This window comes from Zingiber officinale, chromosome 4B, assembly GCF_018446385.1.
Source record: "Zingiber officinale cultivar Zhangliang chromosome 4B, Zo_v1.1, whole genome shotgun sequence".
Classification (NCBI taxonomy): domain Eukaryota; kingdom Viridiplantae; phylum Streptophyta; class Magnoliopsida; order Zingiberales; family Zingiberaceae; genus Zingiber; species Zingiber officinale.
The window spans coordinates 5694984-5767072 of record NC_055993.1 but is presented as its reverse complement, the minus strand read 5'-3'; the positions used below and the strand labels follow the sequence as shown (position 1 = coordinate 5767072).

The 72089-nt window shown below is 41.1% G+C and overlaps 2 protein-coding genes and 1 non-coding gene across 3 annotated transcripts; 2 read left to right on the top strand and 1 right to left on the bottom strand.

Annotated features, from left to right (window-relative positions):
- Positions 1 to 5022: 5022 nt before the first annotated feature.
- On the top strand, positions 5023 to 6449 carry LOC121977335 (UDP-glycosyltransferase 83A1-like). Its single transcript, XM_042529918.1, has 2 exons — positions 5023 to 5497; positions 5560 to 6449. The coding sequence occupies exons 1-2, from the start codon at positions 5023 to 5025 to the stop codon at positions 6447 to 6449; spliced, it is 1365 nt and encodes a 454-aa protein (XP_042385852.1).
- Positions 6450 to 26445: 19996 nt separating this feature from the next.
- LOC121978061 (UDP-glycosyltransferase 83A1-like) lies at positions 26446 to 27976 on the top strand. Its single transcript, XM_042530448.1, has 2 exons — positions 26446 to 26920; positions 26983 to 27976. Exons 1-2 carry the CDS (start codon positions 26446 to 26448, stop codon positions 27867 to 27869), a joined length of 1362 nt encoding a protein of 453 aa, XP_042386382.1. The 3' UTR covers positions 27870 to 27976.
- A 3655-nt stretch (positions 27977 to 31631) lies between these two features.
- LOC121979036 lies at positions 31632 to 31736 on the bottom strand. Its single transcript, XR_006111317.1, has one exon. It is a non-coding gene; the product is annotated as a U6 spliceosomal RNA (small nuclear RNA).
- Between the last annotated feature and the right edge of the window lie 40353 nt (positions 31737 to 72089).

The window sequence follows — 72089 nt, the reverse complement described above, 5'->3', positions numbered from 1 at the left end:
GATCAACGGATCGATCCAGGGCTTATCGCGACAAATTGCAGCTTCCCAATCGATCCACTGATCGATTGGGACCTCTGGATCGATCGGCTGATCGATCTAGCAGACTTCTGTGCGCTCGCGACTGCCTCCCAATCGATCCATTGATTGATTGGGACGAAGGCTTCTCGCGGGGACTCCCCAATTGATCGGCCGATCGATTGGGCTCTAGCCAATCGATCGGCTGATCGATCCAGCTGCTGGTTTTTGCCCAAAACCAAGTCCTAAGCCCCTCAAACCAACATTCGGTCAACCTTGACCTGTTGGTACATCATGCCTAGCATCTGGTCACCCTTGACCAGCTAGGACTCTCTCACCAAGTGTCTGATCAATCCCTTTGACCCACTTGGACTTTTCTCCTTTTGCCAAGTATCCGATCAATTCCTTTGACCTACTTGGACTTTCATCAGATGTCTGGTCAACCTTGACCCATCTGGATTTCCCCGTGCCTGGCTTCACTCACTAGGACTTCCCTTTTGTCTAGCTTCACTCACTAGGACTTCTCTTCTGCCTGGCTTCACTCACCAGGTCTTTCACCTAGCTTCACTCACTAGGATTTCTCTTATGCCTAGCTTCACTCACTAGGACTTTCACCTAGCTTCACTAACCAGGATTTTCCTTCTGCCTAGCTTCACTCACTAGGACTTTCACCTGGCTTCACTCACCAGAATTTTCTTCCTGCCTAACTTCACTCATTAGGACTTTCACCTGGCTTCACTCACCAGGACTTTCACCTGCCTGGTTTCACTCACCAGGGCTTTCACCTGGTTTCACTCACCAGGATTTTTCCTCTGTCTGGCTTCACTCACCAGGACTTTCACCTAGCTTCACTCACTAGAATTTCCTCACTGCCTAGCTTCACTCACTAGGTCTTTCCTTCTGCCTGGCTTCACTCACCAGGTCTTTCCAGTCAAGTATCCGGTCAACCTTGACCTACTTGACTCTCCATCACAATCTCCACACATGAACAATTACACCTGTAATCTCCATGTGTTGTCTACATGTATTGTCAAACATGTATTGTCAACATGTATTGTCAAACCATCAAAACATAAACATTAAGACTCTAGCTTAACCCAATTCAAGCTCAGTCAAACTAGGTCAACCTTGACCTGGGGAATATGCACCAACAATTTACTGTGCCTTTAATGTGTTGATCGTTCGGTCGATCGATCCTCTAGTTCGGTCGACCGATTAGTAAGCTTTCCTCCTTTTCTTCTTCTCGATTTAGACTATGCTGAGTCATCAGAGTTCGGTCGACCGATCCTTTGGTTCGGTCGGCCGATCATGTCGAACCTGCAACACAGAGTTAAACAGAGTATTCCTGCAACACAAAGGTTAGCACAGAATATATAATGCATGAGTAATATTAGACAATAAAACTATCTTGATCTCAACTTGGAAACCTTCCCGGTTTCTTCAGTTGGATCAGCGACCTTAGGTTATTCCTTTAGGAACACGATCTCACTATCACTTCTCCAGTTGTATACCTCAACTTACCAGCCAAACATTGATCCTCCAGATCTTAGTTTGGACTTTTCCTGCTTAGTGTCTAATCGCCTGATCCACTAAGATTTTTCCTGCAATACTACATTAGCCAACAACAATAATAGTAACACAGAATACTCTGGTAAACACAAACCTAGATTTATCGAGATCCGCTAGTCGGGTCGACTGCGCGCGATTGACCAGAAACCATCCAATCAACCTTGCTTAGAGTTCACTCCTCCAAAACTTCTCGCTACCTAAGGTTATCTCCCCCCTAGGATTTTCACCACTTGACTTCACTCACCAAGACTTAGTATTCGGCTACCCAAGGATCAGGTCCTCCAGACCTATCCACCTGGCTTCCACGATCTACCGAGATTTCCCTTGCCTAGCCTGCAACTATGACTTTCCAAGACTCAGTATTCGGCTACCCAAGGATCAGGTCCTCCAGACCTATCCACCTGGCTTCCATGATATACCAAGATTTCCTTTGCCTAGCCTACAACTAGGACTTTCCATGATCAAGCTCCATACTTAAACATATTTGTCAGACATTAAAACCTTGGAGGTTGATTGCATCAACAACTCTGATTCAATTTTATGCTAAAGAAATTTTTTTAAATGAGCGATATCCAACCCCCCCCCCCCCCCCCAAATCACTATTTTAATCCTTCAATTAGTATCAAAGCCTAGTAGGGACTGACACATAGACCATATCCTAAATCATATGGGTATAAGATAAGTGAAAGGAACAAGATGTACTAATAACTGTAATTGCTGAAGGGTTCAAAATCATTTTGGAATTAACTATGATTTTTTGTTAATCAGTAATCATGATGTACTACTAGGTGTCACTCATGATCGATTTATAATTAATAGTTAATTATATATGACTAATATAAATAGGAAATTATTGGGTCATACACACTACGAGTATATCCGAGAAACTTAACACAAATTTGAGAATTAGAATAAAGGTTCATAACTATGCACCATGACATACAACATTCATAATAAATCTATGGCATAAATTTATTAAGATACTAAACATGATTTATGAGTCGCAACCTCACGACAGTTCTCTTTATAGCCAAGACCGCCAAGATGAATCTGAGACCACCCTTGTACTCATTGTACCGAGCCTCAACCTTGTTGTTCTAAACATGATTTGCTTTCAACATTTAGAGCAAAAACAACATGAGTTGCTGTTCACAATTGTTTTCACTGTTTCATCAGCAAAAATTTATTGATTGGAGCAAAAGTAACGTCTAGCAGCAATCACAAGTTGCTAATCACATTTTGATTGCTAGACGTTAACTTGGTCCACGGATCAAGTTGTTGTTCCACATCTCAATAAGCAACTGTTGCTTATTGGAGCAAAAAAACAACAGTCATTGTCCATGTTTAGAGCAAAAACAAATGTCCAACAGTAACATACAATTGTGCAAATCATAATAAACGCATGTTCTACATCTATATCACATATAAAATAAAACTACAACGAAGTATGTGTATATGCAAATGACTATGATACCACTGTAGAGATCTTATACATAAAAAATATATAATGCAATGGAAAAGGATCCCTCTAGAGATCTTTATGAATACTGTATACTACATTCTTGCTAGTCTATCACATAGAATCATTACCTTTGTTGTGTGAACCAGTACTCCCGATAGCAACTTGGTTCAGATGCAGATCTCAGCATGATCAAGTGTTCACATCTTTACGACATCCACACGAACACATTCTCTGGTCCATCTCAGGAACTCACGACTTGGAGAAGAAACAACCTCGGTTGTGCTAGCAACTACTCAAGGAAGTTTTGGCCAAGAGGAAGAAGAATCAAAATCATCTCAATGAAAATGAATTCCAAAAGCCTTTTGTACTCATCCAAGAAATACCAAAAGTTTTTGTCTCTTTGTCTTCTTTTGATTAATGATGAATTAATCTCTATTCATATTCATTAATCTTAATGGGTTGAATTTAGTATACTGGATTAACCATTAATAGTCTAATCTAAATTCATTTGAGTCTAACTCAATGTGTCTAATTTAGATTAGACTTAACCCTATAATCCATCTCCAAATCATTATATTATATGTGTGTGACCCAATAGACTCTCGTAATATTGACAATGTATTTAAAACTACTTTAGATACATAAGTAATGAATGACATCTAACAATGCATCATTGTTACAGAAGTGACGAGAATGTCGAGATCCAACCTAACCAGTTTGTGTCTATTATCTTGTATGACTCAGTCCTTCTATCTTTGATATCTAGATTGATCAATGAGATATAGACCGTGTCATTATCTTATCAATTTTTATATTTCTTGATCCCTAAGTAGACACACTCAATCAAATAAGCTCAATATATCATATTGACTAATTTGAGCATGATTATGCATTCTTGTATCATACTTAATTAAGGGGCTCATAGATATCACTTCTGTCAAATAGAAGGGATATATTACATCTACATCACTTACATCCCTCTGTATAACTTATTGCATATCTAATGATCGACTTTATAGTCTACCTTGTTATAGGTGACATTTACCGATACCAAAGTACATAACTTTTTATGTGGGGAACTATAACGACTTTAGGTCTAAAGACTATTCATACCAATAGTCACTATGAGAATATTTATGATACTCATATAACGATCTATGAAACATTCTCATGGCGGGTTAATTCAGTACATATTCTCTAATATATATCAATGTACCAACGTGATATCTCATATCCATGACTTATGAGATTAAGTCATCAATCTATATGCTACTTTCAATGCATTAATATTGTCCTTACATATTAATGCTCGATTAGAAATTATTAAAATAGTGTCTATATATATCTACAAGCTCTCACACTTCTCTTTCACTAGCTTTCAACAATATGTCATACAATTGCTAGACTTGTGTTGATGTTTCATTTATATTAGATTGATCAACTGTATTCATCGTGAACCATTAATTATATTACATTATTTCATTTTTTATATCATTCCACCTCTCTTATAAACAAGGAAGCTTTAGCAGACATATCAATAAGGTGGTTAGTAGAAATAAAAGATAAGACAATTCTATAAGAGAGATCTCTCTTTAATTCTTTACCTCTACTAATGAAAGTATACCAAAATCATCATATTTATCATACTTAATTTTCATATTGTCATATTTGCCATGCTATAACTCAAATTACTTTTATAATTACAATAGTTGTATATTATATTTGTAATATTTCTTTCTATGAATTATAATTATCATATTTATCGTACTTAATTTTAATATTGTCATATTTGTCATGCTATAACTCAAATTACTGTTATACTTTTATGATTACAATAGTATATTATATTTGTCATATTTCGTTGGATAAATTCTATTGTATTGCATTGATAAAATTAAGTAATTATCTTTTTTTCTCAATTTTTTTTTTCTTGTTCTCTTTGCTTCTCCCTCTCTACCTCTCTCTCTTGTTTCAGAATGGGCTTGCCACACGTTCTCGCCCTGCCATACCCTGCTCAAGGCCATGTCATTCCCCTCATGGAGGTCTGCAACTGCTTGGTGGATTACGGCTTCAAGGTCACCTTCGTCAATACCGAGTTCAACCACAAGCGTCTGCTTGCCGCGTTGTCCACGGAGAGCACCATGGAGCATATCGCTCTGGTCTCGGTCCCTGACGGATTAGGGCCGGAGGAAGACCGGAACGATCTTGGGAATCTCACGGAAGCATTAATGAACGTGATGCCGCGATGCTTGGAGGAAATAATCGAGAAGAGCAACGAAGCAGAGGATCCGATAACTTGCATGTTGGTGGATGATGGCATGAGATGGGCGCTCGAGCTTGGCCGGAAGAAGAGTCTCCGGTATGCCGCGTTCTGGCCGGCCGCAGCCCAGATGCTGGCCACTTTGCAGAGCTTTCCGGAGTTGGTTTCGAAAGGCGTCATCGACGGCGATGGTAACTAATGATTCCAAACACTTTTCATCCTGCAAAATTAACGGCGGTTTCTATTTTTACAGGCAACCTAATCTCAGAGACGTTCCAACTCGGTCCCGGCATGTCATTCATCAACGCGTCCCACTTGTTATGGAACCTACTTGGAGATGGCAGAACGAAAAAGCAAATCTTCAACCGCATGGTCAAAAACAGTGCTAGCAGGGCTTTCGACGTCGTCCCGGAGTTCATCATTTGCAACTCCTTCAAAGAGCTCGAAGAGCCAACCTTCCGTTACAATCCAAAGATTCTTCCCATCGGGCCCCTGGTAACCGGCCTCCGGCCGAACCGCGCCGTGGGGAATTTCTGGCCGGAGGACGCGGCCTGCTTGTCGTGGCTGGACGAGCAGCAGCCGGGTTCCGTCGTCTACGTGGCTTTCGGGAGCTTCACCATCTTCGACCGCCGCCAGTTCCAGGAGTTCGCGCTCGGGTTGGAGGCGACTGGCCGACCGTTCTTGTGGGTGGTCCGGCCCGACCTCACCGGCGACTCTGCCGATGCTTATCCGGATGGATTCAAAGAGCGTGTCGGAGACAGAGGGAGGGTTGTGGCTTGGGCACCTCAACAGAAGGTGCTGGCCCACCCTTCTGTCGCTTGCTTCGTGTCTCACTGCGGTTGGAACTCCACCATGGAAGGCGTCAGGAACGGGAAGCTCTTCCTCTGTTGGCCATATTTTGCGGACCAATTCCTGAACCAGAACTACATTTGTGACGATTGGAAGGTGGGTCTGCGCATGACACCTGACGAGAGTGGGATCGTTAAGCGGGAACAGGTGAAATCCAAGGTAGAAGAGTTGCTTTCAGACGAGGAGATGAGAGCAAGGGCATCGATGTTGAAAGAGAACGCTCAGAAAAACATTAACGATGGAGGCGTTTCGTTCGAGAATTTTAGGACGTTTATGGATGCTTTCAAAGCATAGGGATTTACTGATTCGAAGAACAAATAAAATGCTTGATATCTTCTCACAAATTTGATGTTTTCTTATGGCTGATTGAAGTACTAAAAGCTAAAAAATTCATGTGGTGGCCAAAGGTTAATGTTGACTTCAACAATATGTTTAGTCTTGTAATTAAAATTACGACGGCTAGATTATTATTATTTATAGTATTAACATTGACAGCTAGATGTTTTCAATATTTTTTTTATGAGATAACTATCTAATTAGCTATATGTTAAGAGGTTCTTTTATCCCCAAGACTATCTTGTCTCTATTTTACAAATGCAATAACAAATTTATAATATTTTTCTTATTTATATAATGACATTTTAAGAGCTAGTAGTAAATTAAAGAACTTCACTGTTATGCTCCAAGAACGCGGGGTGGGTCAATTCTCAAATAATTGGGCTAATTGTAGTATCATAGTCTTGATATGCGACTATCATACTTATAACGACACGAGGATGAGTATAGATTCTATATTCAATTAATTTACTGTCTTCATTCCAAAATATCATACAATTATTAATGTAACACTTAATCTTCTCTACAAGCAAACCTAAACTCCTCATCAATTTTCTTGTTGTAGAAACTATTAGTCATTGGATGATTAACATGGAGCAACTCTGACATCAATTGACAAATGTTATCATAACATCATTCTGAGAAATGATGTTACCTTGATGTTCAATAAGCTTGCAGTAGTTGATAGTTAGGAATGATCATATGGAGTGTCTTCCCACACTTCACTATCACTTGCCTTTAACATGTCATACAATTACTGAACTTCAGGTATTGGTATTTCATCTATATTGGAATAATCAACTGTATTCATCACATTGTGAACCATTGATTGCATTGCATTCTCATTAAATGATGATGCCTTAGAGTAGTTGTGTCAGATGAAGAAGCAACCGAAATTCCAATCCGATGAGACAAATAAGGCTCTCTGTGACAGTACTAGTTATAGTAATTAGGAACAAATTCTTTCACATAGATGTACTTTCATAGTGTCCTCATAACAAAAAACTTCATTTCTACATTTGGAGTAATCACACGAACAATATAACTCGACACCATTTATACATTCCGAATGACTCTTTGTAAAGTTCACAAACTGTTCAACTCCAACAAAATATGTTAGTATTAGCCTTAGTACCAATTATGAGATGATTGTAAAGCGCTCATTTTGTATCATATTTCATTATTAATAAAGGCAAAGTTGGTTATTATATTTACTTCAATTCAATGCCGAATGAATAAGTATAATAATGTCCTAGAGTAGGAGGTTCTGATCTACAATATATCAATTGGTTGAATTGATAGTGAGATATTGTAGATATACATAGAACACTACACTTAACTATTCCTAGTCAAGTATTAATATGCAAGGACAATATTAATGCGTTGAGACTAGCATGTAGGTCAACGGATGACTTAATCTCACAAGTCATGGATATGAGATATTAGGTTGACACATGCGTATATATTAGAGAATATATACTGAATGACCCGCCATGAGAATGTTTCATGGATCGTTATATAAGTGTCATAAATATTCTCATGTGACTATTAGTATAAATAGTCCTTAGACCCGAAGTCACTACGGTTCCCTACATAAGGAGTTGTATATATTAGTATCGACAAACGTCACTCGTACGTAATTATAACAAGGTGGATCATAAAGTCGATCACTGGGTATGCAATAAGTTATGCGGAGGGATGTGAGTGATGTAGATGGGAGCTATCCCTTCCATATAACGGAAGTGTTATCTATGAGACCCTTGATTAGTAGGACATAAGAATGCATGACCATGCTTAAATAAGTCAATATGTGATATTGAGCTTATTTAATTGAGTGTGTCTACTTAGAGATCAAGAAATATAAAGATTGATAAGAGGATGACACAGTCTATGCCTCATTGATCAATCTAGATATCGAGGATAGAAAGATTGAGTCGTACAAGAAAATAGCCACGGAAAGGTTAAGTTGGATCTCGACATTCTCGTCACTTGGGTAGCAATGATGCCTTGCTAGATGTTACTCATTGCTTATTGATCCTGTCCGAACCAGGAGTCAACGGACGCTGGGCACGTGGCGCCCCCTCGCTAGATCCTCGAGTGCTCCGGTGAACCTGCAACCAAACCGAGCCGGGAGGGGTGTCCCGGCGACGACCCTCCGACGCTCAAGTCAGGCGAGGAATAACAAAAATGGTGGCCTCAAGATGAAGACTTGCGTACCTCCGGTGAAGAAATGGAGACCTTATATAGACCTCTCGAAGAAGCCTGGGCGCGCCAATCAAAGCAACCACCTGCTTTTGACCATGCCCAGGTATGGGTCTGTCAGAAGGACCATGCCCAGATATGGGTCTGTCAGAAAGACGTCCATGAGGCCATACTGCTACTGTATCAACCTTTCCATGATGTGACGGCAAGATCCTCCATCGTGCACTCTTGTGTATGGCGTAATCATCAGACATGCCGTTATTGACATCCCATATCCTGAGCCAAACGAATAGGCCGCTCGGCTAACCTTCGTACCCTCGCCCTTATCCTGGCCGAACGGACCACCCGCTCGGCCCTTCGGTCCCAGCCGGGCAGACGCCCCGCTCGGCCATTCGGTTCTCCCGCCTTGGCGTCGGAAACCCCAGCCCATGACTGGGTTATCTTTGGTTCCGCTCGGACCTACTCAGCTGCTCGGCGCGGCCATTAACCGCTTAGTCAGCCCTCCATCTGTCCTCAAGCTGAGACCCTTCAGGAAGTGGATCCCCCATTCTTACCGCCGGATCACTTGCCTTCCCTTCAAGTCTAGTCGAAGGAGGCAGTGAGTCCGACTGACTGGACTATGTGTCCGAGCGGGCGGTCGCCGCCTTTCATTAGCTTATAATATCCCTGGGGTCGTTCGGCCCTTCTGCCAAATTCAGCCGCTCGGCTCTTCATTTTGGTTGTCTTGTCGCTCAATGTGGATGTTTGCTTGTCTAAATCTTCTCGAAAATCACGCAAATCCTCTCCATTAAGCCGAAGCATGCGCGGTATGGACGCCTTAATTGCACCTGGTGACAGAGCGCCACGTGGCTCCTCTTGCGTGGCGGTGATGATCCGTACGATGGGACGCCGATTGCTTTGAAATGGGCGGTTAGATGATGACCCTGTCTCCCGTGACCTGCATCCGACGGCGGAGGCCGACCGACCTCAGCCGTATAAAGCCTCCGTCTCCTTCCTTCGCCGCATATTCGCTTGCGCGTTGTCCTTCTGCCTCTTCCTCTGCCGTGACCTCCGACGATCCAGTTCCTGTTTTTCGGCGGCTACCATCTCACCGGTGATCCTTTCCGTCCGTTTCCTTCTCAGTGAGTCTTCTCCCTTCGTTTACAAGGCCTTCCCAACTTGTTTTGCCTCTTTTGTTCCCATTCCTTCGATTTCTCGCTATCTTTTTGCTTCTTCGAGATGGCAAGCTCCTCCGAACCCGCTGTTGGTGTTCATGGCCCTTGGTACCTGACCATGGAGAGTCGATTTGATGAGGAGGGTGCTCGGCACCTTGTTCGGACGTATGGGATTCCTGATAATCATGAAATAGTTATAGCCGACCCGACTGACCGACCACATGACCCGCTGATCGACACCATTTGTTTCTTTTTAGACCAATTCCAGGGCGGCCTTAGATTTCCTACCCATCCATTTATTTTGGAGGTTTGCAATTATTTCCGCATCCCGCTCGGCCAACTTGTGCCGAATTCTTTTAGGCTGCTGAGCGGGGTGGTCATCCTCTTTAAGCTGCACAGTATCCCTCTTGACCCCAAAATATTCCACTTCTTCTTCTACCCCAAACAATCCGAGCTGGGCACTTTTATCTTCCAAAGTAGAATAGGCTTTAAATTTTTTGATAATATGCCGACCTCCAACAAACACTGGAAGGAGTTTTTCTTCTATATCCGACTTCCCGAGCGGCCAGCATTCCGAACCAAATGGCAGACCGCTGTGCCGACTCAGCCGGAGCTCGGCAAGTTCAGAAGCAATCCAGCCTATCTTCATGCGGCGAACTGGTTGTCCGGTCAGCGGTACAAGATCGACCAGTTGCTTCTCAAGGGGGTGTTGTATATTTTCGGATTGTCTCCGGGTGATCATCCGGGTCCGTTGTTCCGTTGTACTCGCCGATCGTCGGAGGCACGTAGTGCTTGGGTAGAGGGTCTCGTAGAATAGCCTCCGAGAATTGGCGATTGATCCGCTTGGGAGATGAGTCTGCCCGGGGAGCTTTCCCTTTTCTGTCATCCCGCCTTGGCATTTCGTCTGAAGAAGATCCTCTATCTCTTCGAGCTGGTGCGGCTTCAGGGGTGCGAAATAAGGCCCGATGGAATGCGACGGTGGCTTGAGGTGCTTTTGCTCGACCACCCGACGCAGATGTTGCTTGTTGCTCCGGCCGCTCGACGGCTGCTTTCTGTTTTTGCTCCACAAGTTTGGCGGCCCTTATCTCGACCAGAGCTTCGAGTTCTTCCGTCGAAAGCGCCACCGTGTGTTGTCGTCCAGCCTCATCCATTGTTTCCAGTCGGATGCAGGAGCGTTCCCACAGACGGCGCCAATTTGATCCTGTCCGAACCAGGAGCCAACGGATGCTGGGCACGTGGCGCCCCCTTGCTAGATCCTCGAGTGCTCCGGCGAACCTGCAACCAAACCGAGCCGGGAGGGGTGTCCCAGCGACGGCCCTCCGACGCTCAAGTCAGGCGAGGAATAACAAAAAGGGTGGCCTCAAGATGAAGACTTGCGTACCTCCGGTGAAGAAATGGAGACCTTATATAGACCTCTCGAAGAAGCCTGGGCGCGCCAATCAAAGCAACCACCTGCTTTTGACCATGCCCAGGTATGGGTCTGTCAGAAGGACCATGCCCAGATATGGGTCTGTCAGAAAGACGTCCATGAGGCCATACTGCTACTGTATCAACCTTTCCATGATGTGACGGCAAGATCCTCCATCGTGCACTCTTGTGTATGGCATAATCATCAGACATGCCGTTATTAACATCCCATATCCTGAGCCAAACGAACAGGCCGCTCGGCTAACCTTCGTACCCTCGCCCTTATCCTGGCCGAACGGACCACCCGCTCGGCCCTTCGGTCCCAGCCGGGCAGACGCCCCGCTCGGCCATTCGGTTCTCCCGCCTTGGCGTCGGAAACCCCAGCCCATGACTGGGTTATCTTTGGTTTCGCTCGGACCTACTCAGCTGCTCGGCGCGGCCATTAACCGCTTAGTCAGCCCTCCATCTGTCCTCAAGCTGAGACCCTTCAGGAAGTGGATCCCCCATTCTTACCGCCGGATCACTTATGTATTTAAATGTTGATTTGGATACATTGCCAACGTTACGAGAACCTATTGGGTCATACACAAAGAACAAGTCAATAGAGATGGATTCATATGATGAATCATTGGATTAAGTCTAATTCAAATTGAACTCATTGAATTACACTTAATTAAATCCAACTATTGGATTGAGTCCAATTAAATTTGACTCATTGAGTCAATTGGATTGATGATTAATGAGTTGGACTCATTATATGATTTCATGAATTAATTGATGATTAATGAGTTGGACTCATTATATGATTTCATGAATTTGAATTCATGAAGAAAGAGGAGTGAACAATTTGAATTGCTCATGCATTGGATGAAGAGTGAACAATTTGAATTGCTCACACATTGCAGGCATTGGATTCATTGGATGAAGAGTGAACCATTTGAATTGCTCATGCATAGGATGCATTGGATTCATTGGATGAAGATAAATATTAATGTCAATTAAGGCAATTGACATTAAAGCATGAGGCAATTTCATAAATCTATATAAAAAAAGGGTTTTTGGATTCATTTTCATGATGAATTTTTGGTGTTCTTACTCTTCTTCCTCCTCCTCTCTTCCACTTGCCCAAAACTTCCAAGAAGGGTTGCTAGCACAATATTTGGTTGTTTCATTCTCCACTTTGTGAGTTTGTGAGATAAACGAGACTTGTTCGTGTGGATACCATAGAGGCACGACCACTTTGTTGGTGCAACCTTAGGTCAAGGTTGACCTGGTTGACCAGACTTGAGTTGACTTGACTCGAGTTGTGTTTTGATGTTTGACGAGTTATGTTTGACAATGTTTGACGTAAACAGAAAAGTTGTATCTTGATGTTTTACAAGGATACAAGCTTGAGAGATTGTGGGTGCAACCCGTGGTCAAGGTTGACCTGGTTAACCCGAGGTGAGTTGACCTGACTGGGAAAAGTCCAAGTAGGGAGCTTGGCACGGGAAAAGTCCAAGTATGGAGACTTGGCACGGAGAAGCCCAAGTATGAAAGCTTGGCACATGGGAAGTCGGAGAGGACTCGGTAGCTCGTTCTCCGGACTGTGGTCAGAGAGGGCTCGGGAGCTCGTTCTCTGGACCAGATGGAAGTCGGAGAGGGCTCGGTAGCTCGTTCTCCGAACTGTGGTCAGAGAGGGCTCGGTAGCTCGTTCTCTGGACCGGATGTGGAAAGTCCTGGTGAGTGAAGCCAGACAGACGGATAAGTCCTGGTGAGTGAAGCCAGGCAGTGGGAAAGTCCTGGTGAGTGAAGCCAGGCAGTTGGAAAGTCCTGGTGAGTGAAGCCGGGCAGATTGGAAATCCTGGTGAGTGAAGCCAGGTGAAAACCCTAGTGAGTGAAGCTAGGTGAAAGTCCTGGTGAGTGAAGCCGGGCAAGGGAAAATCCAGATGGATCAAGGGTGATCGGACATCTGGTGTTGAGAAGGTCAAGGGAGTGACCGGATACTTGACACGAAGAGAAAAGTCCAAGTGGGTCAAAGGGATTGACCGGACACTTGGTGGGGAGTCTTAGCAGGTCAAGGGAGTGACCGGATGCTAAGCATGATGTACCAACAGGTCAAGGTTGACCGGCTGTTGGTTTGAAGGTTTGGGACTTGGTTTGGGCAAAACCAAGCTCGGATCGATCAATGGATCGATCCAAGGCTTATCGCGGCGGTGACCGATCGGTAATCAAACAGTAGCCTATTGAGTGTTATCTGATCGGTCTGCAGACCGATCAGGAAACAACGATCGAAGGCAAGAAGTTCGGGAGAAAAGGAAGGGACATGCATGCTGATCGGTCCTGGACCGATCGAGGAAGCTCGATCGGTCCCGTGACCGATCGAGTGTCTGACCGATCGAAGCTTCACCGATCGGTCGAACTATCCGTTGGCTCTGGCGGTCTTACATCTTCGGCTTCTTCTTCGGTGGATGCGGTATAAAAGAGGCTGAGGGCTTCTACAGAGGTTACTTACTTCTTCTTCCTCCTCGATCCGTCTTCGAAGTAGCTTGGCTTTTGCTGAGCTTCGGGTGAGCTTCTTTGACTGAGTTGCTTGTTGGCATTCGCCCGTGAAGTTGGTGCTTCATCCGGGACTTCAGTCGACGAGAAGGCAAGCGAGTATTTGTACATTCATTGTGTATTTTGTTCTTGCTCTTCTTTGTATTTCCATATTGCTGTTGCAAGCTATTGTGGCGAGGTTTCTCCACCCACAAGGAGTATTTATTAGCCGGTTCTCCGGGGACTCATCCACCGACGGATTGATAGGCTTCGTCCACCTTACGGACACGCCGAGGAGTAGGAGTTTCATCTCCGAACCTCGTTACATCGTCGAGTTCGAGTTTGAGGTTTGATCTTTCCTTTTTGCGTTTCTATTTAGTTATTTTCGCTGCGCTAACCCTAATCGTAGGAAGAAACGAGCAATTTGGGGTCGGCTATTCACACCCCCCCTCTCTAGCCGCGATCATCGATCCTAACACACTTGATCGTGCTAAGATCCGCATCTAAAGAAACGTTGCTGTCGGGATTATGAAGGGCACGCAACAAAGGTATAACTTTCTCATGTAGAAAATTAGTACTTAGTATATGGTTTCCTTTTGCATGGATCTGATCTGGAAAGGAACTAGATATTTTTCGCTACGCTTTTGCGTGTTTAGCGTCCTAGTTCTTTACAAAATATTCATCTTAGATAAATCTATTTTCTAATTTATTGTACATCCAATCTTTGCTCGTGTACACTGGATTCTAATGAGTATAAAATTTACAACATTACGAACACAATATTAATTACTTAGTAATTATGCAATTAATACAAGAGCGGTACTACAACATAATTCCATGTATAAGAGAGGTACGTAATACAAAATTTAGCATATTATTAAACATACATCCATCAATATAAGAGAGGTACTACACACATGATTCTATATATTAACTAAGCATGTCATGAATAAAAAAAAAATAAGTATTCAAGAAGTTGCTCAATCAAAGCAATCAAACCAAGTTAAAATCCCACAACTTGCCAAACTAGGTTAAAATCTGAGAATCATATTTAGGCTTATATCCTAGACCTTACAACCAACTAGTTGGCCAAGGCCTTGTGGCCAAGGCTAACGTCGTGGCCATGACAGATCCGACCAACCAAGCTCACAGTGCACCAAGTTCCTGGCCATGAACTCAGGGCTAGCCAAGCTCACGATAGCAAGTTCAAGGTCGGCTAAAGCTCGTAGCCACGAGCTTAAGGCTGACCAAGCTCATGGTCACGAGGTTGTGGCAGACCAAGCTCGCAGCCATGAGCTTGTGGCTGCAAGCTTGGTTTGCCACAACCTCGCGTCCGACGAAGATCACTATCATTAGGGTCAAAAACTAGAGGAGAGGAAAGGGAGAAGATTATATATACCTACACGGTCACCGGAGGAGAGGATGCTGAAGATTGGAGGGCATGGCCCATGGAGATATAGCCGGAGACATTGAGAAATGTCGAAGCCGGAGAGATTGAAAATACGAGGACTTTAGGAGATCAGGGTCGAGCCCAAATTTTAATCCTGATAATAGCGACAAAAATTTATTTTCATTGCTATTTAGAGATGGAATTTATTTCTGTCACTATTTAGAGACGAAATTTATTTTCATTGTTATTTAGAGACGATATATTCCTTTGCAAATGTTTAACTATAGTAATGTTAATTAGTGACAGAATAAATTATCTGTCGCTATATGGAGATGGAATTTAAACTTCTTCTCTATTTAGAGATGGATTATTTTTCCATAGCTAATATTTAAATACAGTACTGATAATTGCAATAGATTAAATTATTACATTGCTATATAGAGATGGGATTTAAAATTTGTTTCTAAACTAGTGACAGATAATATATTTTGTCACTAATATTTGAATATAGTAATGATATTTAGCAACGGAATATATATTTGTCGCTTTTAGAGATAAAATTTAAATTATAGAGGATAATATGTTTTCATCACTATTTAGAGATGGAATTTAAATTTCGTCAATAATTAGAGATAGATAATATGTTTTCGTCGGTATTAATTTCAGATTACCTTTGTTTTTTTATTATTAATGGCTGATGTAGAGATAGAAATATAGTTCTGTCTTTATTTTGAGACGGAACTTTAAGTCAATCTCAAATTAGAGACGGAAATATTTTTGTCTCTAATTTCATCTCTAGAGATTGTTTTTTTAGTGTTAGCAGAATCCAATGGGAACTTACATTGGGTGATGGGGGAGAGGAGGGAGAAGGAAGAAGATTAGATACATGGAGGGATGGAGAGGCTACTACAGCATCCCTAATAGCAGACATTAGCATTGTTGGAACCCCAAGGTTGTTTTGATGTGATCAACAAGTTAAGTTATATCCTGTGATATTTTAATCTTATGTCTAAGTGTGCAGGAGCTTAGGAGTATAGGAAGTCAAGCAAAAGACTCGGCTAGCGAGAAGGATGGCACGGGAGAGAGCCAACGGGCTTGGTGCGTCTGAGGGACGAGGTACTGCAGAAGAGTACACGGGCGAACGAGAAGGAGGCGTGCGATATTTCCGAGGGACGAGAAGCCGGAGCGGAAGGTTGCTTGAGAAGGCCGGAAGTTGGGTTCGGGTGAGCCCTATTCCTGATGGTCGAGATCATCCAAACGAGTGAAGACGGAGCGGAAAAGCCGAACCGAGGTGAATGGAGCCAGAGCAGAAGACCTAGAGCAGAAGACCCGGGCTAAAAAAGACAACGCTGTTAACTTTTCCCACCCAGGGCACCCAGACTGGGGGCGCCCGGAACAGTCCGGGAACCCGGAACTCTGTTTTTATCCACAATCATGTGGATTTTGACTGTTCTATTGGGGATAACTTTTTATCCCACTCTAGGCACTTGGAACCCTTCCAGGCGCCCCGATCAAGGCTATAAATACAGCCTTGGTCAAGAAGCTAGAAATCGAATAAGCAATTTTATATTCTACACTTATGCACTTCTCTTATTTAGTTTAGCTTTTGATTTTCTGTACGTCATTGTTGTAAGAGGCTTCTCCGCCTAAAGGAGATACTAGTGCGATTCATTTCTTGGATTAACAACCACCCCGGTTGTAACCAAGTCAAATCCGTGAGCCTCGTCTTTTTAGTTTCCTTCTTTATTTTATTTATGCAAATGTTATTTTAAAAGTCTGAGAAGGGTTTATTTTTATTTGTACAGGCTATTCAACCCCCCTTCTAGACGGCCAACCGGTCCCAACAAGTGGTATCAGAGCCAGGATGCTTCAGGAGGACTAGCTGTCGATCGAAGCACCGAACAAATGGCTAGACCGAGCATATACCCACCTAAGTTCAAGGGGGGAGTTTGTTAGATGGAAAAATCGAATGCAGGTATTCTTTAAAACCGACTTTGAATTACTTTTAATAATGAAATTTGGTTTTGTAGAACTTGAAGGTAAGGAAGAATACTAGTGGATGAAAAAGGAGCAGGCCGACTACATGGCAAACATCAAAGCAGAGTTCCATCTGCTAAGCGTCCTTCCACCATAAGAAGTCAACCAGATCGGCACCTACAACTCGGTAAAGGAACTTTGGGAGAAGTTCCTTGAGCTACACGAAGGGACGTCTGATGCTAAACTCGTGAGATGGGATGTATTTCGCAACCAACTCACCAACCTGCAATTCAGAGAGGACGAAACCATTGCGCATCTTCACGCGAGGATTAAGGAGCTCATCACCGAACTCTCGAATCTCATAGAAAAGGTAAGTAACTGAGATTCGCTAAGGCATGCGATTAATGCTTTCCCTAGGAATACAAAATCGGCATCACTAGTAGATACTTTTTATATCTCTAAGGACTTAGAAATTATTTCCTTAGAAGAATTATTTTCCATGTTTGAAGTGCATGAATCGAGATGTGCAGGTATGAAAGAGCCAAAGCACAACATTGCCCTCAAGGCATCGAGAGATGAACAAGAGTCAGAATCTTCTCTCGACGATGAGGAAATGGTAATGATGGTAAGATACTTTAAGAAATTATGTAAATCTAGAAAAACTAACCATCTGCAGGGTAGAAAGAAAAGGATGATCCGATACTATCACTACAACAAAGAAGGGCACATCAAAGACAACTGCCCCAAGCTAAGGAACAAGGACAAGGACAAGGACAAAGGAAAGAAGTTTGTCCAAACGAACAAGTTCAAGACATTAAAAAAGACGTGGGACGATACGTTGTCCGAATCGGAAGTTGAGGCCTTCTTCGGACTTGCATTAATGGCAAATCATCAAGACGAGGACTACAATTCATGCTCCTCCGAAATACATCCTCGGAATGAAAATCTATAGAGATAAATCGAAAGGTTGCTTAGTCTTTCACAGTTGACATATATAGACAAAGTGTTAAAATGGTTTAGCACGTCTGAATCCAAGAAAGGTTTCATACCTATGAGGCATGGAATTCACCTTTCAAATTCTATATGCTCACGCACAAAAGACGAGAGAATTTGCATGGATAAGACACCTTATGCATCCGCAATAAGATCTATCATGTATGTTATGTTATGTACAAGGCCTTATGTATCTTATGCTCTGAGTGCTACTAGCAGATACCAGCCTAATCCAGGAATGGATCACTGGATGACTATCAAGATGATCCTTAAGTACTTGAGAAGAACTAAGGATATGTTCTTGGTATATGGAGAAAGTGATATGATCATACACAGATATACAGATGCAAGTTTCTAAACGAACAAGGATAACACTAAGTCCTAGTCTAGATTCATATTTATATTAAATGGAGGCACAGTTAGTTGGAAAAGTTCCAAGCAAGATACTGTTGTAGATTCTACCTGTGAGGTGGAATACATTGCAGCTTTGAAAGTAGCAAAGGAAGAAGTTTGGATCAAGAAGTTCATTTCCAAACTTCATATTCATATTTTATCACTGGCTGGAGACATTGAGATGTCGAGAATTAAACGTGGATGCTAGTTATGGTAACTAGTTCATTGGAGTGACTCGCTGTAAGACTTCATATGGTTATCTATATATATAGATATGTTTGTGAAGCTCTTACTGTAGTTTGAGTGCAAGTTTCCTTTGACTTGAGGTATACAAGTCATCTTGGTTATGAAGACTTATACTTTGACATCTTAAGCAAGCACCTCATTGAGGTGTGGACCCAGGATGATTGAGTATAAGTCAAAATATCTGAAGATTTTGGATAGCCCACAAAGGATTCATCACTCCTTGTGAGGAGACGTATATCCTATGGCCACTCGTTAGGATTATTACTCAAAGTCCTTAGCCAAAGCATCATATGTTAAGAGTACGAGACTCTTATACATATGCACAATTAATTTGAATCCGTAGAATGAAGAAATATTACTTAGGCTAGGTGTGACGTAGTCAGTCTAGTAAGGACAGACACATAGACCATGTTCTAAACCAAGTGGGTATAAGATGAGTGAAAGGAACAATGCACGACTCACTGTAGCTGCTGAAGGGTTTAAAATTAGTTCTAAGATCAACTATAATTTTCTAGATAATTAGGGATCATGATGTACTATTAGGTGTCACTTATGATCGTTCTATAATTAAGTAGTTAATTATAGATGTCCAAGATAAACCATGAACCTATTGGGCCCCACGCATGCACTAATGAGTCTCTAAAAGACGTAAAATAAGTTAAAAAATATGATTCTTAGATCAAGAGATAAATATTTGGTTGGACCATACATAAAATAAATTTGGAAATATTTATTATAATGAATGCACGGATGGGCTACATCGCTTATGATAGAGTTAAACCATATTTGGTTTAATCATAAATTAGTCATGAACCAACTTGGTTTAATTGTAAACCAACTTGATTTAATTGTAAACCAAGGGGTTAATGGGTTAATTTTTGTTTAAGGGATAATGAATTAGATTTGGATTTTTTAATCCAACTCATTAAAGAGGATTATATATATATAGATATGATTAGGAGAGAATTAGATACAAGTTTCATTATTTGGTTGATGGGATTTTTAGAAACTCAATCTTCCTCTCCCTCTCCGCTCTCTTTGCCACCACCCACAAAAGGAGAAATCCTTCTCCTTGTTGTCGTGACCACCACAAGGGAGAAAAACTCTCCCTTGTATGTTTCTCTTCTTCTTCCTCTTGATCCCTCTTCTTCACTCATGGCTAGTAACTTCTGACGGAAAGGCTTGTACTCAAGGAGTTGTCTTGAGGAGCTCGGCATGGATACGAATAGAGACGAGGTTCGACAACGTCACTATGGTTGATGCCCTTCTCGTTGCAAGTCATCCATAAGGTATACCCAACATAAATTTATTTTTTGTAAAATTTTAATTATGCGATCATGTTTGACATGTTGTATCCTTGTATACGTGTGGTGTGTATGATGTAATAATTAGGTATTATTTTATTTTTCACTATGTATGTTTATAAAACGTGTTCTAGCACACACCCATATCAAGCATATCCCAACACTTATTAATAACTCTGGGGTGATCGATGGGATGTCTATGGCCAATTGGTTGAATCTTTTGATATAGGTTCTCAGTGCCTCTGTGGACCCTTGCTTCAGAGTGAACAAGTTAACGTTTGTCTTCTGGTAACGGCAGCTACTGGCAAAATGATGCAGAAACGCCATTCGGAAGTCCCTGAGCTATGAATTGATCTGATCGGCAAGCGCCTAAACCACCTCTGTGCTAATCCAAAGAGAGTGGTGAGGAAGACTCAACACTTCATTCCATCGGTGTACTGATGGAGTGTAGCCGTGTTGTCAAACTTGGTCAAATGGTCCTCCGGGTAGGTCATCCCGTTGTACTCCCCGATCATTAATGGAGTGTAATAGCATGGTAGTGGGTTGTCCAAGATCCCTTGCACGAATTACCTATTGATCTATTCAGGGGAATCATCGACCTTTGGTGCCTTTCCCTTCCATCCATCTCGGATAGGTGCGTCATCCAATGAAGATCCTTGCTCTCTATCCACTTGGCCTTGTTCCTCTGAAGGGGCATGGAACAACGCTTGGTGAAAGGGGATAAGCACATTTGGCGTGTTCAGGTCAGCTTGTTGTTTGCCCTTCGACCAGTTGCAACTTCCACTCGGTCTCTGTGGCTTGCCTGTTGTCCCATCGATGATGTCGTAGGTTTATTTGCTTGGCACTAAGTAGTCACCTGCTGCTGCTGCTCTATAATCTTGGTCGCTCAGACTTGTATAAGCATGTCCAACTCCTCCTTTGTCAATGTCACTATCGTAAGACGTCCAGCGTCCTCCATCTCCATGCCTCAGATACAGGTTAAGTTTTCACAAATGACGGCAATATGATCCTGTCCAAAATTTGTAAAGACAATTGGCTGGGGATGTGGCTCAACTGTGTAGGATCCTTGGTGGCCGGCTAGAGGGTGGTGAATAGCCCTAAAAAATAAAACAAACCTTCCTCAAACTTTATAGCTTAATAAGAGTCAACACTTGCATAAAATAAATAAGAAACTAAAAAGAAGAGACACAAATGATTTACTTGGTTACAACCAGGGAGATTGTTAATCCAAGGTAGTTGAAGCTCACTAAACTCTCCTTTAATCGGAGAAACCTCTTTACAGCAATTAAAGCACTAGATTAGAAAGCTAAATTGAAAGAGAAATGATTACAAGTATTCTATTTAAGTTTCTAGGACCATGGTTGTATTTATAGCACTAGTCAGGGTGCTTGTAAGGGGTTTAGGCACCTGAAAGGGGATAAACTTTTATCCCCTTTGCAACGGGATGCGCCACATTGTGTTCCGGATAATTTTTAGTTCCGGGTGCCTAGAGTTCGGGCACCTGGACCAGAAAGTCAACTTCTAGTTGACTTTTTGGTCCGGGTCTTCTTCTCCGATCCCGCTCGCATTGGTTCGAATCTTTCGCTTCGGCTCCACTCGCTTGGGTGATCTCGGCCATCCGGAATAGGGCTCACTCAAACCCAACTTCCGAGCTTCGAGCAATCTTTCGCTCTGGCTTCTCGTCCCTCGGAAATGCCACGCACCTCCTTCTCGTCTGCCCACGCACTTTTTCGCAGCACCTTGTCCCTCAAATGCAACGAGCTTGTCGGCTCTTTTCCATCCCGTCCTTCTCGCTAGCTGCGTTTTTCACTCGACTTCTTGTGCTCCTAAGTTTCTGCACACTTAAACACAGGGGTTAAATATCAATAGGATCTAACCTGACTTAGTTGATCATATCAAAACTACCTTGGGGTACTTACAATCTCTCACTTTTTAATGTGAGTAAACCCAAGTTAAGTTAGGGTAAACCATAAACAAATAACAGTTATAAAAAAAAATCAAGTACAAAAAAAATACTACCCTCCCCCTAGACTTAATCATTACTACTCCCCCTTTTGATCACATTAAAAATGAGGTATTTTTAAAATAACTTTGGAAAAGATAAATTTAAAGTCTAAGGGAAAACAAAAAAACTTTAGTTTTATAAACAAAATGTTATACAAAAAAATCCTTTAATTGTTAAAAAATTTAACAAGGATTGAATAGAAAAAATTTCACAAAAAGTTAAATTTTAGGAAAAATTAAAAAATTTGCATTTTGATAACTTGTTCATAGAAAATTTTATAACGGAAAAGAATTTAAAGAATGTTTAGATTAAAGAATAACTTAAATAAATGTTAATGATCAAACTTTTTCTAATAGAAATTTTGATAAGTAATTTAAAGCATTAGTTAAATGATTCACAGTAAGTTAATTAAATATTTATTTCAATAATTGGCTTTCAGGGTGTGTCGAGGTACTAGGTCTTTTTGGTTATTGGAACAACAACCACTTTCTAGTCAAAACCTTTTAAAGAAATTAAATATTTAATTTTCTCTCTGAAAGCCCTTAGTAAATAAATAATCAATCTAAATTTGATTTTGGAACCCAATATGGATCCCTTCCTACAGAATTAATCAAGAATTTCTTAGGAATATATTTTTGAGACATTTTCCTAATTTGACCCTTATGATATTTGAGATACCAGTTATGTATTGAATAATTTCTAAAATTAGAAGGAATAAAAGATGAGCATGCATGACTTTTCAAATTTTTTATTTCCTTTTTTAATTTTTAATTTTCTATTTTTACTTTATCGAATCTTCTAATCGACAAGACCTAGCTAAGGTTAATCTTAACTCTTTATTTTCTTTTTCTAACTTATAACAATTTTTCGATAATAGGTTTATAAACTGAAATGACTTGTCAGGAGGAAGAGACCGTACCTAACTTACCTTTTCGATCCCACAGCCTGAAGCTCCCACTAAAGTGTTGCTTTCTTCCGATGTTGCTCCCCTATATCTCTCGATGCTCATTTCAGACGAGCTTGCTTCGTCTTCATCTTCTTGGTGACTTGCCACTAGCGCAAGTCAGGCGAGGGCTTCTATCTCGGATTCAGATGATGTGTCATCCCACATTGCCTTTAGATTATACTTGGACCAGGTTGGTTTCTTGTTCTTTTCCTTGTCCTTGCCCTAGTCTTTTAATTTTGGACAGTTATCTTTGACATGCCCTTCTTCATTGTAGTGGTAGCATCTTACTTTTTTTTTTCTTTTTGTATCCTGCACTTGATTAAATTTTTTAGTTTTAAATAATTTTCTAAAAATACTTACCATAAGTGTCGTTTCTTTATCATCGAGAGAAGATTCAGAATCTCGTTCGTCCATCTTTGCCTTTAAGGTAATGTAGTGCTTTGGCTCCTTCAGATTTGCTTATCCGGTTTCATGGACTTCAAAAGCTGAAAACATTTCTTCTAAAGTACTTGACTCTAGATCCTTAGATATATAATAAGCATCTATTAATGATGCCCATTCAGTAGCCCTAATTAATTTGTTAAGCGTGTACCTTAGCGAATCTCAGTTGCTTACCTTTTCCTCGAGATTCATGAGTCCGGTGATGAATTTCTTTATTCTTGCATGGAGGTATGCAACAGCTTCACCTTCTTCTAACCAGAGGTTGTTGATCTAGTTCCGGAGTAGGTCCCATCTTGCTAGTTTTGCCTTCGAGGTCCCTTCGTGTAGTTTCGAGAATTTCTCCCAGAGCTCCTTGGCTGACTCGTAGGCTCTGATACGGTTGATTTCTTGAGGTGATAAAACGTTAAGCAGATGAAACTCTACTTTACCGTTTGCCACGAAGTTGGCTTGCTCCTTCTTAGTGCACTGATATTCTTCTTTATCTTTCGAGGCTATAAAATCATATTTCATAATTATTAATAGTTCAAAATCTATTTTAAAAAATACCTTCATCTTCTTCTTCCATCTCGTGAATTCCCCCTCGAACTTCGGTGGGTTGATGCTCGGTCTGACCATCTAGTGTGCTTCGTTCTACGCTTAGTCCTCCTGAAGTGAACCTCGATCTGATACCACTTGTAGGACCCTTGGCGGCCGACTAAAGGGGGTGAATAGTCTTATAAAATAAAATGAACATTTCTTGAACTTTACAACTTAATAAGAGTCAACACTTGTATAAAATAAATAAGAAAATAAAAAAGAAGAGGCGTAAACGATTTACTTGGTTACAACCAGGGAGGTTGTTAATCCAAAGAAGTTGAAGCTCACTAAACTTTTTTTCAGACGGAAAAGTCTCTTTACAGCAATTAAAGCACTAGATCAGAAAGCTAAATCGAAAGAGAAATTATTATAAGTGTTCTATTTAAGCTTCTGGGACCATGGCTGTATTTATAGCCCTAGTCGGGGTGCTTGGAAGGGGTCCAGGTGCCTAGAAGGGGATAAAATTTTATCCCCATCGCAACGGGACTTGCCACGTCAAATTTCAGATAATTTTTAGTTCCAGGCGTTCAGACCAGGTCAGGGTCTTCCGGTCTAGCTCCGCTCGCTTAGGTGATCGTAGCCATCCAGAATAGGGCTCACCTAAACCCAACTTCCGGCCTTCGAGCAATCTTCTGCTTCGAACACCTTGTCCCTCAGACGCACCGAGCCCGTCGACTCTCTTCTATGTCGTCCTTCTTACTAGCTGTGTCTTTCACTCGACTTTCTCTGCTCCTAAGTTTCTGCACACTTAGACACAAGAGTTAAATGCCAACATTACCTATCGTGACTTGGTTGATCACATCAAAACTAACTTGGGATACTTACAAGCTGTTAACTCTTTGAAGACCTCACTATGCTTCGCTTTGCAACATAAAGAACGTCAATGTCGGGCCAGGGAAGTGGTCCCCCGCATTGGCCCTCCAATGCTCAAGTCAATCACTAGAATAGTAGAAAAGGAGGCAAGAATTGTAGCAACAACAAGAGCTCTGACACAAATAATGCATAGCTCCACTGGTGCATGGATCCCCTTTATATAGTGCCCTATAGCGGGCGTGCACTCTTCTCAATGTGCTGGCATGCCTCCTCAATTATACTAGAAAGATAGGTAAGAAAAGTGTTGCTGATACATTTAATTAACCGAGAGTGTATATCTCTGATATGACAATAGAAGTCTCCACCGTACGATTCGCTGGTGGATCATGCCCTATTGTTAGCAGCACTAACTCCTAAGAGGATACGATGAGTTGAGCAAGGAGTCCCACTGTTTGGCCGAGCAGAGGGGTCACTCGGCCGGGATTCCCCACTCGGTCGCTCTACGCAGTAAGTTGTTCCTTGTCCGGCTGAACAGGTGATCCGGTCGAACTATCCTTCATTTGGTCATCATAATTGCGCACATATGCACTCTTCCCTTTCGTCGTTTGGTTGATAGGACGATATTCCTCGTTCAGTAGAACAGGCAATCCGGTCAGACTACCCTTCGCGCGATACCTAGTTCCTTTGACCTTTGGCCACTAAGTGGGTACTAATGCACTATCAGACCATTATAACTAATTGGACCATTCTCGTCCGCTCGGCCAACTTGGGTGACCTAGTAGTTCCTCAGACCACCTTGACTTTGACCTTCACGTTGGCAGCTCTTCTCACCTTTGGCTTGTCCTTGGAATGCTTCTTTTATCGCTACATCAGTACTGATAATCAACAAGAAGGAGCAATTCTGATATCAATTGATAAATGTTATTGTAATATCGTTCTAAAAAATGATCTATCTTGATGATCAATAACCTTACAATAGCTAATAGTTGAGAATGGTCAAATGGAATCCCTTCTTCCTATACTTCTCTTTCACTAGTTTATATTATGTCATATAATTTTTGAACTTCATATGTTGATATTTCATCTATATTAAAATGACCAACTATATTCATCATATCGTAAACCATTGATTATATTATATTCTTTTATTTTTTTTATATCATTCCAATTAACTTATAAATCAGGGTGTTTAGTAGTTCTCTCTTTAATTCTTTTCCTCTACTTCTTACAGTATAACACAATTATCATATTTATCATACTTAATTTTCATATTGTCATATTTATCATGCTATAACTCAAACTACTTTTATAATTACAATAGTTGCATATTATATTTATAATATTTCTTTCTATGGATTATAATTATCATATTTATCGTACTTAATTTTGATATTGTCATATTTGTCATGCTATAACTCAAATTACTGTTATACTTTTATGATTACAATAGTTGTATATTATATTTGTCATATTTCGTTCTATAAATTCTATTGTATTGCATTGATAAAATTAAGTAATTATCTTTTTTTCTCAATTTTTTTTTCTTGTTCTCTTTGCTTCTCCCTCTCTACCTCTCTCTGTTGTTTCAGAATGGGCTTGCCACACGTTCTCGCCCTGCCATACCCTGCTCAAGGCCATGTCATTCCCCTCATGGAGGTCTGCAACTGCTTGGTGGAACACGGCTTCAAGGTCACCTTCGTCAATACCGAGTTCAACCACAAGCGTCTGCTCGCCGCGTTGTCCGCGGAGAGCACCATGGAGCATATCGCTCTGGTCTCTGTCCCTGACGGATTAGGGCCGGGGGAAGACCGGAACGATCTCGGGAGTCTCACGGAAGCATTAATGAACGTCATGCCGCAATGCTTGGAGGAACTAATCGAGAAGAGCAACGAAGCAGAGGATCCGATGACTTGCATGTTGGTGGATGATAACATGGGATGGGCGCTCGAGGTTGGCCGGAAGAAGGGTCTCCGGCCAGCCGCGTTCTGGCCGGCCGCAGCCCAGCTTCTGGCCACTTTGATGAGCATTCCGGAGTTGATTTCGAGAGGCGTCATCGACGGCGATGGTAACTAATGATTCCAAACAGTTCTCATCCTGCAAAATTAACGGCGGTTTTTATTTTTACAGGCACACCAATCTCAGAATACGAGACGTTCCAGCTCGGTCCCGGCATGCCATTCATCAACGCGTCCCACTTGGCATGGAACCTATTGGGAGATGACAGAACCAACAAGCTAATCTTCAACCACATGGTCAACAACAACAGGACCATCGACGTCGCGGAGTTCATCATCTGCAACTCCTTCAAAGAGCTCGAAGAGCCAACCTTCCGTTGCAATCCAAAGATTCTTCCCATCGGGCCGCTGGTAACCGGCCTCCTGCCGAACCGCGCCGTGGCGAATTTCTGGCCGGAGGACGCGGCCTGCTTGTCGTGGCTGGACGAGCAGCAGCCGGGTTCCGTCGTCTACGTGGCTTTCGGGAGCTTCACCATCTTGGACCGCCGCCAGTTCCAGGAGTTCGCGCTCGGGCTGGAGGCGACTGGCCGGCCGTTCTTGTGGGTGGTCCGGCCCGACCTAACCGGCGACTCTGCCGATGCTTATCCGGATGGATTCAAAGAGCGTGTCGGAGACAGAGGGAAGATTGTGGCTTGGGCACCACAACAGAAGGTCCTTGCTCACCCTTCTGTCGCTTGCTTCGTGTCTCACTGCGGTTGGAACTCCACCATGGAAGGCGTCAGGAACGGGAAGCTCTTCCTCTGTTGGCCATATTTTGGGGACCAATTCCTGAACCAGAACTACATTTGTGACGATTGGAAGGTGGGTCTGCGCATGACGCCTGACGAGAGTGGGATCGTTAAGCGGGAACAGGTGAAATCCAAGGTAGAAGAGTTGCTTTCGAACGAGGAGATGAGAGCAAGGGCATCGATGTTGAAGGAGAATGCCCAGCAGAACATTACAGAAGGAGGCGCTTCGTTCGAGAATCTGAAGACCTTTATGGATGCCTTCAAAGCATAGCGATTTAGTGATTCGAAGAACAAATAAAATGCTTGATATCGTCTCCCAAATTTGATGTTTTCTTATGGCTGATAGAAGTAATAAAAGCTACAAAACTCATGCGGTGGCCAAAGGTTAATGTTGACTTCGATGATATGTTTAGCCCTGTAACTAAAATTACGACGGCTAGATTATTATTATTTATAGTATTAACATTGACAGCTAGATGTTTGCAATACCTTTTTTCCCATGATAAAATTATCAAACTAGCTATATGTTAAGAGGTTCTTTGATCTCTACGACTATCTTGTCTCTATTTTACAAATGCAATAACAAATTTATAATATTTTTCTTATTTATATAATGGCATTTTAAGAACTAGTAGTAAATTAAAGAACGTGGGTGGGTCAATTTGATAGTCTTTGATATGCGACTATCACTACCACGCTAGTAAAGAGAATGACTACTATGAATTCGATATTCATATCATACAATTATTAATACAACACTTAATCTTTTCTATAGGTAAATCTAAATTTCTCATTAATTTCTTTAATTTGTACGGTAGAAAATATTAGATATTAGATGATTAACATGGTGCAACTCTGACATCAATTGACAAATGTAATCGTAACATCATTCTGAGAAATGATGCTGTCTTGATGTTCAATAATCTTACAGTAGCTGATAGTTAGGAATTATCATATGAAATGTCTTCCCACACGTCTCTTTCACTAGTCTTTAACATGTCATACAATTGTTGAACTTCAGGTATTGGTATTTCATCTATATTATAATGATCAACTGTATTCATCATGTCATGAACTATTGATTGCATTGCATTCTTATTAGATAATGATTTCCTAGAGTAGTTGTGTCAGATGAAAAGTAACAAAAGTTCCAATCCGATGAGACTGTTAGGGTCAATTTGTAGCTAGAGGGAGGGGATGAATAGCTTGTTGTGCTTCGGTTGCTTGCTTAGATGATGTTGTTGCAGTGGAAAACACTCAAGCAACGCTCACAATGCTAATACAAAGGATTTACTTGGTATTCACTTCAAGAAAAGGTAACTAATCCAAGGATCCACACACGACACCTACTCCACTATAAAAATACTCCTTCTCGATAATTACCGGAGGTGGAGAAACCTCGTACAAACTCACACAACAAGATACAAATCTAAAAAAGAAGTAAATACAAAAGTGTACAAAGCAAAAACCTCTTCTTGCTTGATCGCTTGTTGATGAAGATGCCTCTGGACTAGCTGGAAGGACTAGCTGGAAAGTGCAACAGCACTTGTCTTCCACACTCGAAGTCCGATGAACAGTAGCAAGGAGAAATCGTGTAAGCTCTGCTGAGAAGAAAGTTCGCCACTACTTTATACTGGGGGCTTCTAAAGCTCCCAATCGATTAGGCTTACTCCCAATCAATTCCACATTAGATCCCAACGATCTCAGTCGTCCAAAATCTACTGTTGGATCGAGAATTCGCTAGAAAGGGGGGAGGGGGTGAATATCGATTAAAAAATATCGTAAAAACTCGAGTCGAGTGCACAACGGAAGAATTAAATGAACAACGCTAACAAGAGTCATTTTACTTGGTTCGGAGCCTTTGTCGACTCCTATTCCAAAGCCCGCACTCGTTGAGTGCTTTCGTTGGGCAATCTGTTAGAGTGTATACTAAAAGTCTAGCTTTTTGTAAACATTTATTATTAAAATAAAGAATTACATTGGCAAAATGTCTACATTTATATGCTAAGTGTAGTTGTTCAATTAATTTATATTGAACATAACATGGTATGTGGTGTCACACATAGAAGATCATGTTATCAGTTCCTTATAAATTATAAACAGTAGCTCACGACCAAGATGAAAAGGAACAAACCATCAGAACAGTCGTAGTGTAATTGGGTATTAGTTTATCTTGACTATATAATTACACTAGTACACTTAGAGTGTATTGAGTAGGACCATTAATGTAGTTTCTTTTTATACTGACTAATTAAAAGAGCAAGACCTCGGTTATTATGGAAGTGCGTGCTCTTAATCCTAATATAATAACAAGCACTTATATTTAATATTTATTTCTTTAATTTATCAATGGGTGAGATTTAATTCCATAAATCAAAAGACTTGATAAGTTGGGAAATAATATTACTTATAGTGTGTGTTGTTGATTATAGAAGGAAACTGTGTCCTAGTGATCTAGGTTGATAATGTCCCCAAGAGGAGCTCATAAGGATTGTTGTAACGACCCAGCCCTTTTGGCTTCTTGGGCAGCCCTTGCGGTGGCTCACTGGCGGCCCTTATGTCGTCGGCCCATTTGGTGACCTCTAATGTCGTCGACCGACGATCCTTTGACCGTGTCGTTACTCACTAGGACTTTCCACCCCTGGCAGTGGATTTTTGCCTTCCCCAGGATTCGAACTCTAGACCTCCAGGCTAAGTAGTAGAGTTTATGAATCCTGGTAGCCAAGTGAGTGTCATAAAAAGGCGCCTTTTTATTGTAACGACCCGTCCCTTTGGCCTCTTGGGCGGCCCTTGTGGCGGCCCAACTGGCGGCCCTTACGTCGTCGACCCATTTGGCGACCTCTAATGTCGTCGACCGATGACCCTTGGCCGTGCCGTTACTCACTAGGACTTTACACCCCTGGCAGTGGATTTTTGCCTTCCCCAGGATTCAAACTCTAGACCTCCAGGCTAAGTAGTAGAGTTTATGAATCCTGGTAGCCAAGTGAGCGGCCGCTCACTTGGCTACCAGGATTCATAAACTCTAGTACTTAAGCCTGGAGGTCTAGACTTCGAATCTTGGTGACGACAAAAATCCACTGCCAGGGGTGGAAAGTCCTAGTGAGTAATGGCACGGCCAAGGGTTGTCGGTCGACGACATAGAGGTCGCCAAATGGGCCGACGACATAAGGGGCCACCAGTTGGGCTACCGCAAGGGCGCCCAAGAGGCCGAAGGGCCGGGTTGTTACAATAAAAAGGCGATTCGAACTCTAAATCTCTAAGCTTAAGTACTAGAGTTTATGAATCCTAGTAGCCAAGTGGGCCGACGACATAAGGGTCGCCAGTGGGCCGCAGCAAGGGCCGCCCAAGAGGTCAAAGGGTCGGGTCGTTACAATAGTCGCTCACTTGGCTACCAGGATTCATAAACTCTACTACTTAGCCTGGAGGTCTAGAGTTCGAATCCTGGGGAAGACAAAAATCCACTTCCAGGGGTGGAAAGTCCTAGTGAGTAACGACACGGCCAAGGGTCATCGGTCGACGACATAAAGGTCGTCAAATGGGCCGATGACATAAGGGGCCGCCAGTTGGGCTGCCGCAAGGGCACCCAAGAGGCCGAAGGGCCGGGTCGTTACAATAAAAGGCGTCTTTTTATTGTAACAACCCGACCCCTCGACCCCTTGGGCAGCCTAACTAGTGACCCATTTGGCGGCCCCTTGGCGGTCCCTTAGGTAGCCCAACTGGCGGCCCAACTAGCGACCGCTTATGTCATCGACCGACGACCCTCGGCCGTGCCGTTACTCACTTGGCTACCAAGATTCATAAACTCTAGTACTTAGCTTGGAGGTCTAGAGTTCGAATCCTGGGGAAGGAAAAAATCCACTGGCTAGGGGTGGGAAGTTCTAGTGAGTAACGATACAGCTGAGGGTCGTCGGTCGATGACATAAGCAGTCGCTAGTTGGGCCGCCAGTTGGGCCACCCAAGGGACCGCCGCCAAGGGGCCGCCAAATGGGTCGCCAGTTGGGTCGCCCAAGGGCCCGAGGGGCCGGGTCGTTACAATAAAAAGGGTCATTTCTCGATTTATGCGTGTCATCCTTGCGCAGGGGCCATGCTAATCTTCTTTGTATCGTTACAATTTTATCGGATCTCAGGCTATCCAGAAGATCAGATAGAGAATTGAGACTGCCCAGAGTAGGCAGAAAAGTTATGCTGACGCATGCCGTAGGCCACTTGAGTTCCAAGTAGGGGATTCAGTCTTCCTCAAAGTTGCTCCTATGAAGGGAGTGATGAGATTTGGCAAAAAGGGCAAGTTAAGTCCCCGCTACGTAGGACCCTACTTGATCACAGAGAAGATTGGGAAAGTAGCTTACAAGCTGGACTTACCACAAGACATGTCAGCAATACATAATGTATTTCATGTCTCCATGCTAAAGAAGTGCCTCCACAACCCTAGCTAAGTGATTCAGCCTCAGTCAATGCAGATCCAGGAGGATCTTAGCTATGAGAGCAGACCTACACAGATAGTGGACAGAGAAGTTAAGAGACTAAGAAACAAGGAAGTACCACTAGTGAAGGTTATTTGGCAAAATCAGAAGCGCGAGGAAAATACTGGGGAGCGTGAGGACAGTATGAGACAGAGATATCCAGAATTATTCTAAGTTCGAGGACGAACTTTTTATAAGGTATGAGGAATTGTAACAACCCAAATTTCCTCATTACGAGTCCTAATAGTACTTATAAATAATTAGAAATGCTTTAGAAATATTCTAGAAATTTTTTGAAAATTTTAGAGTATTTTTATGTAATTTTCGGAGTTCGTTTGGTATTTTTACCAAAAGAAACAAGGTTGAGGCAAAAAGAGGCCGGGCCAAGGATCGAACCAGAGACCTCTAGTTAAGCAAATCCTTAAGTAATTTCGGATGACCAAGAACCCAGCAAGGCCGCGCTGATCAAATAGAGGGCGAAAATAAATTTACATGGTAATGGATAACAGAAATACTTAGGTATAAAGAGGGATACGTTAAAAGAAGAATTAGGTTTTCTCTCTGGTCCGAAACCTTTTCTCCTCCCCTCGCGCACAGCGTCGGCTCCTCTTGGGCGGAAACGAAGAAGGAGCTAGGGCTTCATCTCCGGCGGCCGCCCAAGAGGCCAAAGGGCTGGGTCGTTACAATAAAAAGACGTCTTTTTATTGTAACGACCCGCCCCTTTGGCCTCTTGGGTGGCCCTTGCGGCGGCCCACTGGCGGCCCTTATGTCGTCGGCCCATTTGGTGACCTCTATGTCATTGACCGACGACCCTTGGCCATGTCGTTACTGACTAGGACTTTCCACCCCTGGCAATGGATTTTTGCCTCCCCCAGGATTCGAACTCTAGACCTCCAGGCTTAAGTACTAGAATTTATGAACGTTGCTCACTTGGCTACCAGGATTCATAAACTCTAGTACTTAAGTCTGGAGGTCTAGAGTTCGAATCCTGGGGGAGGCAAAAATCTACTGCCAGGGGTAGAAAGTCCTAGTGAGTAACAACACGGCCAAGGGTCGTCGGTCGATGACATAGAGGTCGCCAAATGGGCTGACGACATAAGGGCCGCCAGTGGGCTGCCGCAAGGGCCGCCCAAGAGGCCAAAGGGCCAGGTCATTACAATAAAAGGCACCTTTTTATTATAACGACCTGGCCCTTTGGCCTCTTGGGCGGCCCTTGCGGCGGCCCACTAGCGGCCCTTATGTCGTCAGACTATTTGGCGACCTCTAATGTCGTCGACCAACGACCCTTTGGTCGTGTCGTTACTCACTAGGACTTTCCACCCCTTGTAGTGGATTTTTGCCTTCCCTAGGATTCGAACTCTAGATCTCCAAGCTAAGTAGTAGAGTTTATGAATCCTGGTAGCCAAGTGAGTGCAAAATCCATTATTAATCAAATAAACTCGGCCCTTTTTATTGTAATGACCCGGCCCTTTAGCCTCTTGGGCGACCCTTGTGGCGGCCCAATTGGCGGCCCTTAGGCGCTCACTTAGCTACCAGGATTCATAAACTCTACTACTTAGCCTGGAGGTCTAGAGTTCGAATCCTGGGGGAGGCAAAAATCCACTGCCAGGGGTGGAAAGTCCTAGTGATTAATGACACAACCAAAGAGTCATCGGTCGACTACATTAGAGGTCGCCAAATGGGCTGACGACATAAGGGCCGCCACAAGGGTTGCCCAAGAGGCCAAAGGGGCAGGTCGTTACAATTGTCATGTAAACCCTGCAGGTGGACTTAGTCCGACATGATGATAAGGTTGAGTGGTACTACCCTTGGATCTAGATATTAATTAAGTGAGTTGTCAGTAACTCATTTAATTAATGGACATTCGATATCTTAAACACATGGAGACTAACACTCTCATGATAAGAAGGAGCCCAAAATGTAATTTAGGATTGGTGCAGTAGTTCAATAATAATTCTTTAGTGGTATGAATTATTATTGATGAAATTAAGTTGGGTGTTCGGGGCGAACACCGGAAGCTTAATTTCATCGGGAGACCAAAACCAATTCCTCCTCTCGATCCCTATCGTAGCCTCTTATTCATAAAATGTTATATCCACTCGTACCCAACTTCTTACCCACCTAGAGGTGGCCGGCCAAGCCTAGCTTGGAGCTCAAGCTTGCGTCGGCCAACCAAGGCTAGATGGAGCCAAGTTGTGGCCGACCCTAGCTTGAGCCCAAGTATGGGTGGCCGGCCTCAATTAAAATAAAAGGATTATTTTATTTTTAATTTTTTCTTATGTGGAATCCACTATTTAAAAGAGTGTTTAAAAATTTAAATATTTCATTTTATAAGTTTTTACAAAGGATTAAGAGAAAGATTAAATATCTTTCCTTATTTGTAGATGAAAGAAAGATTTTAATTTTGGCGAAAACTTTCCTTATTTGTAAATCATCCACATGTTTAATAGAGAGATTTTAATTTATAAAATTTTCCTTTTATAATCAACCATGAAAGGATTTAAAAAGAGGAAATTTTATTTTTAAAATTTCCGGAAACGAATAAGGAAGTTTTAATTTTGTGTTTAAAACTTGCCTTATTTGGAGCAATTAAAGGGGCCGACCATGTAAAGGGTTTAAGGGAAATTTTAATTAAATTTTCTTTATTAACCAATGGAAAGGAAAATAAAGATATTTTAATTATAATTAAATTTCCTTATTTGCTAAGACCAAGGATTATAAAAGAGGGGGTAGGGGTGCCTTCATGAGACACATCTTCTATTTCTCTTCTCTTCTCTTCCTTGGTGTAGTCGGCCTCTCTCTCTTCTCCTCTTCTCCTCTTTGTGGCCGAACCTCTTCAAGCTCTTGGAGTTCTATTGGTGGCCAGATTTTGCTTGGAGAAGAAGGAGAGAAAGGAAGCTTTCCTTGGTACTTGGTTGGTGGCCGAAACTTGCAAGAAGAAGAAGGGTTTGGGTGGTTCTCATCTCGGTAGATCGTTGCCCACACAACGTCCGAGATAAGGAGAGGAATACAATAGAAGATCAAGAGGTTTTTGTTTACAAAGAAAGGTATAACTAGTAATTTTATTCCGCATCATATTAATTTTCTTTGTTTAAATACCAAATACAAGAGGCATGTGATTCTAGGTTTCGAATTTATGTTTCGATATGTATTTCTTTTTTTTTTCGATCTTGTTATTCGATTGTTCTTAGTGGTTAACCTATGGTTACTGTAGGAAGATTAAATATTGAATTTCTTTAAAAGGCTTTGTCTAGTCGGTGGTGGATGATCTCATAACCAAGAAGGCCTAGTGCCTCGCCATGCAATACTGGAAGCCAATTTTAGAAGTAAATATTTAATTGACTTTGTAACATGGGTGGACTTGGATCAAAAGTGTTAAGTTCCACAGGCGATCCAAGTCTAAACCTATAAGAACATATAAGTTAAACTTAGAATCAATAGTGTTAAGCTTCGCTTGCGATTCAAGTTTAATTTAAAAGAACACATGGTAGCTAGGAAAGGTTCAGACCTTGTATAAACTTTTTGTACAGGGGAACCATTAAATTTTCTGAGTAGCAACCAACAATTGGTATCAGAGCTAGGGTTTGCCTCTGTGTATTTGGTATTTAGTTTAATTATGCACATGTCATACATAATTTAGGTAGGATAATAGTAGGATATGCTAACTCTGTGGTTGCATGCTTAAACTATTATGGCTTATTGATATTGTGTGTGATTGGACCCTTGGACATGTTAAGGGCATTTTATTGTGTGTGCATGATTATATTATAAAATACAGCAGGAGCTGTATTTAGATCTAGGATTTTATATTTTGTTCGATCTAGATTGTATGTACATTCCTTCGTGGAATATATGATCGATAAATGTAAAATTCTATTTTTGTCGCAGATCGTATCTTTGCGAGGCGTGGTATTATTGGAGGACCAGAAGCACAGCGGAACAAGAAGCAAGATAGATGCGACAACTGGACTCGGTGGCGGGGGCCAAAGATGGCAGTAGCTAGGGTTGGGGACACACGGAGGATAGCTATGGATAAAGGCCATAATAGTTGGAAATTAGGTTTTCTTATTTATTGCCTTATATGCTGTGATGTGTGTGCTTGTTAGTATGCATAGGCTTGTATAGTAAAATTCCTCGTCTTAAATAACTAAGTGAGAGAGAGATTTTAAATAAATTTCACGGTCTCCATTACTGGTTTGTAAGTGATGCAAACAAACTTGCGTGTTGGCTCTGAGTGCCTTCTTCCATATCAGATGAGTTTATTTGCGGATCACTAAAACAAATTTTCTTATGGATGATTATAGGAAATTAATTAGGAGCGTGTGATATTCCCCATCGGAAGGGGCACAATCCTAATTAATGGACTAAGTATCAAGTAATGGTATACACTTAGACACATTTAATAGTATCCTCTCCATCGGAGTCACTGATATTGATATGGGTTAGGTTTTATGAACCCCCGATAAAGGAGGGAAAGGGAATATACCTCCAGGAGGATAGGCCAATATCAGCCGGGATATACCTTCGGCGAGGAAGGCCAATATTATCCTAAAGATACCTTCAGAGAGACAGGCCAATATCGACCGGGACATACCTCCAAGGAGATAGACCAATATCAGCCGGGATATACCTTTGGGGAGGAAGGTCAATATCATCTGAAAGATACCTTCAGAGAGACAGGCCAATATCGGCCGGGACATACCTCCACGGGGATAAGCCAATATCGGTCGGGACATACCTCCAAGGGGATAGGCCAATATCGGCCGGGATATACCTTCAGGAAGGAAGGTCAATATCATCCGAAAGATACCTTCAAAAAGACGGGCCAATATCGGTCGGGACATACCTCCAGGGGGATAGGCCAATATCGGTCGGGGATATACCTTCAAGAAGACAGGCCAATATCAGCCGGGACATACCTCCAGGGGAATAGGCCAATATCGGTCGGGATATACCTTCAGGAAGACAGGCCAATATTGGTCGGGATATACCTCAAAAGAAGTAGGCCAATATTGAGCGATACATACCTCTGGGAAGGAAGGCCAATATCGGCCGGGTTGACTAATACCTTGAAAAGATACTTGATAAAATACAGCCTAGTGCTAGCTAGAATAATAAACATAAAGGAGCCCGGATGGGCATGGCCCCAGGAACCTCATGAGAGATAATAATAATTGATCAAACTTAGTTAAACCCAGTTCCAACTGATACAAGGGACATTGGTACATTAAGCTATCTATGATATAGCAAAAATTGATGAGGCCAGCAGAAATAATAGAAACATTCCAAAGGACTTGTGAAACAAGATAGAAGTAAATAAAATAGTTAATGAAGATATTTGCAATATATGATTGTATAACAGGTGTTATATATTTTGACGGGAAATGTATTTTTAGACTATTTTGCAAGTACTAGACGACAAAGAAGGTACATCTGGGGTACAAAAAAGATTCCTTAAAAGTCATTTACTACAAGTATGCAGCTTACGTCATCTTATAACAAACTCTAACGAACCGGGGTCCACTTCATGACTACGGAGGTTATATGAAGTGGTATAAAAAGGGGAATTCTCTCCGTTAGCTAGGTAAGCTCACATCATTGCGCACATTCATAACCCTAATTTTCAACCACTGTTCATCTTCTTCCTTCTTCGGACACACCAAGAGAGATCACTAACTTGAGCGTCGGAGGGCCTAGCCAGGGATTCCCACCCCGGTCTTAGGTCACTGACGGTAGTGTTGGTTGGTCTCTTGTGCGCAGGAAGTCTTGGAAGCTTCGAATCTGGGTTTCTCATCTATTGGATTTCTCTCTCATCATCAGATCTTCGCGCAAGGAGGGTATTCGGTGACTCTATTTTTCCCGATCCGCTTTGAATTTCTCGGATCGTTGTTCTACAGGTATTATCCTTCACCAACGATAGGTTTTTTCTCCCGGATCTCCGTCTTGTCAAGCTTCTCAGACAGGATCAAATTTGGCGTCGTTTGTGGGAAACTTCACCTGAATCTGAGACTACAAGATGGAAGAGGCCGGAAAATCAAATCTACTCACCATCAGCCGTGAGGATATGAATTTCCTCATTAATTCTCATGTGCAAAAAGCCTTGCAACAACAACAACAACAACTTCAGGCGCATACTGGAGCTACCCTGCCAATAGCTCATAATCCTGCGATTTCAACCACTGAGCATCGAAAAGGAAAGGAGGCGGAAGAAGAGGAACATGCATATTTTCCTCCAGCTGCAGTTTCTCTGACGCGACGTCCGCGAGCCTTTCTTCGTACTCCCATGGAGCAGGGGGGTCGAAGGCCCGTGTTCCAAGAATCTTCTGGTGAAGCACCGGACAAAGAAAAGTGTAAGATTAAAATGATAACCAGTAATAGCTCACCAGAGAAAGTCATCTCCCCATTCTCTCAAAGTGTACTGGATGATCCACTTCCTAAGCGGTATCAAAATCTTCAGATCGGCGAGTACACTGGAACAACAGATCCAGAAGATCATCTATTAAAATTTTAGAATATAGCATTATTACAACAATTCTCTGACGGGGTGAAATGTCGGATGTTTCTTACTACCCTCGGAGGAGCCGCACAACGCTGGTTCAAGAGACTGCCAGAGAAGTCTATCCGAAAATTCAAAGACTTCAAGAAATTTTTTCTACACCATTTTTCCAGCAACAAGAGGTATCATAAGACTCCTTGGAGTCTATTTTCAATTAAGTAAGCATCCAAAGAGTCCATCCAAGTCTACATCAAAAGGTTTAATCAGGTAGCTATCGATGTACCTAATGCTACCACTGAAATCTTAGTAAGCGCTTTCTCTCAGGGTTTAAATGATAATGATTTCTTTAAAAACTTAGTGAGAAATCCTCCTGTTAATTTTGATTCCTTGATTGAGCATGCTACTGAATTCATTAATGTGGAAGAAGCTCAAGCCGCCCGTAGAAAGGAGGGCGTTACTTCTTCTCCTACCCTGGTTAAGGAGAAAGCTCCTGCCCCTGTTCCTCCACCAAGAGGACCTCCAGCGACTCATCCACCTCACTGTCAGCCAGAATATCGTCCACAGGCAGTACAACACGTAGAGATATAGCCAGAGGCATCAAGAAGATGGTGCACTTATCATAAAACTAGCAGTCATCATACTGAAGACTGTTTTGTTTTAAGAAATAAATGAGCTAATAGGGAGTGTTATCAAAGGCAAAATTATTATCGGCAACAGTACCCTAGACAGCAAAGTTCACTCAAATTGGAATATCGTTCGGTCGAGCCTCGGCAGGATGCATTGCCGACCCCGGCCGGTACAAACCAAGTGTCGGAAAAGGCTCCTTCTGAAGCCATGATGACTCGATAGGAAGGAAACAGGAGTAATGCCGCTCGGGGTAATATCAATATAATTGCAGGCGGGCCCACTGATGGAGATTCTAATAGGGCCAGGAAAGCACATGCCCGAAGACTAGAAATTCATGCCGTAGGGTGTAACATGGAACGAGCAGCTGGTCCCGAGATAAGTTTTAGACCTAGAGACCTTGAGGGGGTAGAAATACCCCATGATGATGCCCTGATTATCAAATCCATGATAGCCAACTACGCTATTTCTCGTACCTTCATAGACACGGGCAGTTCTGTCAATATTATATTCAAGAAGGCTTTCGATCAATTACAGATTGACCCGAGTGAACTTCAACAGATGGTCACTCCTCTATATGGATTCACGGTCAATGAAGTACAACTGTTGGATCAAATAAAGTTGGCCATATCTCTAGGAGAGGAGCCTCTGATGAGAACAAGGAGATCTTATTTCATGGTGGTAGACGCTCCGTCCTCTTATAATGTGATACTGGGTCGACCGACCCTAAACGAGTTTAGGGCGGTAGTTTCTACTTTTTGTCAGAAAATTAAATTTCCTGTTGATGACCAAGTCGGGGAGGTGCGGGGTGATCAGAAGACAGCCCGAAAATGTTATGTAGAAATAGTTCGGGCTGAAGCTAACGCTGCCCGAAAGATTCAAAGAATGGAAGTCAATGTCATTCAAGAGAAGCAACCTGTTCTAGTTTATGAAGAAAAGGAAGAAGTTCATATTCAGACCGGTTGGCCTGAAGCTACTACATATATTGCGGCTGATCTTGATCCCACTCTGAAAGCCGAACTGGTATAATGCCTAAAGAAGAATAATGATGTATTTGCCTGGACGCCCAAAGAAGTCTCGGGCGTTTCTCCTACAGTCATGGAGCATTCCTTACATGTCTTCCCAGATGCCTGCCCGGTTATGCAAATAAAGAGAAATTTTAGCGTGGAACAGAACCAAATCATCAAAGAAGAAATAACTAAACTTATGGAGGCTGGTTACATCAGGGAGGTATAATTTCCTAGCTAGTTAGCTAATGTGGTGTTAGTCTCTAAGCCAAGAAAAAAATGGCGAGTATGCATTGATTTCTGGAATCTCAACAAGGCTTGCCCAAAAGATTATTATCCATTACCCAGGATCGATCAATTGGTAGACTCCACTGCTGGGTGTGAGTACATCTCTATGCTAGACGCTTATCAAGGCTATCATCAGGTTCCTTTAGCTAAAGAAGATCAAGAAAAGGTCAGTTTCATAACATCTGAAGGTACTTATTGTTATAATGTTATGCCCTTCGGACTAAAAAATGCAGGAGCAACTTATCAAAGGCTTATGAATAAAGTCTTCCAGAAGCAGATTGGAAGAAATATGGAAGTATATGTTGATGATATCTTAATTACGTCTCTTCAAGCTGTTGATCTGTGCAGGGATGTAGAGGAGACCTGCAAGACATTGAGACAATATGGGCTCAAGTTAAATCCGAGCAAATGTTTATTCGGAGCGAAAGGGGGAAAATTCCTGGGGTATATGGTGTCCGAGCGAGGAATAGAGGCCAACCCGAGCAAAGTCAAGGCACTTCAGAACATGGAGCCTCCGCGCAACATGAGAGAAGCTCAAAGACTGACTGGCCGGATTACAGCCTTGTCTAGGTTCATTTCCAGGTCGGCCGATCGTAGCTTCCATTTCTTTAAAATACTCAGGGAGGCAAACAAATTCAGTGGAACGAGGAATGTGATAAGGCCTTCCAAGAGTTAAAATATTACTTGTCTACTCTTCCTGTATTAGCTAAGCCTATAGTAGGAGAGACCCTCTGGGTATATTTGTCGGCTAATGAAAACGTTGTAGGCTCTGTATTAATTAGACAAGAAGGAAAGGAACAACAACCTGTATATTTCTGTAGCCATTTATTAAAAGGAGCTGAGTGTAGATATACTACACTAGAAAAATTGGCTCATGCATTAGTATTGACTGCTCGGAGGTTACGCCCATATTTCTTAGCACATGAATTGTTGTATTAACCAACAGTACTCTCAGATGGGTGTTACTCAACCCAGAGGCGTCAGGTTGGCTGATCAAATGGACAACTGAACTTGGTGAATATGACATACAATATCAACCTCGCTCGGCCATCAAGGCACAAGCTCTGGCAGATTTCATTATAGAAGTTCAAGGCCCTGAGGAAGAAAACATTTGGAAAATTTATGTGGATGGCTCCTCAACTAGAAAAGGTAGCGGAATTGGTGTTCTTCTTATATCTCCAAGGGAAGATGGACTCCAACTCTCTATCAGATTGAATTACAGAGCTACTAACAATGAGGCAGAATATGAAGCCTTGATAGCTGGATTGCAAGCCGCTCGGCATATAGGGGCAGCTCGAGTCCTCATCTATTCTGATTCTCAATTAGCAGCCCAACAACTATCAAGTAATTTTGAAATTAATAATGACAGACTCAAGTTATATGCTGAGGCATTTGATAAGTTGAAGTCCCAGTTTCAAGAAGTAAATATACAAAAGGTTCCTCGATCTGAGAATTAGGTAGCAGATGAATTGGCTAAGCTGGCCTCTGCTATAGTACCATGGAGTCTAGATCGGCCAGTAGAACAAACCCTGTTAATATCCTGTATCGAAAGACAAGCTGACGCAGAAATTCAAGGTGACTAGAGGGCTCAAATCATATTGTATCTACAGCAAGGTGTTCTTCCAAGTAATACAGAACAAGCAAGGGTATTTAAGAAGAGAGCTGCTCAGTACACTATGGTAGGAGAACAGTTATATAAAAGAGCTTTTTCTAGACCTCTACTCAAGTGTATCGGCACAGAAGATATACAATTTATTTTACAGGAAGTTCATCAGGGTTCATGTGGTGGTCATATAGGAGGGAGATCCTTGACCCGTAAAATCTTATTAGTAGGATATTTCTGGCCTACTCTACACGAGGATGCCAACAAGTTGGTAAGAACTTGTATGTCTTGCCAGAAACATCAAAATATTCCGCATTATCCTACATAGTTGTTGAGAACCTCTATAGTCTCATGCCCCTTCGATCAATGGGGCATGGACATAGTAGACCCATTTCCTATGGCAGCTGCACAAAGAAGGTTTTTATTGGTAGTAGTGGATTATTTTTTCAAATGGGTAGAAACAGAACCACTTGCCCGGATTACCGAAGATGCAGTTATTAAATTTCTGTGGAAAAATATCATATGCAGATTTGGCATTCCTCATAAATTAGTCTCTGATAATGGAAGACAATTTCAAGGGGATAGAATCTTAGACTGGTGCAAAAGTTATGGTATTATTCAGGCCTTCACCTCTGTGGCTTATCCGCAAAGTAATGGTCAAGCGTAAGTAACCAATAGAAAAATTATAAGGGGTTTAAAAACCAAACTGGATCATGTCGGAGGTAGCTGGGTAGATGAGTTACCCAGCGTTCTTTGGGCACACCGTACTACACCTCGAGAAGCTACAGGAATCACTCCCTTTCAATTAGTTTATGGGGGAGAAGCAATAATTCCCATTGAGGTGGGAGTAGAATCTGACAGAAGACAATTATATGATGCGGACAATGAGGTCGACGACTCATGGAGCTAGACTTGATAGAGAAAATTAGAGATAAAGTTGCTACTCGTCTCGTATCATACCGACAACGAATGAGGCAAAATTATAACAAAAGAGTCATCCCCAGATTTTTCCATGTAGGAGATTTAGTATGGAAGCGTATTAAACCTGTTGGGGATGTCAGTAAGTTGACACCACAATGGGGAGGACCCTACAAAGTGGTGGAAAAGCTCGCATCAGGTTCATATTATCTCCAAGATACTGAAGGAATAATTCTGGAACATCCCTGGAGTGCAAATCATTTACAACCTTACCGGACCTGACAAGATTATGCCACTCAAGAATACGTCTAAAGGAACAAATCATAATTATCGGAAGTAAGTTCCCGGTGAGCTGAGGACAAGTATGCTTACAGTTTATGTACTCCATTTCTTTCAATAAATGCAATGCAAGACAAATACCGCCACAGAAATAATTGTGGTTCATACAGATTGACAAGTATTGGCAGAACTTTTATAATCTATTTCGAGTGATCAACAGTGGGGAATCCTAAAGACCTATTTAGCTCCCCTAAGAAAAACCCAGAAATTTTAAAACCATCACAAGGTCAGTACAAACATCATAATTTGGCATAATAACATAGTCGATCGAGAAATCTCATGAAGTAACTCGGACGGTTCTTCATGAGAGGAACCAGAGACTTTAAACTATCACAGAACATAGTCGATCGGGAAATCTCATGAAGTAACTCATCTGGGTCTTCATGGGAGGAACCGGAGACTTTAAACTATCATAGAACATAGTCGATCGGGAAATCTCATGAAGTAACTCGGACGGGTCTTCATGGGAGGAACAGAAGACTTTAAACTATCACAGAACATAGTCGATCGGGAAATCTCATGAAGTAACTCGGCCGGGTCTTCATGGGAGGAACCGGAGACTTTAAACTATCAAAGAACATAGTCGATCGGGAAATCTCATGAAGTAACTCGGCCGGGTCTTCATGGGAGGAACCGGAGACTTTAAACTATCACAGAACATAGTCGATCGGGAAATCTCATGAAGTAACTCGGACGGGTCTTCATGGGAGGAACTGGAGATTTCAAAGCCTAATCAACCGGGATTATATTGGCATGGTAAATACAAACTTATATGGATTTATTCACAAAATCGGTTGACATTTTACACTGGATCAGAAGCCAGGGTTCAAGGGGGATTCTATGCATATGACACATTTTCTATCTGGAGGCCCATTCACATGGAAATCTTTATTTAAAATCGCCCGGAGTATTATACTCAGCTTGGAACTCAGGAGTTTTATACAGTTCCTTATCTAAAATCACTCGGGATTATTCATTCTTTTGAAATATGGAGCACACTAGATATTATCTGCAAAAGAATTTATTAAGATAAGGTTTAACTTCAAAAGGTAAGCAAGGAATTCTTGAATAAAACTTACACTCAATACCCGAAAGCATTTCAAAGGAGGCATTCTCAAACTAGCAAAAAAGAGAAACAGGTAAGTATCAAAAATTTCCTATATATCGCAATCACTTAATTACCAAGTTTTTGGTTACAGTTCCTTTTACTACCAGTTTTTCCATTATAAGTCTTTTCATTGCCAATCTTTTTGGATACATAGACATGATTAATTAAAAGGACTTTTTAAATCTACGAGTAGTTCTTCGTTAAGTCTGCGACGACTTATGAAAGAAGAGGGAGGTTCCTTAGGTAGATAACCACCCTTTCTCAATTGTTGGAGAACTCCCGACACAGAATGATTTAGAGCACCCACCATTCGACGAACAAATTCTTGGGCAAACGCCGGAGACTTTAGATAAGCTAGGCACCACTCTTCCCATCGATTCTTCTCCTGCTCCTTATAACTCTGAAAATCAGCTTGTAGTTTAGTATTTTGATCTTTTAAAGCATCCTTCTCTAATTTGAGTTGTTCCAATTCCTTCTGGAGCAGTGACAACTCAACATCTTGAGCCTTTCTTTGCTCTTGTTCCTATAGGATAGCGAAATCGTGAGAGGCTAGGTCTTGAGCTTGTTCTGAAAGACAGACATTATGAAGGTTCTCTACTTTCTCTAAAATAAGACTTTTATGAGAAGCATCTAAGAGAGCTTTCTCCCTTAAAGCAATTTTCAGTCGGAGACCAGAGTGTAATCGATCCACCTGTAACTCCAAAGTTCTCCTTGCAAGCTCTTTGTCTTTCAATAATTGTTGTGATTCCTCTAATTCCTGTTGGTGCAGGAAGCATCCGACGATCGAACCTAAGTTTTGATAATGACAAAGGGATTCAAAGTTAAGATTCTCTGTTATCTAACATGTTGAATGAGTATTTCAAGAAAGTCCTAACTGCGGTTAGGCAGGTGAAAACCCTAGGGGGTGGTAACCCTCTTCAGGAAAGTCCTAACTGCGGTTAGGCAGGTGAAAACCCTAGGGGGTGGTAACCCTAGGTCCTAGAGGGTGGTAACCCTAGGTGGAGAAAAGTCCTAGCTGCAGTTAGACAAAGGGAAAACCCTAGGGGGTGGTAACCCTAGGTCATAGGGGGTGGTAACCCTATGCGGAAAGTCTTGGCAGGTCGATGGCTTCAGGCAAAAGTCCTAGGGGGTGGTAACCCTAGGTGGAAAGTCCTGGTGTCGCGAACCAGGTGAAAGACTGGACTAGCCGGGAAGCGGATGTCCAGCAGAAAGTTCGGAAGCGTCGAGTGCTGAGCAAAAGTCCAGTCGATCTGGAGGATCGACTGGCAACAGGTAAATCTCCTGAGTGGAGTAGGTGAGGACGCGTTCCCCGTAGAGGGAACAGTAGGCGTCGGGTCGACCTAGGGTTTCCGGTCGGAAACCCAAGTCAGGATAGTCCGGAGGCTGTCTATACTTCATTTATCATGTTTATTGTGCTAACTTTGTGTTGCGGGATATTGTTTGGGACTAACGTATCTTGCGGTGCAAAGGAGCAACCTAAAGCCTGGGGTGAACAGGAGGCCCTCCATGGAGCTTGAGGCGCCTCGGGCGCCTGCGAAAGTTCATCAAGGCGCCTTGAAGGGAGTATAAGGCGCCTTGAGCAGGGTATAAGGCGCCTCCAAGGGATGAAGTTCGACCAATTCAGATCTGATCCACGCGGAAGACTAGGCAGCATGGAGGCGCCTTAAACAGCCTTCAAGGCACCTTGAACACCCTTTATAAGGGGGTTTCGACCAGCATCTCAAAATCAAGCTCTGAGCTTTCCTTCTTCAACGTGCTGCTAACAAAGTCATTCCGAAGTGCTGTTGCAACATTCTGACGACCCGGAGCTTCGTTTTTCTCTTCTTTAAGTTGTCGGTACAAAGTTATTCTAATTGCTGTTACATTTTGTAATCTGTAATTCTTATCAAGCTTATAGTTGTTGCCCACCGGAAGCGATCAAGGATCGCGGGCCTTCGAGTAGGAGTCGCCTTAGGCTCCGAACGAAGTAAATCCCTTTGTGTCTTTGTGTTTATTTTATTCCGCTGCATTTTAATTACTCCGATAGTTTTCCGATAATCGAACAAATAGCCACGAGCGCTATTCACCCCCCCCTCTAGCGCGTCTCGATCCAACAATTCCTATCTCAATACCCTTAATTGTTGATCTTGCAAGGACACTTTCTCTTGCAACTGAGTCAGGTCATTATTAGAAGGAGGTAAAGTAGCCTTCAATGTCTCTAGTTGAGCTTTTAGCTTATTGTTCTCCCGGTCCCGAGCCATAAGTAGCTGGTCGATGTGTAGACTCGAGGCAAGGAACTAGACAAAATGATAATATAGTTAAAGATAAGGATACGAAGTTAACAACATATAACCAAGAATACTTACAGCTACTGCCTGACGACTGTGGTGGTCGGCCCGATTTGGAAGACTAAGGCCCCTTAGTTGTTCTTGGCCCTATAGCCAAGATTCGGCCAATAGGCCCTGTAGTTGTAGAGAACCATAGCTAAGAGGATCAGAAGTCTGTCCCAATTGAGAGGGCAGACCCATAGCCTGTTTAAATAAAGGCAGGGGAACGGAGGAAGAAGGAGGTAGGGAAGAAGAAGATGCAATGGAAGGGAAAGAAGTAGTAGAAATAAGAGCAGCAGAAGAAGAACTAGATGGAATAGAAGGTGGTAATGCAAGGGATACTGACTCAGTCGTGGGAACGGAAATTGCTGAAGGCCCGGCACTAGGAGAAGATCTCCGGCAAGGTTTTCGTTTTACCTGTGGCCCAGAAGCCAAAGGAGGCAAGGCCAATGCAAGAGGTGTAGAAGACATAGAAGGGATAATGACCATCTCAGAAGCAGAAGCAGAAGGAGCTGAAATAATAGCACCAAAAGAGGGGATGAGTATACCAGGTCTCATCATCCTAAGAGAAGGATTAGAGATAATATGGGTAGAAGTTATCGGTGCCTTACCTCTCTCAAGAGAAATGGGCGCCGGAACAAGAGGAGCTTGTACAAAAGTACCAAAGAGATCGCCAAAGGAGGCATCCTCAGTAAGCTTTGGCTTTTTGATTAAGGCAATAAAAGGCTCTTCTTCTTCCTCTTCCATGGTTGCGACAACCTCTTCTTGTCGCTCTTTTTCAGATAACAAGCCCAAGGTGGAGGAATTAGGATTAGCCCGGCGAGCTCGCAACTACTCTTCTCCAAGATTATTAACAAAGGACTTAGTCATAGTAGGATTCTTGTACATAAAAGCTGGAAGAAGAGCATCAGCTGAAACACAGGAATTAAACACCATTATAAAAGAGAAATACTAATCAGTAAATGTAGAGCGAAATGTTTATACGTACCAAAAGAGCCATCCAAGGGAGTGTCAATATTGCCTATCCCAAAAGGAAACATCAAACCCTCCACAATTAAATGCGGCAAGCTGAATTTTGCTCCCCTCAATTTAGATAAAGCAAAGGCAACAGATGGATCATTAAGGAGATTATGGGTACTAGGAACTGGGGGTAAATCGCATATCCATTGGATAGGAAAAGGAGGAGGACAAGGAAGACGTATACGAAAAAATTTATGGCGCCATTCCCCTTGAGGGGGAATGCGGTTAAACAAAATAGCCTTAGGGCGAGATTGAAACTTGAAAACACCCATATCTATCTGGCGCGGAATGAAGAAGTGATGAAAAAGACGAGGGGATAAAGGAAAGTCTAGTAGCTTAGATACTCCAATGAAACCCATGAGAATAGAAAATGACTGAGGGATAAGCTGGTTGAGGGGAATGTTGAAGTATACACTAACATCAGAAAAAAAGGAATGGAGAGGGAATCGGAAACCTTGTAGAACTTGGTCCCGGAAGATGAATATACACCCTAAAGGAGGTAGATGTGGACTATCTAGCGGAGTAGGGCGGGCTATATAAGAAGGAAAACCATAAGTCGCCTTCAAATCCACCTCTTCTGTCTCCGTAAGATCAGAAGCACACGAAAGGAACCATGCAGGAGGGGAAGTTGCCATGATGAAACAGTAGAAGGAAGATGAATCGAGGGAGATGAAGAGAAAAGTGGGAAAGCGGGAGAGAACTTCTTAAAACCCTTGTTTTCCTTTCGGTCCTGTGCTAAAACCCGCAAATAAAGATAGTAGAAGAAACAGGAAAAGAAAAAGTACTCGGAATTCCAATCGTTATAAATGGGCGATGACGTTAAAGGATAAAATCAAATCCTAAAAAAAGGGAATGAATCCCAAGAAAAAATAGGTTGAGTTAAGTAATCTTCCTCGAAAAATGTGAAAAGTTTCCCTAGGTATAATTTTAATCCTTAAGAGAGTCCGACGAATATAAGAAAAATCGGTTAGGTACTATAAGTTCGGATCATTTGTCTAATAAAACAACAAACCCAAATGAGCATAATAGACCAGGCAAGAGTTATATAGGAGGCATTAGTCGATAGACAGGACTTGGTTAGAGGATACCGGACGAGATTCATAAATGTGAATATGAATCGGTCGGTCATAATAGATCGGCCGAGATAAATGCTATTCAAATATGTCGACCAAAGGCTTATCATGGTAAGTCAAAAGACATGCACTATGATAAAACCATATGAAATTTGGTTAATACATAAGATGACATACATAAATATGAGTATAAATTAATCGAGTAGAATAAATCGACTGATATTGAGAATATTGCAATAGAACTATACTACATCGAACGGGATACAATTAACCTATAAAGTATTGGACGGTATTTGTCAGCATTGATATATACCGCCTGGTCATGATGGAACAGTCTAAACAGATAAATATAATAATATGTTGGATAAGGTTTTATGATGACCAGCCAAGTGGCATTCAACATATTCAAACAAAATAGATGATCATCATAAGAAAGAGCAAGTTTAACAATGAGAAGGGATAATCAACTTTACATGAGTCCACTAGACTGTCATCACAGAGTCCCGGTCCCCTTTACAGGGATTCGAATTTAGGTAAGAAAAGAAAGTCATACTAAGGTCAGCTGAGGGAATAGATCAGGAGGCCTCTCCTCAATAAGTTTGCGACGATTTAGGAAGTTGGGAGGGGGATCACGAGATAAGTAGTTTTCCTCTCGCAATTGTTGAACCACCCCTTTAGCTCCCGCAGTAAAGGCTGCTAAGATTGACTTCACGATCGACCTATTGAATTCAGTGGATTCAATCATGGTGGTGGCCCTTTCTTTGTAGCGAGTATCTTCGTTCGCCTTGTAGACCACCAAAGCTGTCTGGGAAGTCTTCAATTCGTCTTCTTTGATAGAGATCTCGGTTTTAGCTGAATTTAAGGAGGTGTTCAAAGAAGTTATTTCATCATCCTTCAGCTGTAAGGCTTTAAGCTTTTCAGCCAACTCTGATTCATAATCAGCCTTTAATTTGCCAAGCTTGGAAGTTAATTCTTGGTTAAGATCCGTGGCTGATTTGAACTGTGTCTGAAGACTTTCAATTTGGGCTTCAAGTTGTTTCTGGGAAGCGGCAGAAAATGGGACAGAAGATAACTCGGTAACTTGCTATTTCAACTTGTCGTTCTCAAGTCTCAGCTTTTTGTTCTCATTATATAAATTATGCATCAGCTGAGACAAGCCCATATTTTCTATCCATCGCTAGAAATATGATAAAGGGTTATAACATAATCACTGGGGAATGAAAGGAAAATGTTAACAAACATACCTGATTCTCGTTATGAGAAAAATGGTCAATTATTTCTGGGGTGGTAAGTTCTTCAAAAATAGGGCGAACGTTATCCCAAGCATTAGCAAAAGAACCTCCTAGCAATATGGGGAGGACGGGAATGGTGGAAGAACCCGCAAAAAAGGAGGAAGTAGGAATAGAAGGAGGAGTAAAAACTAAATAAGAAGAAGGTGAGGAAGGTAAGGATCCGAGTTCGGGAATAGACAATGGAAAGGTAAAAGAAACATCACCAGGAGCGCTAGTGCTGGAAGAGGGTGAGGCAGAGAAAGTGAGAGAAGGATAGAGCTCAGCCAAAGTAGGTTCATGGGAAGGAAGGTCGGTAGGAACAAAACCTTCCGAGATAAGTTCGTCAGCTGGAAGGATAAGTCTCCTTTTAGGAGGAGGAGCCCGGGTGAGTTTGCGCCCAGGGCGTTTGCCGATAGCAACTTCAGCTATTGATTTACCAGAACTCCCAGGAGACGTAAGTTCAATAACCGGGAGAGGGGCGGCTGATGAGGTAGCAGTAGCCACTGGTGAAGCCACAACGGACAAAGAAGCGATAGGGATTTCTGCGGGAAGACCTTCAGGAGCCTCAAGAACTCCCGAAGAGCTGGGTACCTCAGCTAAAGGAGTCGGTTCTTCGATTGAAGGCGGCGGAGTAATAGCAGCCAGAAGCTCTTTTTCTTTGGCACAAATTGCGTCCTCCGCCAGATGCAGTTCTTCATCGATCAAAGCATCATAAAAGCTCTTCACTACATAGAAAAGAAAAATAGTTTAGTTAGTTAAAATCAACAAGAAAGAAACAGGATTTTACCTAAAGAGCCTTGTGTATCAGGTTTGACGGGACTTAGGCCAAACAAGTATAGAAGATAGACTCTCAGCCACTTGGGAATAGAAAGTCGACGATTTAACAACTTTTCACAATAAATAGGAAAAGAAGGATGGAGATGGAGCTCTCTAACATTGGGCAAAGAGGGTAAGGAGGATTTCCAAGCATAAGACCAAGGAATGAGTCCGGGAAACTTTATGAAGAAGAAGCGGGATTTCCAAGCTTTAAGAGACGAGGGCATATCCTCAAAAAGAATCATTTTAGTTCGTGACTGGAACAAGAAAACACCAGGTTCCGAACACTTGGGGTAAGAAAACATGAAGAAATTTTGAGGAGTAGGAGGAATATCTAGCAAACGAAACAGCATGTAAGCACCACATAGATAACGAAATGCGTTAGGGGCAAGCTGTTGCAAAGGAATATCAAAATACTGGCTTATTTCAATCAGGAAAGGAGGAATGGGAAACCTTAAACCTCCTATCAACTGATCCTTAAAAAAAGTCACGCAATTAGCAGGGGGACGATGAGGATGATCATCTGGTTTCGGGATTAAGATACTATACTCCCGGGGAATTTCATATTAACAACGGATGGTGAGCCTAGCACTTTTATCAAAGGAAGAAGACATTTGAACATAGCAAGGAGCAATTGCTTCCTCAGCCATAGACAAGAGTAGAGGCTAGCAGAACAACAGATTACTTACTGAAAGCAAGAAAGGAGATCGCCGAGAAACGGTGAGCACGAGGTTTGGTCAAAAATTGCAGCAAGAAAAGAACGCTAAGGTAAGAAAAGAAGGATCAAAGTTGAAAAGAAGACAAAGGGTTTAGGGTTTGAAAAACACACAGCTATCGTCAGATCAACACATTTTTATCTCAGTAGACGCTGAGGATTATAGAAAAAAGGGCAAAGGCTTACATGATGTGGCAAAGAGAGAAAGTATGTGTCACATAATCATAAAGAAACATTTATACTGGATGCAACAGATCGGATCATGCTGGGGTTGGTAACACCTCGTGGTACGCTTCCAACATTCTCTTACCAGAGGAAGAGCCAATCACGAACCAGGAAGTTTTGAAAGGAGACGTAGTTTACTAGGCATAATAAAGGGAGGGGGACTGAGTTTGACTAAGCCCAGGATAAGGACAAGAAAATTTAAGGAGAGATATTTAGGCGTATAACATGTTTTAAATTTATGTCATCGTGAAGTATAAGCTAGCATTGATCGAGATGATTGTTTGCTCATATTGAATGACATAACTTTAGCTGTAATAGATAAGTATAATGTAGGTCAAGATAACCTTGTTTGTAATAAACAAGAGAATATCGATCGATATGACGATTAACCACAAATAAGTAAGTGTAACATGGATCGAGACAACCTTGTCTATAATAAAACAAGGGAATATTTATCGAAGCACAACATCACATTTATTCTTAGAAATTAAAAGGGATCAATAGAGTCACTTAATTCAATACAAAAGATTGTTTTTATACTTAAGAATCTGGTCAAGTACATAACATTACATTTCCCCTCAGAACATTAAACCTCAAACAGATAATAAAAATTACAAACATAAGCTCTTGAGATGCTTAGAAAATTTCAGTCCCACTGGAGTCAAACTTACCATGGAGCAGAAGTGGGAACATTTTACCTAGCGTAGAGGAAGCTCGTTCGAGCTTGTCAAGGTGCAGAAGTAGCAATATTGTGCCCGGGATGAAGAAAACTATGAAGCAGAAAGACTCAAGGGCAAGGGGAAGGGGATGGATCTATTCAGGCCATGGTGCAAAGGTGACTGAAAGAGCCTCTCCCCTGTTCGAGCCCCGGAGTTTTGCAACTAGAGCAACCAATCCTAGCCCAAGGGCAACATGGGCTACGCGTTTGTAGCAACAGCCATGGGCTATTTGATTGGTCCTCCGTTAGTAAGGAGAATTCCTCTGAAGCTCGTTGAGTCTTCAGAGCAGCTGCGCATTTGGTTGGAGACGATAAATCTCGAGAAACGTCGCTTTTTAGGAGAGTTTCTCGAACCCTAGAGTTAGCCGAAGTAGAAACTTGAATAAACTCATACATAGATCTCGCCTTGTCCAACAAGAATTTCCCCCAAAAAAGGGGGGATCCAAGACCATACTCTTAGCAGGGAAAATTAGCAAGGAAGGAGAAGAACTGAGATGGGTGATGAGCGAAGAAAGGATTGTAGCCCTATTTAAAGGATCGTCGGACCCAAGGAATCACAGTACTAAGGTTCATGAGAGTACTGCCCACAAGATATCGGTACAAAAAATTTGTAAGGTCACATCAGTACCTGTGGCAAAGTCACGGGTAGGGAAAAAATAAAAATCAAACTTGTGTCTAGTCAGTCGTCTACACCTCCTTCGACTAGACTTGAAGGGAAGACTAGTGATATGGGTTAGGTTTTATGAACCCCTGATAAAGGAGGGAAAGGGAATATACCTCCAGGGGGATAAGCCAATATCAGCCTGGATATACCTTCGGGGAGGAAGGCCAATATCATCCTGAAGATACCTTCAGAGAGACAGGCCAATATCGGCCGGGACATACCTCCAAGGGGATAGGCCAATATCTGTCGGGATATACCTTCGGGGAGGAAGGTCAATATCATCTGAAAGATACCTTCAGAGAGACAGACCAATATCGGCCGGGACATACCTCCACGGGGACAAGCCAATATCGGTCGGGATATACCTCCAAGGGGATAGGCCAATATTGGCCGGGATATACCTTCAGGGAGGAAGGTCAATATCATCCGAAAGATACCTTCAGAAAGACGTGCCAATATCGGTCGGGACATACCTCCAGGGGGATAGGCCAATATCGGTCGGGATATACCTTCAAGAAGACAGGTCAATATCGGCCGGGACATACCTCCAGGGGAATAGGCCAATATCGGTCGGGATATACCTTCAGGAAGACAGGCCAATATTGGCTGGGATATACCTCAAAAGAAGTAGGCCAATATTGAGCGGTACATACCTCCGGGAAGGAAGGCCAATATCGGCCGGGTTGACTAATACCTTGAAAAGATATTTGATAAAATACAGCCCAGTGCTAGCTAGAATAATAAACATAAAGGAGCCTGGATGGGCATGACCCCAGGAACCTCATGAGAGGTAATAATAATTGATCAAACTTAGTTAAACCCAGTTCCAACTGATACAAGGGACATTGGTACATTAAGCTATCTATGATATAGCAAAAACAGAAGAGGCCAGCAGAAACGATAGAAACATTCCAAAGGACCTGTGAAACAGGATAGAAGTAAATAAAATAGTTAATGAAGATATTTGCAATATATGATTGTATAACAGGTGTTATATATTTTGGCGGGAAATGTATTTTTAGACTATTTTGCAGGTACTAGATGACAAAGAAGGTACATCTGGGGTACAAAAAAGATTCCTTAAAAGTCATTTACTACAAGTATGCAGCTTACGTCATCTCATAACAAACTCTAACGAACCGGGGTCCACTTCATGACTACGGAGGTTATATGAAGTGGTATAAAAAGGGGAATCCTCTCCGTTGGCTAGGTAAGTTCACATCATTGCGCACATTCATAACCCTAATTTTCAACCACTGTTCATCTTCTTCCTTCTTCGGACACACCAAGAGAGATCACTAACTTGAGCGTTAGAGGGCCTAGCCAGGGATTCCCACCCCGGTCTTAGGTCACTGACGGTAGTGTTGGTTGGTCTCTTGTGCGCAGGAAGTCTTGGAAGCTCCGAATCTGGGTTTCTCTTAGATTGGATTTCTCTCTCATCATCAGATCTTCGCGCAAGGAGGGTATTCGGTGACTCTATTTTTCCCGATCCGCTTTGGATTTCTCGGATCGTTGTTCTACAGGTATTATCCTTCACCAACGGTAGGTTTTTTTCTCCCGGAACTCCGTCTTGTCAAGCTTCTCAGACAGGATTAGCTATTAATTGTGTGACCAAAGGAAAACCAATTATTAATTTTATTTATCAAAAAGTTAGGTTGATAAGAATAAAATTAATGGGTAAAACCTCTTCTTATAAATGTTTGATTTTGTATACGTCCACACTATCGTGGCATGCAAAATCACGGTGTTTTGAGGTGTTGGATAATTTAAAATAATATTATTTTGAGGAATCAATATTATTCTAAATTTAGAGTTCTGACCAAAGTTTTTTGTGATTCTTAGGATGACCTTCAACCCACTAGCTGTTATACTGAAAGAGAACAAACTTACTGGTCCTAACTATATATATTGGAAAAGAAACCTAGACATTATCTTGACTGCAGAAGGTTTTAAGTATGTACTCCTAGAGGCTTGCCCTATTGCACCTAATGATAATTCTAGTGAAGAGGAGATTGAGCATTATAAAAAGTGGTTGAATGCAGATGAGATGGCACGATGTTATATTTTGGCATCTATGTCAAATGTATTGCAACATCAGCATCAGTCAATGCCTACAACCTATGATATGATGTACAATCTCAAGGATCTCTTTGGACACCAGAATCGGGCTGCAAGGCAAGAAGTGATGAGAAAATTAATGACAACCACCATGGCAGAGGGAACACCCATAAGGGACCATATCCTCAAGATGATGGCATATTTAAATGAAATACAAATCCTTGGAGCTAAAATCGATGGGGAAACCCAGGTCGATATTATTCTCCAGACACTACCAAAAAGTTTTGAGCAGTTCCGCCTAAACTACAATATGAACAAAAGGTCATATACGTTGGCAGAACTTCTGACAGAACTTTAGGCAGTAGAAGGGATATTTCTGTTGGTTGCTACTCGGAAAGCCTATAGGTTCCACTGTACAAAAATTTTGTACAAAGATCTGAACCTTTTCCTAGCTACCATGTGTTCTTTTAAATTAAATTTTGGATCTCCTGCGGAACTTAACACGTTTGATCCAAAACTTAATCTATTTGTTCTTTTATGTTTTGACTTGGATCTCCTGCGGAACTTAACACGTTCGACCCAAGTCTCCTTAAGTTATTAATTCCATTAAATATTAATTTTCATAAAAGGTTCCCAGTACTGACGTGGCGAGGCACATGTCCTTCTTGGATATGGGAGCAACCACCACCGACTAGACAAAACCTTTAATAGAAAGCTAATATTTAATTTCCTAAAATAACTTTAGGTTAACCAAAGAGAACAATCAAATCACAAGGAAAAGAAAGAAACAAAAAAACACAACTTCGAAAAACATATTCAAATACTAGAACGTAAGCCTCTTGTATTTGGTATTATTTCCATAAATAACTAGCATGATGCGGAAATAGAAATTACTAGTTATACCTTGTAGAAAAACCTCTTGATCTTCTCATTCCTCTTCTAACCTCGGACGTTGTGTGGGCAACGATCTACCAAGATGAGAAACCACCAACCACCTTCTTCTTCTCCAAGCAAGGTTCGCCACAAAGGAAGAACTTTACCAAAGAAGAAAATCAAAATACTAACCAAGCTCCAAGAGATGATAGCTTTCTCTCCTTCTTCTTCTTCTCCAAGTAGTATCCGCCACCACAAGAACTCCAAGAGAGATGAAGTATTCGGCCACCACAAGAGGAAGAGAGGGAGAGGTATGGGCCGGCCACAACACCAAGGAGAAAGGGAGAGAAAACAATAGAGGTTTTGTCTTGTGAAGGCACCCTCACCCCTTCTTTTATATTCCTTGGCCTAGGCAAATTAGGAAATTTAATTACAATAAAATTTCCTTAATTTCCTTGACATGATTTATTTGAGAAAAATAAAATAAAATTTCCCAAATAAACTCTAATGGTCAGCCACATCAAGAGGAAGAATTGGACAAGTTTTAATCAACAATTAAAACTTTCCTTATTTGTTTCCGGAAATTTTAAAAATAAAATTTCTTTAAAAATCTCTTCATGGTTAATAAAAGGAAATATCTATAATTTTAATTTTATTAACATGTGAATAATTTTAAAGAGAAAATAAAAACTCTCCAATCTACAAATAAGGAAAGAGATCTAATCTCTTTCTTTAATCTTTGTAAATCTTTTACAAGAGAGATATTTTAATTTTAATTCTCTTTAAAATATATCTTCCACATAATAATAAAATCTAAAATTAAATTTCTTTTTATTTAATTATGGTCGGCCCTACTAGCTTGGGTTCAAGCTAGGGCCGCCACCTTAAACCCAAGCTTAGGCCCTAGCTTGGTTCCCAAGCTAGCTTGGCCGGCCCCTTTAGGTGGGTATAGAAGGTGGGTATATGTGGGTATAGTACTCTATAAATAAGAGGCTACGATAGGGACCGAGAGGAGGAATTGGTTTTGGTCTCCGATAAAATTAAGCATCCCATGTCCCCCAACACACAACTTAATTTTATCAATGATAATTCATTCCACTAGAGAACTATCATTGAACTACCGCACCAATCCCAAATTACATTTTTGGGCTCCTTCTTATTATGAGTGTGTTAGTCTCCCTGTGTTTAAGATATCGAATGCCCACTAATTAAGTGAGTTACTGACAACTCATTTAATTAATATCTAAGTCCAAGAGTAGTACCACTCAACCTTATTATCATGTCGGACTAAGTCCACCTGCAGGGTTTAACATGACAATCTTTATGAGCTCCTCTTGAGGACATTATCAACCTAGTATCACTAGGACACAGTTTCCTTCTATAATCAACAACACACACTATGAGTGATACCATTTCCTAATTTATCGGGTTTATTGATTCATCGAACTAAATCTCACCCATTGATAAATTAAAGAAATAAATATCAAACATATGTGCTTGTTATTATATTAGGATTAAGAGCACACACTTCCATAATAACTGAGGTCTTTGTTCCTTTATAAAGTCAGTATAAAAGGAACGACCTCAAATGGTCCTACTCAATACACTCTGAGTGTACTAGTGTAATTATATAGTCAAGATAAACTAATACCTAATTACACTACGACCTTCTAATGGTTTGTTCCTTTCCATTCTGGTCGTGAGCTACTGTTTATAATTTATAAGGTACTGATAACATCATCTTCTATATGTGACACCACATACTATGTTATCTACAATATAAATTAAATGAACAACTACAAAACAAATGTAGATAATTAGACCAAATGTGATTCTTTATTCATAATGAATGTTTACAAAGCTTAGGCTTTCAGTATACACTCCAACAATCTCCCACTTATACTAATGACTAAGCTGCCATATCTTCTACCATACATCTGATTCCCATTCCTCCACATGCCGATCGAAAGCTTTCACGGAAGGGCCTTAGTGAAAGGATCCGCCAGGTCCGCCGATGCAATCTTGGCGATGACAACTTCTCCTCGCTCACGATATCTCGTATCACGTGGTACTTGCGCTCTATATGTTTACTCGCCTTATGAGCTCGTGGTTCCTTCGAGTTTGCAATCAGCTATTATCACAATAAATTGTGATGATCTTGGGCAAACCAGAATCACATCTAAGTCCATTAGAAAGTTCCCGAGCCATACCGCTTCTTTAGCCGCCTCGAGGTGCACATACTCAGCTTCCATGGTTGAGTCCGAAATGCATTTCGCTAACACCTCCATGAAATGGCTCCACCTCCTAAAGTAAACACATAGCCTGATGTAGACTTACTATTGTCCCTATCTGATTGAAAATCTAAATCCGTGTACCCACAGGGAGCAAATCATCTGCTTGGTAAACTAGCATATAATCCCTAGTCCTTCTCGTGTACTTTAATATATGCTTTACCGCAGTCCAATGTCCTTGTCCAGGTTACTCGATATTTCTGACCATGCCTACGGCAAAACAGATATCGTGTCTCGTACATAGCATTGCATACATTAGGCTTCCTACAGCCGAAGCATAAGGAACTGCTTTCATGTCCTCTATCTCTTTTGATGTCTTTGGAGACATCTCTTTAGATAGAGCTACTCCATGTCTAAAAGGTAAGAAACCTTTCTTGGAGTCTTGCATGCTAAAACGAGCAAGGATTGTATCTATATATGAAGCTTGGGATAGACACAACATTCTTTTCTTGCGATCCCTTATAACTTTGATCCCAAGAATGTGTGCACACTCTCCTAAGTCCTTCATATCAAATTGTTTGGACAACCATACCCTTACGTCTGATAATACCTTGACATTGTTGCCAATTAACAAAATATCATCTACGTATAGTACAAGAAATACCACCACGTTTCCGTTACACTTCTTATATACACAAGACTCATCCGGACTTTGAATAAATCCATATGACTAGATTACTTCATTAAACCGGATGTTCCAAGACCTTGAAGCTTGCTTTAGTCCATATATGGACCGATTGAGCTTGCATACCAGATGCTCTTTGCCTTTTTCAATAAATCCTTCTGGTTGTTTCATATGGATGTTCTCTTCAAGACTTCCATTAAGGAAAGCTGTCTTGACATCCATTTGCCAAATCTCATAATCCATATGAGCAGCAATGGATAAGAGTATCCGGATAGACTTAAGCATGGCTACCGGTGAAAAGGTTTCCTCATAATCGATTCCCTCTTTCGAGTGTACCTTTCGCAACAAGCCTAGCTTTGAAGGTTTCTACCTTCCCGTCTGTCCTCTTTTCCTTTATAGATCCACTTGCATCCAACGGCTTTTACACCATCGGTGGTTCTACAAGCTCCCACCTTATTAGAGTACATGGACTCTATTTCGAATTCATTGCCTTTTGCCAAGATGTCGCATCTATATCTTGAGTGCTTCGTCATATGTGGGGATCGAGTTCATGTTTACCCGGATCAAGTCCAAGACTCTCCCAAAACATGAATCTTTCAGTTCACACAACCCTCCCACTACGACGAGGCACCGTCGTGGTTGTGTATCATGTGTGACATGTGTTGCGGTCTCTTGTGGTACTTCATCTTGTAATGTTGACTCAAGTAGACATGTCCTCTCTAAGTTCTTCTAAAACAACTTTACTCTGGGCTTGTGATCCATTATATAGTCTTCTTCTAAAACGGGCATTGGTGCTAACAATGACCTTCGGTCTTTAGGACTATAAAATAAACCACCTTCGTTCCTTTGGGATATCCTACAAACACGCGAACTTCACGAGATTCTAACTTATCAAGATCTTGTTTCAGACATGTCTGGACTACCCCATATCCGAATATGTCTTAGACGGGTTTTCGCCCATTCCACAATTCTATGGGAGTAGAAGAAACCGATTTAGAAGGTACTAAGTTCGGAACGATACTGCTGTTTCCAGAGCATATCCCCAAAACGAATTTGTAATTCAATAACTCATCATTGATCTAACCATCTCCATAAGAGTCCTATTCCTTCGCTCGCTACACCATTCTGTGGGGTGTTCCAGGTAGACAATTGGGATTGAATCCCGGCCTCGATAAGTAATTCCTAAACTCTCCTAAGAGGTATTCGCCACCACGATCCGATCAGTAGTGTCTTGATACTTTTACCTAGTCGCTTCTCCACATCGCCTTGTATTCTTTGAACTTATCAAAGCACTCGGACTTCATGCGCATTAGGTAAATGTATCCATATCTTGAATAATCGTCTATGAAAGAGACAAAATATTCAAAACCTCCTCTTGCCTGGACAGACATAGGACCACACAAATCAGAGTGAACCAACTCTAACACTTCTTTGGCTCTATACCCCTTGGCCTTGAACGGCCTCTTGGTCATTTTACCTTCTAAGCAAGATTCACAAGTTGGAAAATTTTCTAACTCTAATGAACTTAAAAGTCCATCGGCTATAAGCCTCTGAATCCTACTTAAGTTAATATGACCAAGCCTTAGATGCCAAAGATATGCTTGGTTCATTTCTGAAGGTTCTTTTCTCTTATTAGAATTAGAAGATGAATTATAAATTTCCATGTTTTGCTTTGTGGAAGAATTTGGATTTAAAATATACAAATTGCCAACTAATGCACCAGAACAGATAATCACTTTATTTCTTTTAATAACTACATCGTTACTGAAAGAAACTGAATATCCATCTAAAAATAGTTTAGAAACTGAAATTAAATTCTTTCTAAAACTGGGTACATAAAGATAATTTCTTAAAACCAAATTTCTATTTCTACTAAAAGATAAGTAGACGTCTCCCACTGCAACAGCTGCCACCTTAGTAGCATTGCCCATGTAGATGGTAATCTCCCCTTCAGATAGTCGTCGGGTTTCCTGGAACCCCTGCAAGGAATTGCAGACATGATCAGTGGCTCCCGTATCTACACACCAGGTGCTGGTAGATAACACCGCTAAACATGTTTCAACAACTAGAGTATGAGATATACCTTTGTTTTGGTTCTTACGAGGACAGTCCGCCTTCCAATGTCCTGCCTGCTTGCAGATGAAGCACTTGCCCTTCGGCTTCTTCATTCCAGCTTTAAATCCCGTACTCTGAGATTTATTCACTTTCTTTGCTGAACCAGTTTGTTTCTTCTTCTTCTTACCTTTCGGTTTAGAAGTAGAACCATTTTCAGCATAGTGAATTTGAGCATTGTGACGAAATAACCCTTCTGCTGCTTGTCAGTAGTTCCCCTAATGAATAAATCCTTTTATTCATATTATAGTTCAAGCGGAATCGCTCAAAACTTCTAGGTAGGGTTTGGAGGATCATATCGATCCGGGTTTCCCCATCAATTTCTCCTCCAAGGATCTGTATTTCGTTCAGATAAGCCATCATGTTTAGGATATGATCCCTCACAGGAGTACCCTCTTGCATGGTGGCTGTCATTATCTTTCTCATAGCTTCTTGTCTAGAAGCCCTATCCTGATGACCAAAGAGTTCCTTGAGATTGTTCATAATATCATAAGTTGTTGGTAAATCTTTATGTCGATGTTGCAATACATTTGACATTGAAGCCAAAATGTAACACCGCGCCATTTCATCCGCTTTTACCCATTTCCTATGATATTCAATCTCCTCTTGGGTAGATTCACCAATGGGTGCATCAGACAATACTCAACAAGACAAATTTATAGCTTTCAGAAGAAGAACAATATCCGAGTTTCTTTTCCAATCTATGTAATTTGGTCCAGTAAGTCTATTTTGTTGAAGTATGATGGACATGGGTTGAAAGTCATCCTAAGAATCACAAATAACTTTTGGTCAGAACTCTAAATTTAGAATAATATTGATTCCTCAAACAATACTATTTTAAATTAACCAACACCTTAAAACACCGTGAATTTTGTATGCCACGTTAGTGTGGACGTATACAAATTCAACATTTGTAAAAGGAGAGTTTTAACCCATTAATTTATTATCTTGTCAACCTAACTTTTGACAAATAAAATTAATAGTTGGTATTATTTGGTCACACAAATAATAGCGGTGACTCCGGGGAGGATACTATTAGATGTGTCTAAGTGTACACCATTACTTGACACTAAGTCCATTAATAAGATTATGCCCCTTCCGTTGGGGAAGATCACACGCTCTTAATTAACTTCATATAGTCATCCAAAAATGGAAGTCTGTTCTAGTGATCCGCAAACAAGCTCATCCGCTATGGAGGAAGGCACTCAGAGCCAACGCAAGCTTGTTTGCATCACTTACAAACCAAGAATGGAGACCATGGGATTTACTTAAAATCCCTCTCCCACTTAGTTATTTATAAATGAGGAATTTTAACTATGCTAGCCTACTAAACTTGTAACTAACATGCACAGACAAGACAATATAAAAGCAATAAATAGAAAATCTAATTTTCAACTATTATGGCTTTTATCTTTAATTGTCCTCCGTGTGTTGTCATCCAAAGCTGCTGCCATATTTGGCCACCGCCACCGGGTCTAGCATCCATCTTGCTCCGAGTTCCGCTGCGCCTCTGGTCCTTTGAAGGTTCCACGCTTTGCAAGATTCGATCCATGACATAAATAGAATTTTACATTTTGATCCTATATTCCATAAAAGGAATGTACATGTATCTAGATCAAAAATAAAATCCTAATAAAACTAAATACAGCTCCTGCTGTATTTTAATACAATCATGCACACACATATAAATTGCCCTTGACATGTCAAAGGGTCCAATCACACACATAATTAACTAAAAGCCATAATAGTTGGATCCTGCATCCATAGAGTTAGCACATCCTACTATTAACCTGCCTAAATTATGTATGACATGTGCATAATTAAACTAAATACCAAATACACAGAGGCAAAACCCTAGCTCTGATACCAATTGTTGGTTGCTACTCGGAAAGCCTATAGGTTCCACTATACAAAAATTTTGTACAAAGATCTGAACCTTTTCCTAGCTACCATGTGTTCTTTTAAATTAAATTTTGGATCTCCTGCGGAACTTAACACGTTTGATCCAAAACTTAATCTATTTGTTCTTTTAGGTTTTGACTTGGATCTCCTGCGGAACTTAACACGTTCGACCCAAGTCTCCTTAAGTTATTAATTCCATTAAATATTAATTTTCATAAAAGGTTCCCAGTACTGACGTGGCGAGGCACATGTCCTTCTTGGATATGGGAGCAACCACCACCGACTAGACAAAACCTTTAATAGAAAGCTAATATTTAATTTCCTAAAATAACTTTAGGTTAACCAAAGAGAACAATCAAATCACAAGGAAAAGAAAGAAACAAAAGAACACAACTTCGAAAAAACATATTCGAAATACTAGAACGTAAGCCTCTTGTATTTGGTATTATTTCCATAAATAACTAGCATGATGCGGAAATAGAAATTACTAGTTATACCTTGTAGAAAAACCTCTTGATCTTCTACCGTATTCCTCTTCTAACCTCGGACGTTGTGTGGGCAACGATCTACCAAGATGAGAAACCACCAACCACCTTCTTCTTCTCCAAGCAAGGTTCGGCCACAAAGGAAGAACTTTACCAAAGAAGAAAATCAAAATACTAACCAAGCTCCAAGAGATGCTAGCTTTCTCTCCTTCTTCTTCTTCTTCTCCAAGTAGTATCCGGCCACCACAAAAACTCCAAGAGAGATGAAGTATTCGGCCACCATAAGAGGAAGAGAGGGAGAGGGTAATGGCCGGCCACAACACCAAGGAGAAAGGGAGAGAAAACAATAGAGGTTTTGTCTTGTGAAGGCACCCTCACCCCTTCTTTTATATTCCTTGGCCTAGGCAAATTAGGAAATTTAATTACAATAAAATTTCCTTAATTTCCTTGACATGATTTATTTGAGAAAAATAAAATAAAATTTCCCAAATAAACTCTAATGGCCGGCCACATCAAGAGGAAGCAAATTGGACAAGTTTTAATCAACAATTAAAACTTTCCTTATTTGTTTCCGGAAATTTTAAAAAATAAAATTTCTCTTTAAAAATCTCTTCATGGTTAATAAAAGGAAATATCTATAATTTTAATTTTATTAACATGTGAATAATTTTAAAGAGAAAATAAAAAACTCTCCAATCTACAAATAAGGAAAGAGATCTAATCTCTTTCTTTAATCTTTTGTAAATCTTTTACAAGAGAGATATTTTAATTTTAATTCTCTTTAAAATATATCTTCCACATAATAATAAAATCTAAAATTAAATTTCTTTTTTATTTAATTATGGCCGGCCCTACTAGCTTGGGTTCAAGCTAGGGCCGGCCACCTTAAACCCAAGCTTAGGCCGGCCCTAGCTTGGTTCCCAAGCTAGCTTGGCCCCCCCTTAGGTGGGTATAGAAGGTGGGTATATGTGGGTATAGTACTCTATAAATAAGAGGCTACGATAGGGACCGAGAGGAGGAATTGATTTTGGTCTCCCGATAAAATTAAGCATCCCATGTTCGCCCCGAACACACAACTTAATTTTATCAATGATAATTCATTCCACTAGAGAACTATCATTGAACTACCGCACCAATCCCAAATTACATTTTTGGGCTCCTTCTTATTATGAGTGTGTTAGTCTCCCTGTGTTTAAGATATCGAATGTCCACTAATTAAGTGAGTTACTGACAACTCATTTAATTAATATCTAAGTCCAAGAGTAGTACCACTCAACCTTATTATCATGTCGGACTAAGTCCACCTGCAGGGTTTAACATGACAATCTTTATGAGCTCCTCTTGAGGACATTATCAACCTAGTATCACTAGGACACAGTTTCCTTCTATAATCAACAACACACACTATGAGTGATACCATTTCCCAATTTATCGGGTTTATTGATTCATCGAACTAAATCTCACCCATTGATAAATTAAAGAAATAAATATCAAACATATGTGCTTGTTATTATATTAGGATTAAGAGCACACACTTCCATAATAACTGAGGTCTTTGTTCCTTTATAAAGTCAGTATAAAAGGAACGACCTCAAATGGTCCTACTCAATACACTCTGAGTGTACTAGTGTAATTATATAGTCAAGATAAACTAATACCTAATTACACTACGACCTTCTAATGGTTTGTTCCTTTCCATTCTGGTCGTGAGCTACTGTTTATAATTTATAAGGTACTGATAACATCATCTTCTGTATGTGACACCACATACTATGTTATCTACAATATAAATTAAATGAACAACTACAAAATAAATGTAGATAATTAGACCAAATGTGATTCTTTATTCATAATGAATGTTTACAAAGCTTAGGCTTTCAGTATACACTCCAACAATTTCGTCAATGTTCTCAGATTCACTTTACTAAAAACGTTTCTACCTCTAAACCGAAAGGCAAGAAGAAGAAGAAACAAGCTGGTTCAGTAAAGAAAGTGAACCGACCTCCGGGTACTGGACCTAAAGCAGGAGTGAAGAAGCCGAAAGGCAAGTGCTTCATTTGCAAGCAGGCTGGACATTGGAAGGTGGACTGTCCTCGTAAGAAAGAGAATAATAAAGGTATATCTTTTTCTTTCGTAGTTGAGACATGTTTAGCGGTGTTATCTACCGGTACCTGGTGTGTAGATATGGGAGCCACTGATCATGTCTGTAATTCTTTGCAGGGGTTCCAGGAAACCTGATGAATATATGAAGGAGAGATAACCGTCTACATGTGCAATGCTACGAAAGTTGCAGCTGTTGCAGTGGGAGACGTCTACTTATCATTTGATAGGAATAGGGTTTTAGTTTTGAGAAATTGTCTTTATGTACCTAGTTTTAGAAAGAATTTAATTTTAGTTTCTAAATTATTTTCGGATGGATATTCTGTTTCTTTTGATAATAAAGTTATTATCAAGAAAAATAGAGTAGTTATCTGTTCTGGTACATTAGTTGACAATTTATATATTCTAAACCCTATAACTCACACAAAGCAACAAAAGGAAATTAATAACTCATCTTCTAATTCAAATAAGAGAAAAGAACCTTCGAAAATAAACCAAACATATCTTTGGCATCTAAGGCTTGGTCATATTAACTTAAGTAGGATTCAAAGGATGATAGTCGATAGGCTCTTAGGACCACTGGTGGTGGAAAATTTTCCAACCTGTGAATCATGCTTGGAAGGTAAAATGACCAAGAGACCTTTTAAGGCCAAGGGGTATAGAGCCAAAGATGTGTTAGAATTGGTTCATTCTGATTTATGTGGTCCTATGTCTATCCAGGCGAGAGGTGGTCTCAAATACTTTGTCTCTTTTATAGATGATTATTTAAGATACGGATACATTTACCTGATGCGCCGCAAGTCTGAGTGCTTTGACAAGTTCAAAGAGTACAAGGTTGATGTGGAGAAACATCATGGTAAAAGTATCAAGACACTACGGTCAGATCATGGTTGCGAATACCTCTTAGGAGAGTTTAGGAATTACTTATCAGAGGCCGGGATTCAATCCCAACTGTCTGCACCTGGAATACCCCAACAGAATGGTGTGGTAGAAAGAAGAAATATGACTCTTATGGAAATAGTTAGATCGATGATGAGTTATTCTGAATTACCTAATTCGTTTTGGGGATATGCCCTGGAAATGACAACGCATATTCTGAACTTGGTACCTTCTAAATCAGTACCCTCTACTCCCACAAAATTATGAAATGGGCATAAGCCCAGTCTAAGACATATTCTAATTTGGGGTAGTTCAGCACATGTGCTGAAAGAAGATGCTGATAAGTTGGAATCTAGTACAGAAGTTCGTGTGTTTATGGGTTATCCTAAAGGAACGAAAGGTGGCCTATTTTATAGTTCTATGGATCAGAAGGTCATTGTTAGCACCAATGCCCAATTCTTAGAAGAAGACTATATTATGGACCACAAGCCCATGAGTAAAATTGTTCTAGAAGAAATTAGAGAGGACACGTCTAGTCTAGTACCAACAGTACAAGATGAAATACCACAAGAAACTGCAACACGTGTTACAAATGATACACAGTTGCAGACGGTGCCTCGTCGTAGTGGGAGGGTTGTGAGGCAACCTAAAAGATTCATGTTTTTGGGAGAGTCTTCGGACTTGATCCTTGGTGAACATGAACCTGATCCCCGGACATATAACGAAGCACTCCAAGATAAAGATGCAGCATCTTGGCAAAGAACGTAACAATGAATTCCAAAATAGAGTCCATGTATTATAATAAGGTTTGGGAGCTTGTAGAACCACTAGATGGTGTAAAAGCCATTGGTTGTAAGTGGATCTACAAAAGGAAAAGAGGGACAGACGGGAAGGTGGAAACTTTCAAAGCAAGGCTTGTTGCGAAAGGGTATACTCAGAAAGAAGGAATCGATTATGAGGAAACCTTTTCACCAGTAGCCATGCTTAAGTCTATCCGAATTCTCTTATCCATTGCCGCTCATATGGATTATGAGATTTGGAAAATGGATGTCAAGACAACTTTCCTTAACGGAAGTCTTGAAGAAAACATTCATATGAAGCAACTAGAAGGGTTCATTGCAAAGGGCAAAGAGCATCTAGTCTGTAAGCTCAATCGATCCATTTATGGACTGAAGCAAGCTTCAAGATCTTGGAACATCTGGTTTAATGAAGTAATCCAATCTTATGGATTTATTCAGTGCCCGGATGAGTCTTGTGTATACAAAAAGCGTAACGAAAACGTGGTAGTATTTCTTGTACTATATGTAGATGATATTTTGTTAATTGGAAACAATGTCAAAGTATTATCAGACATAAGGGTATGGTTGTCCAAGCAATTCGATATGAAGGACTTGGGAGAATGTGCACATATTCTTGGGATCAAAGTAAAAAGGGATCGCAAGAAAAGAATGTTGTGCTTATCTCAAGCTTCATATATAGATACAATCCTTGCTCGTTTTAGCATGTAGAACTCCAAGAAAGGTTTTCTACCTTTTAGGCATGGAGTAGCTTTATCTAAAGAGATGTCTCTGAAGACATCAAAGGAGATAGAAGACATAAAGGCAGTTCCTTATGCTTCGGCTGTAGGAAGCCTAATGTATGCAATACTATGCACGAGACCGGATATCTGCTTTGTCATGGGCATGGTTAGTAGATATCAAAGTAATCCAGGACAAGGACATTGGACCGCAGTAAAGCATATATTAAAGTACCTGAGAAGGACTAGGGATTATATGCTAGTTTACCAGGCAAACGATTTTCTTCCTGTGGGTTACACGGATTCAGATTTCCAATCGGATAGGGACAATAGTAAGTCTACCTCAGGTTATGTGTTTAAGTTAGGAGGTGGAGCCATATCATGGAGGAGTGTTAAGCATAAGTGTGTTTCGGACTTCACCATGGAAGCCGAGTATGTGGCAGCCTCAGAGGCAGCCAAAGAAGCAGTATGGCTCAGGAACTTCTTAATGGACTTAGATGTGATTCCTGGTTTGCCCAAAATTATTACAATTTATTGTGATAATAATGGTGCAGTAGCAAACTCGAAGGAACCACGAGCCCATAAGGCGAGTAAACACATTAAGCACAAGTACCACCTAATACGAGACATTGTAAAGCGAGGAGAAGTTCTTGTCACCAAGATTGCATCAGCAGATAACCTGACAGATCCCTTCACAAAGGCCCTTCCGGCGAAGGCTTTCTATCGGCATGTTGAGGGAATGAGAATCAGATGTATGATAGCATTAATGATAGCATAGTCTTTTAGTATAAGTGGGAGATTGCCAGAGTGTATACTAAAAGCCTAGTTTTTTGTAAATATTTATTATTGAAATAAAAAATCACATTGGTCAAATGTCTACATTTATATGCTAAGTGTAGTTGTTCAATTAATTTATATTGAAGATAACATGGTGTGTGTCACACACAAAAGATCATGTTATCAGTTCCTTATAAATTATAAACAGTAGCTCACGACCAAGATGGAAATGAATAAACCATCAGAACAGTCGTAGTGTAATTGGGTATTAGTTTATCTTGACTATATAATTACACTAGTACACTTAGAGTGTATTGAGTAGGACCATTGAGGTAGTTTCTTTTTATACTGACTAATTAAAAGAACAAGACCTCGGTTATTATGGAAGTGTGTGCTCTTAATCCTAATATAATAACAAGCACTTATATTTAATATTTATTTCTTTAATTTATCAATGGGTGAGATTTAGTTCCATAAATCAAAAGACCTGATAAGTTGGGAAATAATATTACTTATAGTGTGTGTTGTTGATTATAGAAGGAAACTGTGTCCTAGTGATCTAGGTTGATAATGTCCCTAAGAGGAGCTCATAAGGATTGTCATGTAAACCCTGCAGGTGGACTTAGTCCGACATGATGATAAGGTTGAGTGGTACTACTCTTGTATCTAGATATTAATTGAGTTGTCAGTAACTCATTTAATTAATGGACATTCGATATCTTAAACACATGGAGACTAACACACTCATGATAAGAAGGAGCCCAAAATGTAATTTGGGATTGGTGTAGTAGTTCAATAATAAGTCTTTAGTGGTATGAATTATTATTGATGAAATTAAGTTAGGTGTTCGGGGCGAATACGGGAAGCTTAATTTCATCGGGAGACCAAAACCAATTCCTCCTCTCGGTCCCTATGTTAGCCTATTATTTATAAAAGATTATACCCACTCGTACCCAATTTCTTACCCACCTAGAGGTGGTCGGCCAAGCCTAGCTTGGAGCTCAAGCTAGGGCCGGCCAACCAAGGCTAGATGGAGCCAAGTTGTGGCCGGCCCTAGCTTGAGCCAAAGCATGGGTGGCCGACCACAATTAAAATAAAAGGATTATTTTATTTTTAAAATTTTCTTATGTGGAAGCCACGATTTAAAAGAGAGTTTAAAAATTTAAATCTTTCCTTTTATAAGTTTCTACAAAGGATTAAGAGAAAGATTAAATGTCTTTCCTTATTTATAGATGAAAGGAATATTTTAATTTTATGAAAACTTTCCTTATTTGTAAATCATCCACATGTTTAATAGAGAGATTTTAATTTATAAAATTTTTCTTTTATAACCAACCATGAAGGGATTTAAAAAGAGAAAATTTTATTTTTAAAATTTCCGAAAACAAATAAGGAAGTTTTAATTTTGTGTTTAAAACTTGCCTTATTTGGAGCAATTAAAGGGGTCGGCCATGTAAAGGGTTTAAGGGAAATTTTAATTAAAATTTTCTTATTAACTAATGGCAAGGAAAATAAGGAGATTTTAATTATAATTAAATTTCCTTATTTGCCAAGACCAAGGATTATAAAAGAGTAGGTAGGGGTGCCTTCATGAGACACATCTTCTATTTCTCTTCTCCTCTCCTCCTTGGTGTGGCCAGCCTCTCTCTCTTCTCCTCTTCTCCTCTTTGTGGCCCAACCTCTTCAAGCTCTTGGAGTTCTATTGGTGGCCGGATTTTTCTTGGAGAAGAAGGAGAGAAAGGAAGCTTTCCTTGGTGCTTGGTTGGTGGCCGAAACTTGCAAGAAGAAGAAGGGCTTGGGTGGTTCTCATCTCGGTAGATCGTTGCCCACACAACGTCTGAGATAAGGAGAGGAATACGATAGAAGATCAAGAAGTTTTTGTTTACAAAGAAAGATATAACTAGTAATTTTATTCCGCATCATATTAGTTTTCTTTGTTTAAATACCAAATACAAGAGGCATGTGATTCTATGTTTCGAATTTATGTTTCGATATGTGTTTCTTTTCTTTTTTGATCTTGTGATTCGATTGTTCTTAGTGGTTAACCTATGGTTATTGTAGGAAGATTAAATATTGAATTTCTTTAAAAGGCTTTGTCTAATCGGTGGTGGATGATCTCATACCCAAGAAGGCCTAGTGCCTCGCCATGCAGTACTAGAAGCCAATTTTATAAATAAATATTTACTTGACTTTGTAACATGGGTGGACTTGGATCAAAAGTGTTAAGTTCCGCTGGCGATCCAAGTCTAAACCTATAAGAACATGTAAGTTAAACTTAGAATCAATAGTGTTAAGCTTCGCTTGCGATTCAAGTTTAATTTAAAAGAACACATGGTAGCTAGGAAAGGTTCAGACCTTGTACAAAATTTTTGTACAAGGGAACCATTAGGTTTTCTTAGTAGCAACCAACACAATCCACTAGCAATTCGAAGATATAATTACAAGATTAAATTACAAGAATTGTTGGAAAAAGAAATACCGACAATAGAACAGAAAATAAAAAACAGCACGTTGTTGGTCGCAGCGCCACAGGAGCATAACAGAGCAAGCAATGGAAGATCTTGTTGTGAGTTGTTCTTTGCTCCAGCCTTCACCCTCCTTATATAGGAGGTTCCGGGCACCTGTATCCCTTTCGAGTGCCTAGAATGTGATGTAGCCCAGCCAGCCAGGGTGCTCCACGTGGCGATGTGCGTTGAGGATAAAACTTGCATTCCGGGCGCCCGGATCCCTTCCAGGAGCCCGGACTCAGGGCGCCCGGATCCTTCTAGGCACCCGAATCCCTTCTGGACGCCCTGATCCCTTCCGAGAGCCCAGACTCTTGTTTTCCAGCAATCTCCTTCCTGCAAGAAAATATTAGTCTGAGGCAAATGCAAATTATACTACCCTGTAAAATAAAGTGTTAGCATATTTAAAGAATAGAGTAGTAATTAGATTCCGTCTCACCGAGACCAGAATTAGTCAAGATCTCAGCTTTGAGTTTCGAAATGGTTCTAAGTTGGATCAGAGCCTAAGTTCTCTTCCCAGGAACGCGTCTTCACAGTCACTCCCCTCCAGTGACTTACCTCAACTTACCTGCCAGACGTCCGATCAGCCTGTCGACCCATCTGGACTTCGTGTCAGCTATCCGATTGGCCCTTTGACCTAGCTAGACTTCGTGCCAAACGTCCGATCAGCCCGTCGACCCGTTTGGACTTCGTGCCAGCTATTCGGTCGGCCCGTCGA

Excerpts from the sequence above, each read along its gene's own strand:
- LOC121977335 (XM_042529918.1), top strand. The coding sequence starts at position 5,023 with ATGGGCTTGCCACACGTTCTCGCCCTGCCATACCCTGCTCAAGGCCAT. Across the intron at positions 5,498-5,559 it reads AGGCGTCATCGACGGCGATG|GCAACCTAATCTCAGAGACG; the intron begins GTAACTAATGAT and ends CTATTTTTACAG.
- LOC121978061 (XM_042530448.1), top strand. The coding sequence starts at position 26,446 with ATGGGCTTGCCACACGTTCTCGCCCTGCCATACCCTGCTCAAGGCCAT. Across the intron at positions 26,921-26,982 it reads AGGCGTCATCGACGGCGATG|GCACACCAATCTCAGAATAC; the intron begins GTAACTAATGAT and ends TTATTTTTACAG.